Genomic DNA, 72,089 nt, shown 5'->3' on the forward strand with positions numbered 1-72,089 from the left:
GCACACAGGCCCTCCCTGCCGGGACCCCACCGACCTCATCCCTTCCGCCTTCAGCCTCCCCTTCCCCGGGACCCAGCGTTCCAGCCTCCTGGGGCTGCTCTCTGTTCCCCAGACCCACTGAACACTGTCCTCCCTTGACCATCTGCCACCGCTACTTGCCTTTGAAGTCCCAGGACAAAAGTCACCTCCATTCTGCCACCCCACCCCTCCCCTGGGAAGAATTAATTACTTACTCCTGTCTCCTCCCATAACGTTGTTTTTTGTTTTTTTTTTTTTTTTGCTTTTTTGGTCCATCTCTATTTCGGCATGTAGCTCATTATATTACATATCTTCGTTTCTATACCTATAAAAACAAATATTTATTGCATACTTTCTATGCACATATTGCTTTAAGTAGAATGTCAGTCTCACGACAATCCTATGAGGTGGTACTATAATTATCCCCATGTTACAGATGACAAAACTGAGGCTTAGAAATGGTTAGTAGCTTGCCCGAGATGGCAGCATGGCTAGGAAGTACCTGTCTCCCCCAGACTCTGAGCCCCTTAAGGAAGGGGCCATGCCTTACGCACCCAGGACCTACTTAATGCTGTCTCACTATAGGGGCTCAATACACACCAGTTGCAAAGAAAATAAGATTAAATAATGCAGGCAGAAGGATTTTCCCAGGCCAGGACTTGCTGAGACATCCTCGTCAAACCATTTTCTTTTGGCACAGCTCCAGCCCTAACTCCTGGAGAAGGAGGAGTATAAACTTGGCAGCAAACCAGACCCAGATTTAAATTTATGTTCTAGTTGAATTTAAACTAACGCTTCTCTCTTTTCCCATCTGTGAAATGGAGGAAATACCAATACCAATTTCACTGAATCCTCAAAGCAACCCATTCAGTCCTGCCTGGGCTGGATCAGGGAAGGGGGAAGTTACGGTCCATGGAAGACGCACATAGTTGAGTTCTCAGTGTTTCCCTGGAATAGACAAACCCAGGGCTTCTGACTCCGAACCCTGTACATTTTCCCCTGTACCATGTGCCATCCGATCTCATCTACAGTGTGGGCTTTAGAAAGACCCAGCCCCTTCCCATACCACAGGGCCTTTCAGAGCCAATACCCACTGTGCACACACACACACACACACACACACACACGCTGCTTGACTTCTTTTAGCAGTCCCTTTTCCCCACAGGGTCTGGTGGGGGGAAATGTCTTCAGTGGGTCAGACCCCATTTTATTCCTTCACTGCAGGGAACTCGCTGGACCAGAACGAGGGAGTCATGGCGTTCAGGGGTGAGGGCAGGAGGGAATGACAGGGAGGGCAGGGTCTGGGATGTGTAATTCCAGACGACAGCAGGAGCTACGGAGATTGTGGGTAATTTGGGGAATTTTGGGAAAATATGAGTGTGACGTCAGCCCCCATGAAAGAGCTGGAATAAAAACGGGGGAGCTGGAGCTGCATGGGAGGAGAGGGCAGTTGTAATGGGAGCAACAGATTATTAGTCTAGGAAAGTTTAACTTGAGGCTCACCTCCTGCCCCCACCCCTCAGCCGAGCGCAGACAAATCACGAGGATGTGAGTATAACTGAGACTGGACAGTCCCAGTTGGATCCAGGGGAAGAGATGGCTATGCGCTGATTTTTTCACAGGTTACTGAACAGTCGAGTGCAAAGCCAAGCCAGTCCTTCCCCAGTCCAGAGCTGGGAGCATCAAGGCTCAGTCAGGAGCCCTAAGCAGGTGGCAGGAGGCTACAGAGGCCAGGTTGGGACAGTCTGACACTCAAGAGTCTCTTTGGGGAACTTAATTGTTGCCTCTGGGGGTGCTGTTGACTGATCTGTTAAGGGTACACCAGCCATGGGGTGCTCTCCAGACACACTGCCCAGAGGTGATCTCAGGACTTGGGCTCAGATTTACATCAGCCTTTGTGCATTAAGCGCCCCCACCATCTATGGCAGCCCCCAAACAGACCGTAACAAGTGCAGGCTCCTTGGCCTAGAGGACATACATAGAGACACAGTTGGGATCACAGCCTCAGCTCCACCACGACACAGCTTTGGGACCTTGGGCAAGTCACTGGACCTCAGTGAGACACAGTTTCCTGGTCTATAAAATGGGAGCAATAATACGTACACCAGAGAGCTGTGGGAGAATTAAGTAAAACCATATAGGTTAAGTGCCCACCACAGGGTCTGGCACACAAGGATTCAATAAATAGGCATTCTACTCCCTAGAAGCATGAGGGTGCTTTCTGCATATTGTAAATGTTCTATATTTTGATATAGGTAGCAGTTATAAAAGTACATGTAAAAATTCACAAATCCACTCAATATTTGTATTTACTGTTTGAATAACATAGCTCAATAAAAATTTGAAATAAAAGTAATTTTTTAAAACGACAGGTCTTTCTGATGATTGGCCTATTTATTATAGCAAATATTCGTCTTAGAGATCAAAATTGTCTTCAAGCTAACACTCTGTGAATGTGAGAAGAAATAGAATAGGACTAGGGTGAAAGCAGGAAGAAGAAGCAGAGAGTAGGTCTAGAAAATGGGACTAGAGAGACATCCAGAAAATACATTTAATTCAACCAGCATTTCTTTAGGACCTGTCAAGGGCAAAGCACTATATAAAGTGTAGCCCCTGTGCTCAAGTAATTTACATTCTTGTAGAAGATAAAGTTCTACTTTAAAAGTGATGCTATATTAAGTGCCAAAAATAAGAGACATCAACAGAATTATCTGCAAGTAGAAGATGGCTTTCAGGCAGACATGGAATTCTTCTGAAAAGGTTTAACCTGAACGGGGCCTTGAGGAACAGATAGGATTCTGCTGGGGTGAAATAATTGGAGGAAACATTTGTTCAGGATCCTTTATAAATGTTATTTAAATTGGCCGATGCATAGATCTAATGTAAAACTTTAGAATTGAAGCTCACCAGGCTCAACATAAAATAGAAAATATCACTCCCAAGAAGTAGAGTAGGTAAGCTACTGATAAGACCAGGATGATTTCCAGATCTCATCATGGGAGCAGAGGATTCCCAAGGAACCATGAAAGAGACAAATGTGCTCAACGCTTCTCGGCGTGGAGGATAAAATATAGCTATTTGTTGTTATCCTAAAAGAACAAGGAAAATGGAAACTGCAGGTGATGGTCAAAGGTAACGAGACCAAGCTAGAGGCTGTGGCAATTGTCCAGGCGTGGGCCAACCAGGACCTGACCTAAGAAAATGGCAGTGACAAGGCAAAGGTTGGGACACAGTAGAATTGGGATTAACAGACTGAGATCAGAATATATGCTCCCTGAGGACAGGGACTCTATCTCTCTTGTTCCTAAGTGACTTTCTGGTGCCCAGCAGAGTGCCTGGCACATAGTAAATATACAACATTTGTTGAATGTACTAAAAGGGATGAAGAACAGGAAAGAAACTAAGATGACCCCCTTCTTGCCTTGTTTAAAATTTGAGTGGCTGAAAAGAAAAGAAGGTGAAAGTGGTCTGGGGAGTGGAGAAGCTCATCGTGAATGCTGAGAATGAAATACTAGCAGAACACCCAGCTGGAGAGATCCAGTACACAGTCACTGATGCAAGAATGGGGCTTGGACCAGAGATGCCAGCTAGTAATCTTAGCATGTGAAGTCTTCCTATGAGAAGTGACTGCCGAGGCTCTATGACTAGAGGATATAGGTAAGAGAGAGAATGGAGAGAAGAGGATCAAGGACAGAGTCAAGGACAAGAAGCTAGAGGTATGCAGCGGAAAATGGGAGAGAGAAAAATCAGGAAAGTGGAGTATCAGCAGTCAATGGAAGACAGAGCTTGAAGAGGAAGGGCTCTCAATTCAGTTCTATTTGAGAAGTAGTGTTGTCTCCCCACTCTGCACGTAATCCAAAGACAGAGAAGCTTAGTAGAGACACGTAGACTTGAAAGAGAAACAGGCAGGTCTTGGTCCCACACACAACCCTAATGCCATTTACTAGTGAAATCTTGAGCAAGTTACTTAAACTTTTGGTTCATGATTAGTTAGATCTTCTGTTTTCCAATTGGTTATAAAAGGGTGTGTGTGTGTAATATAACCTATATCCCAGGTTGCTGTGAGGATTAATTGAAGGTATATGAAAAGAAATGGAATGTAAAAATGTCCAGCACAGAGACTGCAATATAGCAGGCACTTGGTTCTTACAGATTCCTATTCTCTCCCCAGCTGTGCACCAGACACAGTGCTGGGATCTGGCAAGTGAGGGAAACAATGCTGAACCAGTACTACATATGATATGATGGAGTGGAAGAAATCTAAGAGTGCTTTGGGATGTGGCGTGGAATGTTGGAAGCCATTGCATTCTGGTCAAGCCACTAAGGCCCATAGAGCTGTTCCAGGTTGCTTCCATTAGGACAGAGGTGTTGGCGATCCTGCAAACAGCTGCTTTAATAGTACGGGGGCAGATGCAATGTAAGAGCAGAGGCAGCAAAAGGAAGGAGACAGAATTGCCAGTGAAGGAAAAACTGCAAAGACAGAAATGTCCTTGGATTGGGAGCAACCTGATAATATATGTGGGCAAAGGAGCAGAGCAGAGGCAAGTCAGAGGCTGCAAAAAAGAAAGGGGCTCTTTGATGGAGGAAAACACTCAAAGAGGCAGTGAAATAGAATCAAGAAAATCAGTGAAGGGCAGAAACCCAGTGGTGATTCCAGGCTGCATGACTTGGATCTGATGTGGCTACTTAGTTGGGGCGCCTCTTGAAGAAAAAGAATGCGTATTTATGAATACAAAGTTAGATACCATACATAATATATAATAAGTATACACTTATTTAAAATAAGAAAATAATTCACAACAAACTTATTTTTATTGTATAATATATATTGTGTAATTTTTATTGTGTAATATATATTGTATAATTGTATAACATAACATATATACAAAGCATTTTTTTGTCATCACAATCACCTTTTTTGTGTGATGAATAATATATATACAAAAAAACAATAAATTTCAAAGCACAGCACAACAATTAGTGTAGAAAACATTTCAGAGTTTGGAATGGGTTTATAAATCCACAATTTAAGGTTTTTTCTTCTAGCTGCTCTAAGATACGGGAGACTAAAAGAAATATCAACATGATTCAGCAATCACATTCATTTGTTAAGCTCAGTGTGCTGGTTTGAAATGAAGTATGTCCCCTAGAAAAGCCATGTTTTAATCCTAATCCCATTTTGTAAAGGCAGCCATTTCTTCTAATCACTATTCAATGCTGTATGTTTAAGACTGTAATTAGATCATCTCCCTGGAGATGTGATTTAATCAAGAGTGGTTGTTATGCTGGATTAGGTGACGGCATGTCTCAACCCATTCAGGTGGGTCTTGATTAGTTTCTGGAGTCCTATGAAAAAGGAAACATTTTGGAGAATGAAGGAGATTCAGAGAGAGCAGAGCAGAACGACATAGCCACAAGAAGCAGAGTCCACCAGCCAGCGACCTTTGGAGGTGAAGAAGGAAAATGCCTCCCAGGGAGCTTCATGAAACAGGAAGCCAGGAGAAGAAGACAGCAGATGACGCCGTGTTTGCCATGTGCCCTTCCAGATGAGAGAGGAACCCTGACTGTATTCACCATGTGTCTTTCCAGATGAGAGAGAAACTCGAACTGCTTTCGCCATGTGCCCTTCCACTTGAGAGAGAAAGCCTGAATTTCATCAGCCTTCTTGAATCAAGGTATCTTTCCCTGGATGGATGCCTTTGATTGGATGTTTCTATAGACTTGTCTTAATTGGGACATATTATCAGCCTTAGAACTGTAAACTAGCAATTTATTAAATTCTCCTTTTAAAGGCCATTCAGTTTCATTGCATTCCAGCAGCTAGCAAACTAGAACACCCAACCTTCTCTGCATAACTCCACCATCACCTTTGATCTTTCTATCCCACTCTTCAGTGGTATTTGGGCTATGGCCATTCTAGCTTTTTCATGTTGGAAGGGGCTCTCCAATAATATGGAGTAGGGAGATGGAACTAGCTAATATTCTGGAGAGGCTGGGCCCTCTAGGTTTCAGAACTTATCTGGTCCAGGGACCCATCTGGAGATTGTAGGTTTCTGGAAAGTTACCCTAGTGCGTGGAATCTTTGTAGATGCTTATATATTGTGTTCTTAGGTGTTCTTTAGGATTGGCTGGAATGGTTTTGTTAGGGTTTGGCAAATTATGATAGGTAGCAACGTCTAACTGAAGCTTGTGTAAGAGTGACCTCCAGAGTAGCCTCTCGACTCTATTTGGACTCTCCCTGCCACTGATACTTTATTAGTTACACTTCTTTTCCCCCTTTTGGTCAGGATAGAATTGCTGATCTACGGTGCCAAGGCTGGACTCATCCCTGGGCGTCATCTCCCACGTCGGCAGGGAGACTTTCACCCCTGGATGTCATGTCCCATGTAGTGACATGTAGCAATCATTTCACTTACAAAGTTGGGCTTAGAGAGAGAGAGAGGCCACATCTGAGCAACAAGAGGTCCTCCAGAAGTAAATCTTGGGCATATCTATAGATAGGCTAAACTTCTCCCCTACCTATGTAAGCTCCACAAGAGTAAGCCTCAAGATCAAGGGTTGGGCCTATTGATTTGGGTGTCCCTAATGTTTGACACAATATACAACAAACTTATTTTTAAATTGTAAGCTCATAAATACCAAAAATATCACAAAACCCAAAAAGTACCATGTATATTAACTGCTTATTATTCCACTAAAATATTTTTAGTAAAACAGTGGTTTGTTTTTGTTTTTGTTTTGCTGTGTAATCTTTTTGGTTTTCTCTTATGGCAAAGGTTTTGCGATATTTTCTAAAGAGAATATAGAAAAATAATCCAGTCCTTCCTTTAGCATGGTTAATCAAAATTTATTTATTATTATTGATCATTCAGAAAAAAAATTCTTTCAGCTTCACAACTCAATATTGGTAAAGTTGACAAATTTTTAGGATTGTTGTCATGTTTGGGAAAACCACTGTCAAAATCCATTTCTATAGAGCTGCAGGATATCAGAGCATGTCAAGTTTTCTTGCACAGTGACTCATCTTAAATATTCTTTGAATTGACAATACACATTAGCCAGTTTGTTGTTGGTGTTCCCGTTGTAGAAGCTTATCATGAGCTTTTTATTATCTCAGTGATATCAGCATTCCTGTCAAATGAACAAGACATTTAAATACTTTTTCAACGTGTTCGTATGATTCAGTGATAAGTTGAGAATTATAAACTACATGAGTTTACAGACAAGTGTTCTAGCTATCTGTAGCATTGCCACAGATGTGTGCCTTTAAAAACACAAGAATTCTGATAATCATATTTTACATCAGAATGGGAGAAATATATAGTGTATTTATAACTGAGTGTGGCAAGAGAGATTTCCTATTTTGACTTGGTGCTCATGAGGACCAAATTCTTGCTAATAGGTTTACTTCTTTTGGTTGAAAGAAAATATCCTAGATTTGCTTGTGGTTGAAGCAAATAGAAGTTGCAAACAGTAGTTGGTTGAATAGTGTTACCCCCCACCTCACCCCAAAAATATGTCCTTAACCCCTGGAGGCTGTGAATGGGACTTTATTTGGAAAAGGTCTTTACAGATGTAATTACATTATGCATCCTGACATGAGATCATCTGGGATAATTCAAAAGTGGATCCTAAATCCAATGACAAGTGTCCTTATAAGAGAACAAAAGAGGAGGAGACACAGAGAAGAAGGCCAATGAGAAAATGGAGGCGGAGATTGGAGTGGTGTCGCCCCAAGCCAAGCAGCCACCAGAGCCATGACAGCCAGAAAGGGCAAGGAAGCGTTCTCCCCTTAAGACTTCACAGGGAGCCTAACCCTGTCAACTCCTTGATTTCAACCTTCTGGCCTCCAGAAGTGTCGGAGAATACATTTCTCTTGTTTGAAGGCCCCCAATTTGTGGTAATTTCTTACGAGAGCCCTAAAAGCATAATACGGGTTCTGTACATTTCAGACATTTCTTTTCCATTCCCAAATATTTCTTTTGTGGTTGCCGTAAGATGCGTTCACAACGTGAAGGTCCCTCCTCCAGCTTTGTACCTCGTAGACCAAGTAGGTTGCACAGAGAGCCACAGGGGAACCCAGGAAGCCATTCCCATCGTGATGGCTGGCAACAACCATTGCACAAAAATGGCTGCAAGCCACACAAATACACCTCACTAAATCCAGACTGACTGTATCCTGACCCCAGCTTCCCCTCAGCTGGACCCCAATCAATCCCTCAGCACCACCCAAAGCCACTCGGCATAAGCAGAAATGTGAAGGCCAGGAAAGCAGAGTGGAAGGAAACAGACATCTTGGCAATCGTGGTTAAAATATCTGACTTTTGGAATTTTACCAAAATCTACGATCCCGTAGATACAATAAGAGGGTTCCTACCTCCAGGACTTTGGAAGGAACCCAACAGGTGAGGAATCTGATCTTAAGCCTTCTTGGCGCATGGTCATCGCCTCTGGGTTGGCTACCACCAAGAAAGACATCTTCCTCTGAGATCTAAAAACACATGGCCAAAAACAAACAAACAAACAAAGAAAAACAGTAATAAAAAAAATACAGAATGAAAAACACATGGCCAGCCAGAATGTTCCCCACTGGACTCGAGTTTTAGAAAGAAAGTGGCACTGACCTATTGACACTGCCCTAGAGACACTTCCTCCAGGAAGGCACAAGCCCAGAAAGGATTGAAACAAGTAAAAAAAAAAAAAAAATTAAGAAAGCACAAAGGGCCCATTAGTTACATTTAGAAGCAGAAGCAGGAGAAGGAAGAAGAGGGGAAGAAGGGATGTGGGAGGTATAGATTCACTCTTCAAGATACACTTGGAGCAGAGGAGTGATGCTAATATTCAGGGAAGGCAGGCAAATAAGTCCAATCCAATTTGCTTCTACAGTTTAGGCAAGAGTTTCAAATCAGAAAGAACAAATATTTGTTCTAAGTCGGCTTAGAAGCTGAAGTCATGTGAAGAGGTTCTGCAAGTGTTAGTCTTCTCTAAACAAATCCCAGTCTCTTGGCTCACGCTCTGCATCTCAGGGACCCACAAGACCTGGTGGAAGAGATAGGCCAGTAAGTTCACTGCATCGTGGAAGCTGGGAGAAGTCCTGGAGTTCTGTAGCTCGGAAGGCATAGCTACGACTTTTTTCAAAACGGGTAACTATAGATGATCAATCCCAGACAAGACTCTGGAACAGATTTTGAGCATATGCGTATCTGTGTGTATGCCTGGTCTTCTAATTTCCAGTCCAAGGTTTGTTCTTTCTGTGACTTCTCACTGCCTCCAATCACACCATCTTTCCTTTACGTATAGACCATCATTATTTTCTTTCAAAATGCTTTTCTCTGTGTGTCAGTAGGTATCAAGAGTAACCCAGAACTCAGCTATGGGGCCAGGGTATGGTTTTGGAGCTTTTGATGCACAACTGTCCCATTCCTGAGAAGAGCTGACAGATACTGGGTGTCATACTCAGACTGAAAGAAATCCCTTAGTATTTGGAAATCCTCAGATACTGGTCCTTGGGAAATGAGGAAAAGAGCTTGGTTACATGGGAAAGCCATGGGAGGCAACTGACTCAGGATGGAATGTCTTTTAGAGATCATATGAGGGTTCTTAGAAAGGAAGGCCAGGATCTCTGAGAGCAGAGTAGTTTCACTAAAGCCTCTCATTCCTTCCAAGTTAATTTCATTCTCTTTTTCATAGACCCTCTATATTGCTAGGCTCGGGGGAAGGAGGGAACATGGTTTATCTGGATTTCTGTAAGCACTTGGTGAAATTGCAAGTAATAGGCAAGGAGAAATGATGTGGGTTGTCTAAAATTAAGCTAAAACAGATCTTTCACTAGCTGACTACACCCAAAGAATTCAGATTAATGGCTTGATATTTTCCTTGGAGGTGGGCCTCTAGTCTCATATTTCAGGGTTCACTCTTGTCCTACTTTGTTCAAACATCTTATTAATGCCACAGATAAGAATAGTGATGCCACGCTTATCAAATTTGCATACAATATCAAGCTGAGAGCTTTGATCTTTCCATCAATAAAACTCCATTGCAAGTTTCCAAATGAAGTAGCCAAGGGGATGAAGGATATTTCTTACTCACAGTAGCTCACAGTTCAGAAGCAAAATAGACCAATACACAATCACAATGCATTATGACTTGTGCTACTGTGGAGAAAAATGTATAGGGGTTATGGAAACCCAGCAGATGGGCTTCCAGCAAGACTGTAATTGCCCAGGGGGAGGGGACAGCTGAGGAGTCTTGTGAACCGGGCAGAGGTTAGCCAAGCAGAGCTGAGAGGGGGACAACCACTGGAGGGAAGAGACGTGCAAAGTACCAGATGTAGGTGGGCACTGGTTTGTTCAGGGAGCCTAATGGGGTTCTGGACAGCAGTAGAGCCCAGGAAAGAGGCTGTAGGAATAGACAAGGGGCAGATCAAGAAGGAACTAACTAGCATTACTCAAAATTGTGGATTTCTTTTTCTGGAATGACATATCATTTAAAAACTGGGGACAAGGCCTCAAGGAACTCACTTGAGCAGGAACACACACAAGGAGCTCGTTCTATGCATGATGGTGACTGGTGGACTAGGGTCAGCCACACAGGACCCACAGGGTCCAGCCCAATGGCCCTCCAGCCTCATCTTTGGCCTCATCCCCTCCTCACTCTACTCCAGTCACATAGGCATCCTTCTGGTCTTCCCACAGCATTGGGTAATTTCCCATCTGTATTAGTTTGCTAATGCTGATGGAAAGCAATATACCAGAAATGGAACAACTTTTAAAAAGGGAACTTAATAAGTTATAAGTTTACACTTCTAACATTGAGAAAATGTCCAAACTAAGGCACCAACAAGAGGTTACCTTCAGTTCAGAAGGCTGAATGCTGTCCAGAACACCTCTGTCTGCTGAGAAGGCACATGACTGGCATCTGCTGGTCCCTTGCTCCACTGCTTTCAGCCTCTGTTTCCTGTGGGGTTCCCCTACTTGTTATCTGTAGGCCTTCACTTAGCTTCTCTAGGACACAGCTTTGAGTTCCCGCTGCTTAGTATCTCATGGGAAGGCACATAGTGTTGTCTGCTGGGCCTTGCATCTCCGACCATATATATGGGTCTCAAGTTAACTCTGTCAGCTCTGAAACAATGTTCTCCAAGTGTCTGCATTTGCTCTGAGCTTTCTCCAAAATGTTTCTTCTTTCAAAGGACTCCAGGAAACTAATCAAGAACTGCCCTGAATGGGCAGCGCCACATCTCTGTGGAGATAATCCAGTCGAAAGTTTCTGCCTTACAGTGTTGGCTCAATATTAAAAGAAACACTGCCCCCATAAGATTGTATCAGGATTAAAACATGGCTTTTCTGGGATACATAATAACTTCAGACAAGCACAGCATCATAGACCTTCACATTAGCTCTTCTCCCAGCCTAGACGGCTTTCCTATCCCTGTCCCAATACTATATCCAAGCTAAAGCCAATATTACTTCCATGGAGACGTGCACCTTGACTCCCCATTAATGTTTCTCATAGCACTTTACTTTACTTTGATAGCACTGTCTACAATTTATATATTTGTGTTTTTTATTTAGTACCACCTGTTCCTCTAAACTATGAGCCCCGGAGCATTGAATCTGTTTTCTTCATGACTGTATCCCCTGTGATTGTATCACAAACTTGTATCATGTTGGTAAAGAAGAAGGAGAAATGAAAGCAGAATAGGTGTTCTGATTATCTATTCCTGTGTAACACACTATCCCAACACTTAGTTGCTTATAATACCATTTTATTTTTATTTTTATTATTTTTTCCATGGGCAGGCACCAGGAATTGAAACCGGGTCTCCAGCACGGCAGGTGAGAATTCTGCCACTGAGCCACCGTGGCCTGCCCAATACCACTTTATTTTATTCCCAAATTTTGTGGGTTGGTAATTTGAGAAGGGTGAGTCATCTCTCCCATATGGTATCCATGGCAGTCATTCGATGGTATTGAGCTGACAAATGCTCTAGTTTGGAGGTCCAAGATGGCTTCCCTCACATTTCTGGTGTCTGCTCATGGATGGCTGGAAAGCTGGACTCAGTTAGGACCTACCACCCCAAGTGGCTTCTCTAGAATGTTGTTTTAAGGGTCATGGGATTTTTTATCTGGTGGCCCAGAGACTGCTCCAAGATAGCCAGGTAGAAGCTTCAAAGCAACTTATGCTCTACTTTGCAAGTCCCAGAATGTTGACTTCAGTTGCATTCTATTGTCCAAGAAAGTTACTGAGGCCAGCCCAGATTCAAGGGGACGGATAGACCCCACCAGTGTCAAAGAATTTGCAGGCATCTGTAATCCAACACAATGGAAAGAGAAAGAGAGAGGGAGGGAGGGAGAGAGAGAGAGAAACGATTAAATGATGGTAGTAGCAACTGGAAGGAACAAGAAGGCATGGATTTGGGTGCTATTTTAAGAAGCAATAGAGAATAACAGTGAGCACACAATCCAGTTTTGAATCCTTCATCACATATCAACTGTGAGAACTTTGGAAAATTACCTGCCCTTCTCTGGAACTCAGTTTCGTCATCTGTAAAAAGTAGAGAACAGTTGTCCTTACCTCCAAGGGTTGTTGAGAAGATTGAATGTGTTAATGCGGGCAAAATGCCTTCAACAGTGTCTAGATGTAATAAGGGCACAAGAAATATTAGCTATTAAAATCAACTACATGGGTGGAGGGGTGGGCGGAGAGGGGCGCGCAGGGGGGTGGGGAGGACCCAACATATTATGGGATGCAGCGGTGGAATGGAGCTGGGCGCGTGATTTTGAACAAACCCGGGTCTGTGTCTGGGAGGCGCCGTTGCTGGAAGCCCAGGAAGCGCGGCGTGAGGAGAAGGTGGAGGTGCCACCGGTTTTGACAGTACAATGTAGATTATAAACTGGAGACCTACCTGAAGGCTGCTAGACTGTATCTGGAGGCTGATGATCCAGTCCAGGCAGAGGCTTACATAAATCGAGCATCATTGCTTCGGAATGAATCAACCAATGAACAGTTACAGATAAATTATAAGGTGTGCTTTGCTCGTGCTCTTGATTATAGACGAAAACTCGTTGAAGCTCCGCGAAGGTTCAATGAGCTCTCTTACAAGACAATCGTCCGTTAAAGTGAAAGACTAGAAGTCTTTAAACATGCTTTGCACTGGACCGTCTTAGCATCAGCAGAACAGCAGCGTTCTGGGCTGCTAGCTACCCTTTTCAAGGATGAAAGATGTCAGCAACTTGCTGCCTATGGGAATTTAGAGAAAATGTACCTAGATAGAATCATCAGAGGAAATCAACCTCAGGAATTTGCTGCTATGCTGATGCCCCACCAATAAGCAACTACAGCTGATGGTTCCAGCATCTTGGACAGAGCTGTTATTGAACACAATTTGTTGTCTGCAAGCAAATTATATAGCGTTACTTCTGAAGAACATGGAGCTCTTTTAGAGATTCCTGTAGCTAAGGCAGAAAAGATAGCAATGATATCTCAAATGATAACACAAGGACGTATGAATGGATTTATTGATCAGATTGATGGAATAGCCCATTTTGAAACACGAGAAGCCCTGCCCACATGGGGTAAACAGATCCAATCGCTTTGTTTCTAAAAATGAGTCAGCACCAGAATGAACAGCACAAGCCATGGAAGCCCGAATGGCTCACTGGAAGCCTCACAAAACCTCTGTGCACAGTACATCTTTTTCCATATTGTACAGATTAATTTCACTACGTCTTCAAAGCATTTGCATCATGATTGTACACCTTTCAATCCCTTTTATGCTAGATTCCATCGGAAGGATACATTATTAGAGCAGGAAATACAAGTACTGAAAAATATGTAGTTCCCATATATTCAGGGTCTCGGTGCATCAAGCTAACTCAGATGTTTTGGAAGCTTTTTCTTTAAATGGAGTAAGTGAAATATCTGTGGCTAAAACAAATTGGGATTTGTGATAACTTTGCAGTCATGCAAAACTTAAGCGCTCTGTGCCTCTGCAAATGTGGGTTATTCTAATAAATAGAGAAATGAGCAAACCCCCCCCAAAAAAAAAATTCAATGGTATGCCACGAAAAAAACAATGGCATTATTTTTATTCTGAAAACCAAGTGTTCCACCAGGGGAGATAGGAAATACCCCCTCTTCATCTATGTGCTCTATTTGGTAGTGAGGTTGCAGAGGTGTTTCAAGCTTCCAACTCGGGGGATACTATATTTTAAGTATTATAACACCTAGGCAGGGTTATGTGTGAGGTTTTATTGAATTCAGCTCAATTCAAGTGATGGAGAAGGGAGTAAATAAGACAGAAATTTTTTTTTATTTTTTTTATTTTTTATTAATTAACGGAAAAAAAGAAATTAACCCAACATTTAGAAATCATACCATTCTACATATGCAATCAGTAATTCTTAACATCATCACATAGATGCATGATAAGACAGAAATTTTTTAAAGTATAGAGGAATTGAGGGTACTTCTATAAAATGGCCTTTAAATAAGTGGTGAGGTCAATCTTTGTAAACACTTTATAACCATACTTTTTATTTTTAATTACAAGGGTGTGCCAGTTTGAAAATAGTATGTCCCCAAGAAAAGCCATGCTTTAATCCTGATCCAATCTTGTGGGGACAGCCATTTCTTTTAATCCTAATTCAATACCATAGGGCAGAAACTCTTGATTAGATTATCTCCATGGGGATGTGACATGCTCAATTGTGGATGTGACTTTTTGATTAGATGGAAATGTGACTCCACCCAATCCAGGTGGGTCTTGATTAGTTTACTGGAGTCCTTTAAAAGGGGAGATATTTTGGAGAGCACTCAGAGCTGACACAGGAGAGCCCACAGAGAGAGCAGATGTAGACACTTGGAGAACAATTGCTTCAGAAAACAGACATAGATGTTTGGGGATGCTTGGAGCCCAGCAGACATTGCTGTGCAACTTCCCATGAGATGTTAACCAAGTCAGAACCTGGAGAAGGCCAAGGGTAGGTACAAGATGAAAGCCAGCCCCAGAGAAGCAAGGTAAGGAATTCCCACAGGATCAGAGGCTGAAAGCAATGGAGTCCAGGAGTAAGAGACCAGCAGATGCCAGCCCCATGCCTTCCCAGCTGACAGAGGTGTTCCTGACCCATTGGCTTTTCCTGAATTAAGGTATCTTTTTTCTGGATGCCTTAGTTTGGACATTTTCATAGGCTTAGAACTGTAAACTTGTAATTTATTAAACTCCCTTTATAAAAGCCTTTCCAATTCTGACATATTGCATTCTGGCAGCTTAACAAACTAATACAATGGGTAATGTATGAATAAAGTGTCACTATAAACTCAAACACATTAGAGAAAGATAATGTCTCTTATGACCCCTGCCAACCTAGAAGGGTCCACTATGGTCAGTTTGATGTATTCCAGACCTTTCTTATTGTTGTTATATGAAGTTATTTATAAGAAGTACTTGCTTTGATGTGTTTTTTTAATGAATGGGATCATACTGTACTTTTGTAAAAATGAGATCTTACTGTACATATTCTGCAACCTACCTTTTTATGAAACAATGGGTTTTGGAAATACTGATATATGAATCTACCACGTCTTTTAAAACTGATGAATAGTGTTCTGTGGTATGGTCCACTGCAGGTTTGAAACTGTTATGTACCTCAAAAAAGCCATGTTCTTCTAATCCATTCTTATGGTGCAGACCTATTGCTGAGTGGGACCTTTTGATTAAATTTTTTCCTTGGAGATATGACCCACCCAATTCATGGTGGGTCTTAATCTTTTTATTGGAGTCCTCTGTGAAGAGAATAAAATAAAACAGAGAGAGAGCCCAGAGCTGATAAAGAGAACAGAGAGATGAAACCAAGTGAAGAACACAGAGGGAAAGAGACCCCTCGGAGAGCTGAGAGGAGACCCACAGGACACAGAGAGCTCAAGGGGTGTCCCAGGAGAAGCAAGCAAGGACCCACAGATGCTCAGAGAGAAAGCCACTGGAATCAGAAGCTGAGAGCAATGGAACCCAGGAGCACGGGACTGGGAGACATGGCCATGTGCCTTCCCAGGTAACAGAGAAACCCCAGGTGCCAGCAGCCTTTCTTTAGAGTCAAATTATCTTCCTCTTGATGCCTTAATATGGACATTTTCATGGCTTTAGAATTGTAAATCTGTAGCCTAATAAATCCCCTTCTAAAAAAAAAAAATCCATTCCTGGTGTATTGCATTCCAGCAGTTTTAACAAACCAAAACAGGACGTAACATGATTTAATGTACCAGTCTCTCTTGATGGGAATTTATGTCATTTCCAAATTTTCACAGTATCAAGCAATGCTTCAGTCAACTCCCAGTGCATCTTCCTTTATGTACATGTGTTGGTAATTCCCTGGGATGGATGATTAGAAACAGAATCTCAGTATCAAAAAATATGTACATTGATACCACCAAACTGCCTTCCAAAAACTGGGTATTGATATATCTCTTTATTCTCTCAGTATGCCTTTCTTCTCTCCTTCACCAATACTTAATAGTATTGATCCCTTTAATTTTTATTTATATAGTTCGTGGAAAATGGCATTTAAAATTTGTTTTATGGGACTGATTGTAAAAACTCAGAAATGGATAGCACAATACTACCTAACTGTAATACAATTATGTTAAAACACTGAATGAAGCTGAATGTGAAAATGATAGAGGGAGGAAGGCTGGGGCACAAATGCAGTGAGAAAGAAAGATAGATGATAAAGACTGAGATGGTATAAATCTAGGAATGCTTAGAGTGTATAATGATAGTGACTAAATGTACAAATTTAAAAAATGTTTTTGCATGAGGAAGAACAAAGGAATGTCATTACTACAGGGTGATGAAAATAGACTGTAATTAATATTTTAAAATTTTAACTTATGTGTAAGACTAAAGCAAAAAATGTTTATTTGGTACAAAATTTATATTTTGACTAGTGCATTTCCTAATATAACTTATGTAGACAGCTTAATTGAACACCATAAGTACATGGACCTTAGTAGGAAATGAGATTTTGTTGGTTTGTCCAGAGTGATGCCCCGATAAATCCCAGAGTGATTTGAACAGTGAACAAAAAGTATTTGCAAAGTCCCCTTTGGGGAATGGTGAGAACAGGGGAAAATACAACTTCCCCAAGTCAAATTCTTGATATTCTCACAAGCAGTGCAGACAACCAAAGCAATAAGCTGAGCCTCTAATCTTGGGGTTTGTTCATATGAAACTTATCCCCACAAAGGATAGGTCAAGCCTACTTAAAATTAGCCCTAAGAGTCACTCCCAAGAGAACCTATTTTGTTGCTCAGATGTGGCCTCTCTCTCCAGCCAACACAACAAGAAAACTCACTGCCCTCCCCCTGCCTACATGGGACATGACTCCCAGGGGTGTGGACCTTCCTGGCAACGTGGGACAGAAATCCTAGAATGAGCTGAGATTTAGCATCAAGGGATTGAGAAATACCCTAGAATGAGCTGAGACTCAGCATCAAGAGATTGAGAAAACCTTCTCGACCAAAAGGGGGAAGAGTGAAATGAGACAAAATAAAGTGTCAATGACTGAGAGATTCCAAACAGAGTCGAGAGGTTATCCTGGAGGTTACTCTTACGCATTAAATAAATATTACCTTGTTAGTCAAGATGTAATGGAGAGGCTGGAAGGAACTGCCTGAAAATGTAGAGCTGTGTTCCAGTAGCCATGTTTCTTGAAGATGACTGTATAATGATACAGCTTTCACAATGTGATGTGTGATTGTGAAAACCTTGTGTCTGATGCTCCTTTTATCTACCTTATCAACAGACGAGTAAAACATGTGGAATAAAAATAAATACTGGGGGAACAAATGTTAAAATAAATTTAGATTGAAATGCTAGTGATCAATGAAAGGGAAAGGTAAGGGGTATGGTATATATGAGTTTTTCTCTTGTCTTTTTTTTTTCTGAATTGATGCAAATGTTCTAAGAAATGACCATGATGATGAATATGCAACTATGTGATGATATTGTGAATTACTGATTATATATGTAGAATGAAATGATCATAAAAAATTGTTTTAACTTAACTTTCCCTGATTACTGTAAAGTTATGCATCTTTTCATAAGTTTTTTAATATTTATATTTTCACATCTATGAACTGCTTATTCACACCCACTGCCCTATTTTTTCATCATATTTTTTCTTTTCCTCGTTGTCTGTAAGAGTTATTTATATAATCAAACTGTTAATCCTTTGTCTATTGGTGTGTGGGTGTATATGGCAAAAATATTTTCTCCCAACTGTCACTTTTCTTTTAACTCTCTTTTATTCTACACTGATATGGTTAAGTCTATCAATATTTTTCTTTAGGATGCTTGTGTTTTATGTTCTGCTTTAAAAGACCTTGACTCCATTTATATGGTGGGTGAATATATCCCAAAACTGCATTTAAAAAACACAATACGTAAGAAGGAATGAAGTTCTGATATATGTGTCAGCATGGATGAACTGTGAAGATATCAATTGAGCAAAATAAGCCAAGTACAAAAGCACAAATAGCGTAAGATCTCACTTTATTACCAGCATGACACCACCAGAATCCTACAGACTTCAAAGAAAATGTGGCCCATGGATACTGATTTTGCACTTCTAGTTGCCAAAACTGTGAGATAATAAATTCCTGTTGTTTATGTAAAAAAAAATAAAAATAAAAATAAAAGACCTTGACTTTTCCATCTTTCCACAGCCATTATCCTTCAATATTTCCATCTAATACTTTTATAGTTTTGTGCTTCAAATTTAGCTTTCTAATATCACCAAGATTTATTTTTATGAAAGATACAGGTAGAAATCCAATTTTATTTTTTTCCAATGGATAATCATACCAATAACACTTGTTGAATAGACTCTCCAATGACTTTAATGTTTCCTTTAGTTTTCATCATGAATTAAATTCATATATATATATATATATATATATATATATATATACACCTCCCTGAGCTGTCTACCCCTGATCCACTCAACAATTTGTTCTTCCCTTATCCATACCAGCTTGTTTTCACTTCTGTAGATTTAGAACCAGTTATCTCCTGAGAGAGAAGGAGGTAAGAGTAGGGTTCAAGATGAGTGATAAATGGTCTGGAATAGTGGGAAAGGGGAGAGGGAACAAACAAGGAGTAAACAGAGGATTTTTTAAAGTAATGAGAGCCAGCAAGGCAGATGGGCCCACATCATCACTTTTGAAACTGTCTGTACTTTAACTAGCTCTTGACCTCGTATCTCCAAAATGATATTAAAATGGCAGGGGGCAGGCAATGGTGGCTCAGTGGCAGAGTTCTCACCTGCCATGCCAGAGACCGGGTTCAATTCCCTGTGCCTGCCCATGCAAAATAAATAAATAAATAAAATGGCAGGGACCACGCCTACTGCATGCCTTTGAAAGAACTTTCAAAGGTCATGGCAGAGGCCATCTGATGAACATCTCAGATGAGCAAAGAGTCCTATCAATTAAGGCATGAGTAGATGAGACATGGATAAGGTTATGGAGACCAAGCCCTGCCAGGTCATGTGTCCCCTCAGGAAACTGGGCTCATCTGCGGGTGTCTTGGGGTTTGGCCTCCAGCTCTCCCTGCTCCCACAGCCACACCTTCCCTGGAGGCAGCCGGGCCAGCCTGGAATTATCGGAGTCATGGTGGCTTCCCAGCTGCACTCGGGAGTGGACAGACGGCATCTGAGTCTGCCCTTGTGTCTTCTCACAGAGACAACCCAGGGAAGCCCTGAAGTGCTGCCTGCCTATCTTCTTGCAGGGGCAGAGGCAGTAATTAGCTCCATTTATTGTCATTCCCAGCTTCCTTCCAGAGTGCTCTAAGGGGGAGCACAGAGGTCAGCTGGACCTCAGATAGAGGGGTGGCTCGCAGGGAGCCTCTGAGTCAGGAGTGGAGACACCCACTTACCCACCCCAGCCTCAGGAATGACTCCATGAGCCCGGGGGCCTGGACACGGATATGAATAAGACACTGTGGCTGCATTTAATCCATAAACTACTAAGTGCAATGAGACGTCATGAAGGTTGAATCTTGGAAGACGAGCGGACTCTCCAGGCATATGGGCTGAACGAGCAAAAACACAGAGGCATGTCGGGGTTGGTGTTTAGGGCGGTATGGGTGTCACTATAATGCAGGGTGCACTGGACTTGGCAAGTGCAAAAATGGAAGGGGTGGTGCTCAGCCCCGTGACAGCGTCAGCCGTAATGCAGACGCCACCAGCAGCCTCACACTGACCTTGACCTGCCTAAACCCTAATCTAACCTACACCTGAACCGCACCTGACCCTTACCTTATTACAGTAATCTGAACCCAAACCCAGGCCTCATCTAACTCAACACCAACGCTAAATAACACAGTAAAATAACTTGAAACACCAGCTTCACCTGCAATAAATCCATCCTGCCCTCAGCCCTAACTCTAACTCCAGCCTCAGCCTCACCCTAGCTGAAAGGAAGTACAGGCAGGAATGATCTTTGGGGAGAAAAATAACCGCTGCTGCATAACCCGGTGGCCCCGGCTGACAGCTGTCTACAATTTGAACAATTGTCCTTTGGGTCTAAAATCTGATAGGGGACTATTACCATTATTAAAGGATTTAAGACACAGAAATCAAATTTGGGGAGAACCAGACCTTGGAAGTCCACAGCTGAGAAATGGAGGCATTTTAGCTACTTCTTCTGTGAGCAGCAAAGTGGGAAGAAAGTTCTTAAGAAACTCTTCTCTTCCTCCAACCCCTATTCTGCCAGCAGTCATCCGGAAATGAAATTATCTTCAATTTATAAATGATGAATAATTGTCAGCTTTTAAGACCAGAGGAAGGGGGTACTTTGGCACAGGTAGGAGAATACAAGGGGAGAGGCTAGATTTTTTTTAAGGAGACACCAGCATGTTTCATTCTTATTTAACTTTCCTCCTGGTCTGGAAAGAGGGTTAGGGGCGCCCGCAGCACTCAGGGCGGAAGGGAGGCAGGGCAAGTGGGGTTTCCTAAGCCTGGCTCAGACCACGAGGCCCCGAGGGAAGTCCCAGAGTTGTGCTCAGTTGGAGAAGGCGGAGGTCAGCCTGGAAATGTGACTCCAAAAATGAGCCGTCAATCAGGGGCAACAAGACAAATAACAGACACTCAGACACAAAGCCCAAAGGCAGAGATGAGAAGCGGGTTGGGGCATGAAAACTGGGGAGGGGGCCGGACAGCAAAATGGCCCGGATGCCAGCCGTACCCCAAGCAGCTTGTCCACTCTCCCAGCACAAGTTCTCACGGAAAAACCAGGTTCCTTTCTTAATCATCTTTTATCCAATTCTATAAATAATGCATGCTCATTGAAGAAAGTTGAAAAACTATAAAACGTTTGTAGAAGCAAATTAAAATTAACTACAACCCCTTAAACCAGAGCCAGGGTCATTCTCATTTACAGGAGCAGGGCATTATCAACAATTATTTCATGAAGGTATTATTCTATACTCTACGTGCATTACTAACGTCTAAAAGAAATAGAGCAAAGGAAAATTCCTGCTTCCTTTCTTTGTCAAGGAAACCAAAGCCTGCTGCAAAGGAAACAAGGCCTCAGCTGATACTAAGGGACCATACTCCACGCACTGCTGAGAGGGGACAGCTGTTCATTCAGAAGATCTTACTGACCTCCTGTGTGCCTAGGACTGTGCTGGCCACCGGGCCACAGCAAGGTCACAGCACCCCTTCCCTCGGGGCACTTACACTCAGTGCAAAGGCTGCCATTGGCCCCCAGGCCAGCCCCACAACGTATCACAGACACACAAGTGCACACACACACCACACACACATACCTGCACTCATACCAACACACCCAGTCACACACTCACACACCAACACATGTATACACACACACACACACTCACATACTACACTGTCACATACAACAGCCCTTGATAAGCATACACTCACAAGTCTCTCCTTCTTTTGAACTCCCCCAGCTTGTTCTGGCATTTGCTGTGTTGTAACGTAGTTTATTATCAGTGTCTCTCCCCAGCTCTGGGAACTTCCTGGGTTCACTGCCATGAAGCCCACCTTCCTGCACAGTGCCCAACACACAGTAGGTGCTCTGTAACACTCACGCTCTGAACAGATGATCTGGAACTGCAAACGTCATGTCTAAGGATTTCGACCTAAGGAGCAAGTCTCATCTTCTCCCACTGGACCTTTCTGTCTTAGGCTGGAGTTGGAGTTGGAAAAAACAAATCGAAGGGACCCGCTCAGAAAAAAATGCCAGATGCCGTGCCAGAGTTCTCCCAGCTCAGCTCTAGACTCGGCCCCTGCTGGGTGAACGCAGAGAGACAGCACCCAGTCACCCTCCCCGGCTCACCCGCGCGGGCATGGGACACGAGCAACCTGGGAAGGGGCTGGCAGAGCTTTCATCAGGTCTGCATGGCAGTGTGAAGGGGGACCCCTGCCTAATCCTACCTTCTCTCCTTTTCCTTTCACCGTGTTACTCCCCAAAGACCCTTTTGCATACCTAATTCCAAAAATAAAGAAGAGGAAGGAGGACAAGAGAAGAAGGAGAGAGAGCAAAATGGCTGCAGCTCCAAAGCGTATGCCCGTTGGTAAGCTCACCACAGGCTGAGGTTTGAGCCTCAGCTTCCAGGAACAGAAGCCAGATTCCTCAGCCCCCCAAACGGTGAGCAAAAGCCAGGGACTGAGATGTGGCAGGGAGGTAAGATAAATCTGAGCAGCAGCCTCGGTGTCAGACATTTGATAGCCACATAGATCAGAACCCACTTACTATGAAAGAAACCCTGAGCGAGAGACTCAACCTCCCCATGCTTTAGTTTCTCTTTTATGGATCTGAATGAATTTTTAGGACACTAGAATTAACTAGCAGCCATGAAGCACCTAATGCAGAGGCTAACACTCGGTTAGTATGTAGCAAATGTTAGTTCCTGCTAACCTGCAGTGAGGGCTTCCTAAGAGGAAATCCTGCCTGAGGAAGTCCTGCCTCCATCTGCCTCCTGCAGAGGCAGAGCTAGGGGTCTACATAGTCAGGGAGGAGTGGGTTGGTATACTTATCTGAACAATGGAGTCTGTGCTGGTTTGAAGCTATTACGTACTCCCAAAAAGCCATGTCCTTTAACCCTCATTCAATACTGCTGCGTGGAATCTTTTTGATTGCTTCCATGGAGATGTGACCCACCCAATTGTGGGTGGTAACTTTTGATTAGTTGGTTTCCATGGAGATGTGTCTCCACCCATTCAAGGTGGGGTTGCTTACTGGAGCCCTTTAGAGGGAACCATTTTGGAAAAAGCTTTAGCACCACCAGAACCAACAAAGCCTACGCAGCCAGAGACTTTTGGAGATGAAAAAGGAAAATTTTACCCCGGGAGAAGCTTTCATTAAATAAGAAGCCAGGAGAGAAAGCTAGCAGACATCACCATGTGCCTTTCCAGCTGAAAGAGAGAAACCCTCAACATCATCGGCCTTCTCGAACAAAGGTATATTTCCCTGGATGTCTTAATTTGGACATTTTTATAGCCTTGCCTTACTTGGGACATTATCATGGCCTTAGAACTGTAAACTTACAACTTAATAATTCCCCCTTTTGAAAAGCTATTTCTCTTCTGGTGCATCGCATTCTGGCCATTTACAAACTAAAACAAAGTCCTAACACCTCCCACAGATCAGAGCAAGTTCAAGTCTATTATACCATATGCAAAACCTGCGCTGGACAGTGAGAAAATAAAAGAATTATAAATCGTGGTAAGTGCTATACAGAACGTGATAGGGTAACTAGAGGGAGCGGCACTATTTTTGGTGGGAAGTCAGGAGAACTCTGTGGAGTTGAAATTCACACCGAGACTGAAGGATAAGAAAGAAGGTGTTTCAGGAAAAGCCTGTGAGAGATCAAAGTCAGAGTCCCCTGTAAGACAAAGGCCCCAATGCAGACCAGAGCTGCGATTCCAGGAATCATCCAGAAAGCCAGCATCCTGGCACCGAGGCCAATGAGAGAACAGACAATGCGAGTCCCTGTGGGTCTGGCAAGGAGATTGGATTTTATTCTAAAGACAATGGAAAGTTCCGAAGGCTTTTAAACAGGGAATGGTTAAATCGGATTTATATTTATTGAGTCACTCTGGCCACTGTGAAAATAAATTATGGGAAGACAAGAGTGGGAACAGGGTAAAGAGTTAGGAAGTTGGAGCAGTGGTCCAGACAAGAGATGGGGATGACTTGCATTAAGGTGGCAGCAATGAAAGTGGAAAGATATATTTGGGGGCAGAGGCTAAAGGGCTGGCTTCTGGCTCAGAGGGAGGGAGAGGGTGAGCAAAAGAAAGAAATCGAGGAAGCTCCTTCAGTGGTTTAAGCAACACATCGACCTGAGGAAGACCGCAGTTAACCAGGAGAGGGACAGGGGCATCAAAGCTTCCTTCTGGGAAACATTAAGTTTGAGGTGCCTGTTGGGCATCCAGATGGAGATGTCAAGTTGAGTAGACAAGTCTGGAAGGGAAGTCGTGAAGCTTGAATATATACATGGGGGGGGTGTCATAGATCTTTAGATGATTCGAAGCTATGAGACAGGAGGAGATCGTCTAGGGGAGAAAAAGAGATGAGGAGAGGAGAAGAGGGAGAGGAGGGAAGGGAGGGGAGAGGAGAGGACAGGAGAGGAGGAGAAAGAAGGGAAAGGGAGAAGAAGAGAGGAGGAGGGGAAGGGAGGAAAGTGGATGAGAAGAGAGGAGAGAGGAGGGGAAGGGAAGGGAGGGGAAGAACGAGGCGGGGAGGGAGGAGGCAAAGAAAAGCAAAACCCAGAATAAACACTGGGTGCATTTGGTAGGGTACACAGGCAAGGAGACTCCAAAGAAGGGGCAGGAGGTCTCACTCAGACCAATCCCAAGGGCTGCTAAAGCCCCCTCACAGTCCCCACAAACTTTCTCGGGGTGGTAGGCCAGCTCCAGGCTATGGCCAGGGCCCAGATCAAATGCCAGCAGAACTTCAGTCTCCCACCCCTTTTCTCTGATACAGTGACCTCACCATCTGCTGGCTGAGGGTGAGCCAGCCCTCCGTGGGTACACAGCCAGCAGAGCTGAGAGCAGGCTGGGGTGGGGTTGGGGTGGGACTGAGTGCCCTGGGAACCCCGACCTCTGTGGGTCAGACCTCCAGCTCTGAGCTCCAGCCCCTAACAAGAATCTCAGGTCTGGTGAGGGAAAAAAGGCTTGAGATGGGAGGGGCTGGTTTATGGCCCCACCCCCCACCCCTCAACCCCTCTCAGCCCTTGTCACTGCACAAGCACAGCCCTGCACAACTGACTCCAAAGAGCAATGCCTGGGGCTCATGGAAGTGGGAGAGTTTCCAGGATGCCCCAAATGACATGCCAACACCAGCCCCAGGAACACTGTCCCCAAACTCAGTTTGGAGAAACCAGGACCTGCCTACGCCTCCACCCATGCCATAAGACACAGATATGCAAAGACACAAAGTCCAGTCTTTTCCTCTTAGGCTGAGCAGAGCAGCCACGTTCTCCCATCACCAGGCTGCTAGCCTGCGTTTCACCTAGAGACCCGTAAGCATTTTTAAAGTTCTTACTTCCCTGCACATCCTACCCTGGGATTGTCCCCTTCCTTGAGGCATTAGCGCCTTCCACATGCTTTTTATCCAGCCCCCAGCCCCACCTGGCTGGGGTCAACCTTCAATCTACAAGTGTCTGGGGAAGAGACGGAAGCCTGGTCCCTTTTCCCAGGCGTGTTCCACTGTCTGTCCCTTTCTGTCCTGAAGTCCTTTCCTCCCTCCAACCACAAGAGGTGTTCCCATAATCAGTAGGCATCAGTCGTCTCTAATCAACCCCCTGTTTTGACTATTTTAGCAGCAATAAAAGGGCCATAAAGAGAAAGTCAGTGGGCCCTCTAGGAGCTTGGAGCCCCTTTGCTGTGATATAATGAAAAACACCAAGCGCTTACTTGGAGCCCTAAGTGACAGCCCTGGCAGCAGAGCTATTGGAGGAAGCCTAATTATGCTATAAATTAAAGGCCTTTTTTTAAAACCAACATTATGACCTTTAATAAGATTGTTTTTACAACCGGCTGTCAATAAATCATCCAGGAGCACCAGTGAGAAGCATTCTCTGAGAACTTCTGTGAATTTCATTAGCTGCAGTTTATTTGGTTTTGGCGAGCTATGATGTTTTTTAAATCTCAAATTAAAGCCTCTGAACCATAAAAGCTAATTCAGAAAAGTTCCTGTTTCAGCCTCTGAAAACAAGCCTCTCTAATTGCAGAAATTAGCTGAGATGTGGCCAGGCCAGAAGGTCATTAACTAGGAAGCAATGACAAGTGGTTGGGGCTTCACCAGGCCTGGCAGTCATGAGACCCACAGAACCTGAGGGTGACAGGTCCCAGAGCAGACAGCTGGTCCTACAGCAGCCAGCCCTGGGAAGTCCGAGGCCACAGGGCTGCTGAGCTCCAGAGGGAAAGGCCAGTTCAAAAACTGCCACTGAGCGAGGTGCTGGTTCTGACACCACAGCCAACATCCTTGGACCAACAGATTGGGGAAATCCCACTAAGCTTATTTAACCCACCGTTCAGAACTTCTTCCCAGCTCCAGCACTTCTGGAGTTCTGCTCGTGTCCTGCTGAGAACACTGACTCTCACTGTCTCCACTATAATCTCCTTGAAATACATACAAGGAGATGCATGAAGAACAGGATATTAAAGTGGCGCCTTCAGAGGCATCCGCTGTGCCACCGGAGGACGTGGCATCTGTGGAGACATGGTCAACAGAGGCAGAGTATAACATTAGGTGTGCTGCCCACCTTTTTTGGGGGGGAGGGGGCGGTGCATGGTTCAGGAGCGTAGCCCACCTTTTCAGAAAGCAGATGGGCATGGTATACACGATGCAGCAGCAAGTGCACTCCTGGAGACCAGTGTCAAGGAAATCTGGACTTAAACTCAACTCGATGACTTAGTGTGGTCGCTTGGGAGGAGGGGGACAGGAGAGTGTAGCAGTTAAGACTATGAAGTCAGGGAGACCTCGTGCAAACACCGATTTCAACGTTTACTAACAGGGTAACCTTGAGCAAGTTAAGTTACTTTGTCTTCCTGGGCCTCAGTTTGCTCATCTATAAAGTGGGCATGTTAATAGTACTTACCCCAGAGTTCACTGTGAGGATGAGCGAGCTGGCGCACGGAGCCCGTCGAGCACAGTTGCGTTTACTGGTTTGCAATGGGAGTAAGAGCGACCGCAGTACTTACTTCTCTGGACCTCACCTTTATCATCTGCAGAAAGAGGAGGCTGGACTACGTGATTTCAAACAGCATTTCATCACTCTTTGGACGTGATTCAGAGACGTGCACTCCCCTGCTGAAACCTTCGAGAAGCTTCCCATTGCCGACAGAGTAAAGCCTGAACTCTTTGGAGAGGGCCCTCCGGTTTGGGTCCCGGCCTGCCTCTGCAGCTCACCTCCTGGCACCCTCTGTCCCGCCACTCGCCACTCGGGAGAACGCACCCTCACGACCCCCGTGCCTCCAGCCCAGACACACGAGCTCACCCTCCCCAGAGTGGATGGCGCAGAGCCGGTCTCTTTGGGTCTCCTTGGGTCTCCAGAGCCTAACGCTGTCCTTGGCGCGTGCTATGTCTTTCAAATATTGGTCAAGGGAATGTTCAACACCAAAGCATTAGAGACATAATGCATAGAAAACAACTCTACACAGAAAATAGAATAAGTTGCTTTGAACCAGCTATTTGGTGAGTAACTAAGAGCTGGGTTTCCTTATTTTAATGACTCCCCGGGGGATTCACTACTCAGCAGATAAAACTCTTAATACACCTTACCTCGGGCCAACCCTCTGACCCTCATCTCCTTTTTCTCAGCGAATGAGGAGGAGGAAAAGGAGGAAGAAGAGCAAAAAAAAAAAAAAGACTATTCAGGATGAGACCCATCAGTAAAGAGTGATTTTGAGGATCCAGAGGAAACTGAGGCTGGAAAAAGAGCCATCTTCCCCGCCTCCAAGTCCCGTGCTCTGCACTCCTCCGCCTGTCCAACTCCCAGAACCCGGGATTCTTTTCTCCTGGGGCGGAAACAGCAGCGTCTCTAATGTTTCCGAATGGGCCGCCACCACGCAGGCTCCCGCCGGGGATGGAAGGGCAGCGCGTGGACTTCGGCGCTCCCCTGGACTGCCTTCGGTTTGCCTCATCAATCAGCTCCCTGGGCCAGCGGGCCCGCAGGTCTGGTTTTTGTATCGCACACGTCTCCCCCAGTTTTTGCTTCGTCGGTTTTTTTGTTTTTTTTTTTTTTAAGCAGCCTTTCCATTACTTTTGAACACTTGAGTTTGAAAATGTAAATTACAGACGCCTGTGGATTGACGTCATGTGCAAAGAAGGCGGCTGTTTGCCCTCCCTCCAAACAGGGAGTATGTTTTTAAAAACTAATAAACCCCTTAAACTTCATGAAGCCCATTTCAACCTCTTTTTACGTGGCCATTTGCAGATGGGAAATGGAAAAAGGAGCAGCGGGGAGAAGTGTTCGGGGCAAGATGTCACTGGCAGGCCGGGGACGCTCCCAGCCTGTGCGGATGGAAACCGGTCCCTTCCCCGGGGCAGAGGTTGGGGCCTGGGAGACCGGCCACCGTGGGCGCAGGAGGGAGAGGGTCACACAGCGAGGATGAGCCTCAGAGCCTCATGCAGGGAAGAGAGAGGAATTTCCTGGTATGGGGGGTTCTAGAGCAGGTGGGAGCAGCGGGATCGAGAGAGAGAAAGAAGGGATCCGTCTCATCTCCGGCGGGCAGATTAGCTGTGTGGGTCGTGGCAGTCAGAGCAGAGGGGGAGGAAGTTCCCGGGAAGCAGAGCCAGGGCACTGCCTTTTCTAAAAACAGGAATCGAATATGGAGGAGAGCTTGGAATGGGGAAGGGGGAGTATGGAAGGAGGGAAGATGTGCAATCATTCTGTGAGCCACTCTAGGGAGACAAGGAAAGACACGAATAAGGACGGATCCGACCTTAATGTGTGCAAGGAGGAAACTCTCCTGTTTGTCAACACACCCAGGAGGGTCCCACTTGGTAATCTCTAGGGATAGAGTCGAGGGTCACGGTCCCCTTCCCACAGGGCTCTGACTAACTCTGTCTACTACTCAGGTTTCAGGTCCTTTTCTGTCTACCTGAGCCAAACACCTGGCAGAGACAACAGACACATACAAGGCACCCAGCAGTAATTGCTGAGTGAATGGATGAGCTCATGCATGAATGGGTGAGTGAATGAATGGAATGAACATCTTCTAAGCAGCTATAATCCTTCTGAGAGGAAGTATGTGTGCCCCTTTTCCAAGATCACCAAGATTATACCCGAAAAATGAAGGCTGCCGTGTACCGTCGCACAGATATCAGGGCTCCAAATTTTGAAATTGCCTTCTAAAGCAGCTTGTCATCCAAACACCAGAACTTTATAAGAACAATTAAGAAGCCTTGTGCTTGCTTTTTCTGTCTCTTCTGGGTTCAAGAGGTAGGACGTGAAAGTTAGAGAAGGCAGAAGGGGTGGCTAGAGAAGGCAGAAGGGGTGGCAAAGCCCATCTGGAAGTGCTCCAGAGAGACTCTGATTGATGTGAGATGCCCTGTGATCCCCACCTGTGTGGATAATCCTTGCTATCTAGAAGCCTCAGAGGGTAAACAGGTCACTCCAGTCCCCCCATAGATGGTACCAATTCTTGTAATATGTAAGGTCTTTGGAATTTCTGGATTTGCCTCCTAGACGTAAGAGAAATTCCCAGCACATCAGCCAGAGCTTCCTCTCTACTCCAGTCTGGCTTGAAAATAATTTCTTCGGTGTCTCCCACCTCCCAATCCATTAAGGAGGCTTTAAAACTTAGGAAGATTAGCCCGATTTTACTGTTTTCGTTTCTTTGGCTGTTCAAGCAAATACTATGCAATGGGTCAGCTTAAGCAATGGGAATTTCTTAGCTCAAAGTTTTGAAACTAAAAAAGAGTCCAAATCAAGGCGTCATCCGGTAATGCTTTCTTCCTGAAGAGTGGTGTTCTGAGACTGGCTGCTGGTGATCCTTGGCCCTTGGCCCCTCTGCCACATGGTACGCCATGTGGTAGCCTCTTCTAGCCTCTCTGTTTTCTTTCAGGGCCTGTTGAATTTTGGCTTCTTGCTTCTCATGGCTTTCTCTCTGTCTGAATTTCATTCTGCTTATAAAGGACTCCAGTAATAGGATTAAGACCCATCCTGAATGAGCGGGCCACGCCTTAACCAAAGTAACATCAACAGAAGGTCCTACTTCTAATGGATTCACACCCACAGGAATGGATTCATTTTAAGGGCATGTTTCTGGGGTACATCCAGCTCTAAATCACCACACCGGCCACATCAACATCCAAAGGATGCCACTAGGACTCAGTAGGGGGAATACTTCTGTACAGAAGATCCCTGGGGTTCCCGTCTTCTCCTAGGCAATTGCAGTGGAATGGAGAACAGAAACAGAGGACTCTCAAATCAGCCAGTACCTGCCCCCACTCTGCTTCATTTGAAGCCAGGGAGATATGCGGATGGGTTCCCGGTCAAAAGCAAATGCAAATGTCCCCTGCAATTTGAACCGACTGGGCAAAAGTATGTGCTTTAGTACTGTCATTATATTCCGCCTTACAATTTAAGGAGCAGAGGAGAAAGCCTCATGATCTAAAACTCTTTGAGCTAAAAGTTTTCAAACTCCAGGTAAAATCCCTTTTTAAAAATGCAGCTTCTTATCAATTTTATTCATCTCCTAGTTGGCTGTGGAAAATACTCCAGAGGGAGGTTCCCTAAGCCAAGGCCAAGATTTACTGTGCATTTCCCACCAATAGGGTTTACTGGTTTATTCTGTAAGAAATGAAACCCAGAAGACCCACCCAAGGGGCCTTGTGGACAAAAAAAAAGAGTCTAAACCAGATTTAAAATCCACTTCAGGACTTTTTTACTGCTGGGGTGGTTTAGAGAGCTGCCAATGGGCAGGAAAATAGCACATCTGGAATGTGACTCTGTCCCCAGGTTGGCTGGTATAACTCAAGTCTTTGGTCGAGTTTTTTTTTTTTTTTTTTTTTTTAATAGCCAAGATTTATTTGGCTTTTCTTCATTTTTAAGTTCATGGTGAATATGAGTGTTGAGTCCTATGCTTTTACATGTGTGTAAATTAAAAGCCTTATTTCACCGTTGGTGAACCTCCCTCTGGAGTATTTTTCACATCCAACTAGGAGATGAATGAAATTGATAAGAAGTTGCATTTTTAAAAAGGGATTTAAATTGAAAATGCTTGTTTGCCTTTAAAAAAAATGGCAAAATAAACACTGAGATCCAAGACATTGATTATCCGAGTCACCCGGAAGATACTAAAACAGAGAGATCTTGTGATTTTCCTACCTTGAGCTTTTATAAAGAGCCTTTATAAAATCTGGTACTGGGAAAGTCGGCGCCAAGATGGTCAAATGGAAAGTAGAATTTTAGATCAATTTAATCATCTTCTGACTATGGCAACGAGAGGCTATTATAGGTCTTTTTGCAACAAGCTGTTGGTTCATAAAATTGATATAGCCATTTTCGCTTCTAAAGAGAGTTGAGAGGAAAGTTGAGTGGACCATTCCGGAGGCAGCAATCTCTTGCCTTTTTTTTTGGTCAGGGGCTGACATCAGTTTTGACTGGAAGGGAATGTCTTGTTCGTGGAAGTCCACACTTGGCGTTTGCCCTTAAGTTAAAAGCAATAGCAATGTAATAAATGTTTGGTAACAACCCTTCACATACTTAGATTTATTGGCTAGTTAAATCTTTAATGGTTAAAGTTAAAAACCTTTCCGTTCAATGGCCTGGGGATTTGCACAGCTGGAATGTTGCATCTTAATATATTCAAATTGGAATGGAAAAGCAAAAGTGAACTGGACACTGACTTTCTTTCCCGGATGTCCCCACGCTGGGGGTGAGCAGACAGCAGGGGCAGCCGTACCCCTGGGCCTCCGTCCTCTCCTCCTTCCACAGGGAGGGAGGTGGATGCATACTGCAACAGCCCATTTAGGTGGCCCCCTCTCTGTCTTCCCTCACCTGCTCTTGTTCTCCATCTGAGTAGCAGAAAAATTAGGAAATATATACACTCTGGCTCTGCCGCTCAAGTGAGTGAGCCTCCTGGCCTCCAGCCCCCTGGCTGGGCCACAGTCCTGTGAATTTTTCCCTTCTACAAGATCCCCAGTTTGGTGGCCTGGAGTGGAAGGATGGTGCTCAGAAGCGGCGATAAGCCTGTGGTAAGTGACTTGATGGGGGCTGATAAAGTGATGAAAGCTGGTGGGAGAGAATGGAAGACTGTCAAGGCAAAATGGGAGTGTGGAATTTGAGATGAGAGGTGGGAGTGATGGAAGCAGCAAAGGGGTCGATGCTGATGATGCCTAACCAAATGCGTACTCTGTGCCAGGCAATTTCAAGTTGCTTTACATGGACTATTTCATGGATTCTCCAGTTGGTTGTTCTTTTCCTCTCCTTTTACAGATAAGGAAATTGAGGTATGTAGAGATGAAGCAACCTACCCAGGGTCAAGAGATGGAACCAGGATTCAAACCTGAGAGCCCACAGTCTTAACAGGGACTCCAAATGTGTACAGATGGTAGTACCCAAGGACTAGGAAGATTTAAGGGGACAGTGTTAGAGTCACCGGTGTAGGAGAACCAACAAGGAAAGCTCCATCACTTTCAGGAAACAAGAGAATGAAGAAATTCCTCTTCATTGGCTCCTCTCTACAAATGCCCACTGCTACTTCATCTCAGCAGTTCCTCATACACCTTCACACACAGACACACATCCCCGCAAAGGCATTTTATGCACTCCTCTATTCACTTCACAGAGATATGCCTTAGAGACACACACCATGGCATGAATGCTTTCATGCAGGTGCCCCAGCATTCAGACTCACATCATCCGGCACCACACACACACACACACACCTACACACATTCACACTTCTGCATGCCACCGGGTATACCAGATGTCCTTATTGCTTGATGATTCCCTGAGCCCCAGGCATGCCCTTGTTGACTGCCACCTGCCCTGCTCACAATGATCTGATCAACGGGTGGTCCTGGTGGCTGAAGGATGGAGCTTGTAGATCAGATGGCTAGGGGCATCAACTGACCCAAAGGCCCCCAGGGAAAAGTAGATTATTCTATGATCATCTACCCTTTATTTCCAGTCTCCCTTCGAAGATCCTGAGCTCTCACCTTGAGAAGGGTCAACCCAGCCTTCAGCTAGTGACGTTGCAAGTGTGAGGTCAAAGGTCAACCCTGGGTCTTTGGTGACAAACAGCTCTCTCAGTATCCAGGAAGAAGGCCGCAGGGAAGGCAGCAGGCAGCAGGGGTTTGGGTCGTTATTGGTAAGGAAACCCAATCACTAGGTCTCAGGAAGAGTCTTGACGGAATATGCTAGGCTCCGGGTGAATTTTCTAACTCTGAAACGCTAATATTTCTCATATGGAGGTTCATGGGCCTTCACAGGGTTTTCAATTTCAAGACCATTTTGGTTTCTTATGGGGTTTGATGTTCTCTGCACAAACATAGTTTAATAATTGACAGAGCGCCAGGCTGCCCACTTTGGCACTTGTAGACCTGTCCTACAGGACAAGGCCGCTCAGCTTGTTTGGCCTGCAAAGCTATGACAGTTTACTCCCCAGCAGAGAGGCCTTGCCAATTTCAGGAAGTTGGGAAATAAAAGAAACTTTTCAAATAAAAAGATGTCAATTTAACAGCCAGGGACCTGGAAACAGATGTTCCTCACAAAGCTCATAGAGCCACCCACCCGCCCGTCCATCCGTCCTCCGGGTTTTCAAAGTCACTTCTTGTCAGGTGCCCTGGTTAAGAAGGAGGATTAATGAGCTGTGCTCCATTTTACGGCTGCCGTCTGATGTGGGAGCCGTGCGGAGGGCTCCATGGACAGGCCAGCCCGGCCCCCCAGCCCTTCCTCCAGCAGCTCAGCTTGGATCAAAGCACAGAGCCCTTCAGCTTTTATAGCAAAATGATTAAAACCACGTGGGGTGCGTTTCCTCGCACGTGACCTCCCCACAAAGTGCAGAGGGGGAAGCAGAGGGAAGGTGAACCCAGGGCTCTCCAGGCCCAGGGAAGAGGAAAGGACCCGAGATGCAGGGACCCACAGAAAATATGCACGCACACGCACACATGTGCACACACACAGAGACCGGGCCTGGTTCCTGCCAGTTCAAACTTGGCCCCAGCAGGAACAGCGGGCCTGATCAGCCAGCTCAGCTAGGATCACGTAGCACAAATTCCTAGTTATTCGATTACTCTGAGTCCTTGTGGAAAGGACAACTGCATGGCCATTGCAAAGCAAAGCCCACAGGGCCTGGCTGTGTCTGAGTAAATAACTTCTCACCCATCTGTAGTCTTTGGCACCTGCAGCGCATCTGAAAATCAGAGCTACTTTGTGGTGAGCAGCTCGGCCTCTAAATTGGCCCCCAAATGACGCCTGCCCCCAGCTATTGATGCGTGACCCCCTCCACGTGAGCGAGGACTAGACTTCATGCTTGCTCCCGGTGAAAAGAATAAGAGTTGATGAGATGTCACTTCTGATTTCTGTCCCCTGCACATGCTCTCGCTCTGAAGGAGGCCAGCTGTCACGTCGAGATGAAGGATGGGGAAGCCCCCATGGCCAAGAATGGAGAGAGACCTACAAGGACGGAGAGAGACCTCCCGCCAACAGCCTGTGCATCAATAAATCCTGCCAACAGCCACAAGAGTGAGTTTAGAAGCAGACCCTCCCCTGTCAAGCCTTGAGATACGTGCCACCCCAAGCAACACCTCGGCTGCGGCCCATGAGAGATCTAAGCCGTGCCCAAATTCCTGATCCACAGAAACCGTGGGATCGTAGATGTTTCTTGTGCAAGGCCACTAAATTTTGGAATAACCTATTATGCTATGCAGCAATAGATAACTAATGCACTCACCTTGCTATCTCATCTACATCTAACAAATCACAGTTCCCTCGGTCTCTCCTCCTCCTCTGAGATATCACTGCAAAGTCAGGTATGATTTCCGGCAATCTTTATATCGTCAGCCCCATTGCTGCCCTCACCTCTGTGAGCAGAACTTGTCTCAGCCACCCTGGGCTCCTTGCTGTGTCTGGAACACACCAGGTATGTGCCAACCTCCGGGCCTTTGCACTGCCTCAGGGCTGGCTCCCCCTTGTCCCAGGTCTTTGCTCAAACACCACCTTCTCGGCAAGGCTTTCCCAGGCCACTCTATTCAAAAAAGGAGATTCTTTCTATTCTACCCTTAGTAACCCCCCTTCCCCATTCCTACTTAGTTTTTGCCATGACCTTTATCATCATCTTGCATATACATATCACATTCATTTTGCTTATGTCTATCTTCCCCACTCCCACCAAAGGGCAGGGATTTTTGGATATCCGTCTGTTCTGTTCACTGCTGTATTCCAAGTACCTAGAACCCTACCACACAAGTTGTAGACATTCAACAAACACTCCTTGAATAAATTAATGAATGATGATGAAGATTCTGTAGTCTGAACAGACTGTTATATACCAGTGTTACCTGCATTGTCATTAATTCTCATAACAACTCTACAAGGTTGAGATTATTGTTTCTCACTTTACAAAATTTAAAACCTGAGACTAGGGGATGCTATGCTGCTCAGGGCCCCACAGCTGCTGGGTAGGTGTGCTGGGATTTGAGCCCCCTCCATTCCTTTCTGTACCCTTTTCCCATTGCATTAGGTAACTCTTCACAGTTGACCAAGCTCTTCCTCAGGCAATGAGCCCATCTAACCTTCACAATAACCCTGTGAAAGAGGAATTATAATAATGATCTCCACTTGACAGAAAAGGAAATAAAAGCTCAGAGAGGTGAAAGCATTTGCCCGGCTGCCCAAGCCGGGGAAGAGCAGAGCAGGGATTTCTTCTGTTCATTCAGAAGACATTTACTGAGCAGCTCCCCAATGCCAACTCTGTGCGCAACGGGTTCCCCACCCCGTCCTCTGGTTCTCCACTCTGCCCCACTCCTGTTCGGCAGTACTGTGGCCACTGCAGGCTACTGAGTACTTGTTCAAGGTCAATGTGAATGCTTGTAAATGTTCCCTTGGGTTGTCCAGACGTGGACCAAGAGGGGCCGATCTGGAGAGACACTGACAAGTGAGGGCTGAGATCATGGGGAAGGGAAACAAGAACTGATGATAGAAGGGAGAAATTTTTACAGATGGAACCAGAAGAGGCATTAAGCAACAGAAGCTTGAGGTATCAGAGCTTTCTTTAAATTCCCTTTCATCTTCAATCCTCACTCCCACCTCCCACCCCTGCAGGCAGCAGTCTTAATGCATTTAACAGGTATCTTTCTATTTGTGCTTCTGCAAAGGGTTTGTTGTTCTTTTGTGCATAAGTATTTTTAATTTATGCAAATGGTATTATGTTGTCTATTTCCTTTTTGTTTTTAACTTTTCCACCCAACACTGTGTTTCAAAGATCCGTCCATTTCACTGCATGTACACCTAATCTATGCTTCTGTTACATAATACTCCATGGTGTGCAGGTAGCACATCCTACATGCCCACTCCCCAAGGGTGATGCCCAGAAGCTCCCCCCAACCGCTGCAAGGCGGGGATGCACATCTGCGCCGTTCCCTTCCGGGCCTGTGTGCATGGAGTGGCTGGTTCATGGGGGAGAAATAACCTTGACCCAGCAGTGTCTGCCGGTTCTTCTGACACACTCCTACCAGCGCGGCTTGGCCATTCCTAGACCCTCAGAGCCCTGCCAGCACTTGGGGTCATCCAGCTGTCTACTTCCTGCCAGTCCAATAGTCATCAGATAATATCTCACTGTTGCTTTAATTTGCATTTCTCCGATTATTAATGAGTTGGAGCTTCTGTTCATATTCTTGTTGACCTTTCAGATTTTTTTTTTGAGCAAGATGATCAGATTGAAAATGGAAAAGGGGAGATTCATCCATTCAACTCACCAGGATTCCTGGAAAGGGGGCGAGGCATAGGAACCAGGGACGCTCAAGAGCCCTTCCAGATGAAAAAGAAAAGACTTCAAGGTGAAGAGCTTGGGCCTGAAGTGGGGTTTTCATAGATAACCATCTAGAAGGGTGATTTATTTCCACAAAAATGCAGGACAGAACATGGGAAAAAAAGACAACTCAGAAAGGGAGAAGAGAGTGAACTAGGAAGAGAGGAACTGGATTCAACCAGTCAAACCATATTTCCTGGAAACTTAAATAAATGTAATCATATGAAGAGGAAGAATTTCACTTCTTCAAAAGACACCATTTAAAAAGTAGGATGGCAACCCACAATGAGGGAGAAGATATTTGCAGAAGATATACATTCTGCAACTCACATCCAAAAGAGAAAAAGAACTTCTACAAATCCATGAGAAAAAGGCAAACTACTCAATAGAAATATGGGCAAAAGACTTGAACAATCGCCCTGTAAAAGAGGACATACAAATGGCCAATAACCACTTGAAAATGAGTTCAACTTCTTTGATAATCAGAAACACAAGCTGAAACATTAGTGAGATACCACCAGAATAGCTAAAATGACAAAGATTAACAAAACCGAATGCTGGGTGTCAAGAATTTGGCACATCCTCTTTGGAAAACTGTCGGGCGGTATCTTCTAAAGTGGCTGAAAGGCATACCCTTTTACCCAATAATCCCATCCCTAGGTATACATCCCACAGAAATGTGTACTTATGTTCACCCCAATACATAGGCAAGAATGTTCGTAGCAGGATTGTTCATAACATACAAAATCTGGAAACTACCCAGGGACCCCATCAATAGTAGAACAGATAAATCACTGTGGCATATTCCGTAATGGAAAGCCATACGGGGGTGAAAAGGAAAGAACTACTGCATCGCACGATATAGATGAATTGCACAAATGTGATGTTGAGCAGAAAGTAGCCAGATACAAAAGGCAGCCTACAATATTTATTTACAAAGTACCAAAACAGTTGATCTATGGTAAAGTCAAGACAGTGCCTACCTTTGAGGGGGTCCCCACTAGGAGAGGTACGGGGCAGAAGCTTCTGGAATAGAGGAAACTTCTGTTCCTTGGTCAGGATGCTGGTTGCGTGGGCGTGTTCACCCTGTGAGCCCTCGTTCTGCTAGAGTCTCATGATTTGCGCCGCTTTCGGTAAATACGTTGTAGTCCTATTAAAAGTTGAAAGACTATTTCGGGGGAGCCTCCTGTCTGGTCCCAGCCCCGTGCTGGCAAGTGAGGGGTGGGAGACAGCCCCTGGGGGGAGGGGACTGGCAGCGGACAGAGGAGTCGCACACATGTGAGAAGAAGCGCTCACCCCGTGGGGCTCCATCAGTGGGACCAGGGGAGTCCGCAGAGTGGCCAGGAGTTCAGAGGAGAACAAGAGGGAGAGTCTTATACGTGTGTAGGACTTTATCAGGAAGCAAGTACTTAGCTGTACTTTCTCCCTCTCATGCCCTTTTGCAGCTGAGTAAACCCAGATCCCAAAGGGCAAAGTGATCTGCCTAAGGCCAGGCTGCTAGGAAATCCCAAAGCCAGGTCCAGTCTCCGGGTCTCCTAGATCAGCGCGCTTCCCTCACGCCACGCTGCGGCTCTCTCCCGGCCTCCCCTCCGTGGCGGGATGCCACCACCAAATAGATCTTGAAGGATGGACAGGATTCTTGAGAGCAAACAATGGAGGAAGCCAGGCCACGTGGTGCGGGAAGAAAATGCCAGGGCCAGGCGCTGCCCAGTTCTGCGGAGCTCAGCTTGCAGCAGAAGAGGTGTCCTCGGAAGAGAGCAGATAGCCCAGGAGTTGGCTCCCCCATGCCCTGGCTCTTTTGCCCCTTCTAGAAGGCTCTAGGAGTCTCTCCTCCCAACAGCTCTCTGTGCCCTCAGATTTATTTTGCTTTCTTTCGCTAAATCAAACTTTATCAGACAGTTTTACTGTCAGCCGTTAAACCAAAATGTGTTTGTGCAACAGTAAACACCTTGTTACTGCAGGGAAGGATTACATAAACAACGACGGGACAGCGGCCTGACTCCCTGTGCCCAGGAGCCCTGCGGCCCCTCACGGGGAGGCGTGGTGTGGAGGCAGCAGGCAGGAGGGCACTGCGGGGGCATCCCTGAGCCCCATGGTGAGGAAGAGCCTGAAGTCCAGCTGGGCATCTGCTCTTACCCGGATGGAAAGGCTGCAGAGCATTCTAGAGAGCTCAGAAGGATACAGGGGACTCTGGCTGGAGCCCTGGGGAAAGGGAAGCAGGAGGCGGGGAGGTGGGGGCTCGGAGGCAGAGCAGGGAAGGGAGAAAGGGGAAGCATGAGGTGCAGGTGGATTTTGCGTTAGAACCTTGGATGGTGAGATGAGGGTGGTTTGGGGGCTAAATAGGGGTGGCAAAAGATGAAAGCTGGAAGAGAGGGGAGCGTTAGGGTCCAGCTGAGGAGACAAGGGGATGAGCTTATGGCAGTGGGGCTGACTACTTGGGCCTGAATTGTTGGGCAGGGAGTGGAGAGTTGGGGGCCAGGAGGAGAGTTGGTTTAGAGCTGGCCTGGGGTAAGTGGCAGAGAGAGGCATTGGAGTGTCTGACCAGGGAAAGGGGAGTCAACTGGAGGGCGCCTCTCACCGGGTCTCTGCCAGGTCTCCAGAGCTCTCCTCACAGCACACCATCCCCACCATTCATCTAAACTCAGGCCCTCTAGTGAGGACTGCTTGCTGTGCCAAACAGAGCTAAGGGATAGAGGTTGCCTGGGGGGCTCAGGGGACAGCTGGAGAGAAGAATGAATAAACTGACGTAATTTTTGTCCAGGCACTCTGCTTGGAACTTCTGCACCACAGACACAGTTTTATTTTGATTCTCATACCCACACTTCAGGATATAAATTATTATCCCCATATACTGCATTGCCCGACCACATCAATTATTTTGTTCCTCTTCTTCTACCGCTACTACTGCTGCTAAGTTATAATTGGACTGAGGACCCACTGTATGCCAGGCTCTCCTCACGTCTTTAGGAGGCAGCTGCCTCAGGAGGCAGGTACTTTGATTATTCCCTTTTAGAAGTGGAGAATCCAAGACTCAAAGAGGCTAAGTTACTTGGCGGGGGTCACACAGCTGGTAAATGGCTAAACCAGAATTGGCGCCCAAATCTCTCTAGCACCAAAGCCTGTTTTCTTCCTGAATGAGTCTGTACTTAGGAGGGTCTGGAGGACTGAGTAGCCACAGTTGTGTGTGAGCGTGTGTGTGTGTGTGTGTGTGTGTGTGTGTGTGTGTGCGTGTGGTGGGGAAGGGGAACAGGGGGCACTGAAGGTGGCTGGAAGGGGTGGCACACACAATAAAGGTTTGCCCTGGACCTTCCTGAAGAAGAGAGAGGGCATGCACTCCAGAGCTCTGGAAGCCACTGGCCATTCCAAGCTGAGACTCCCTGGGGCACCACCTCCAGCCTCCTGTGGCCTTCTCACCCTGGGGTGGGGGGGTCCTCCCTCTTTCTTCTAAAGCCCATATCCCCAGCATTCCCTGAGCCTGGCCACCGACCTTCTAAGCTACCCCCAAGGCACTTTGCCTGTCTCCCATCCCTCCCCGATTCCACCCTCCCGACTACCCCCGACCCCCTGCCAGGGCACACACTGACCCCATCGCCAGGTCCCAGCCTTGGAGCCTGAGGTCACACAGCAGAGGCCTAACCCCTGAGGGTGGTGAGACCTCAGAGCCTTAGATCACTGGGGCTGCAAGACCCAGGTCCCCACAGGCCGCCTGCCCGGGGCTGGCACACACACACAGGCCACCTGACCTCCGTGACGATCTGGCCTTCAGAGGAGACCGGGATCAAGCAAGTTCGGGCTCAGGGCCACAAATCCTGAATGCCACTTAGAGGAATCATAGGGTAGGACTGGGGGAGGCTCAGGGGCCTCAGCTCAGCAGGGCCCAGGCCTGACTCAGTGATCTGTTGTTGCCATGCTGAATTTCTTATATACATTTTCTTAAACAGGGGACACAGCATTTTTATTTTTCAGCGGACCCTGCAAATGATGTAGCTGGTCCTGCCCAACAGCACTGGGTGTTCCTATGGCTGAACCCACCTTTTGGGTCCCCCAGGTCGATTCCAGATCTAGGAGTTCTGCTGTGGACAGGACATCGCCAGCCCAGAGCCCAAGTCAGGGTTACCCAGTAAGAACCTAACTCAACTGCTCTTGGGATTCCTGGCATTTGGGACTCTTGGGGCAGAGGGGAGAGAAAGGTTGTGCTTCAGGGAAGAGGGTGGAAGAGGGGAGAGAAGGGCATCCAGCAGCTATAGCCAGGGTTCACCCTCACAGGGGAGCAGGGAAAAGGATACAGTGTGGGGTCCAGGAGAGAACATGTCCCCCAACTCAGCTAATTCCCCCGTGTCCCCTGGAACCATGGTGTCAGGGCCAGCCACAGGGACAGAGCCCGAAACAGACATCGGAGGGGTCAGGCATTTGAAGATCAGACTTCAAATCCTCCTCTCCCACCCAACAGATGTCATCTTGCTGCATGCAAGCTTGGATTCCTCGTTTGCAAAATAAAAATACTACCTGCCATGCAGGAGAGTTGCAAAGATTAGACATAATGTCAGTAAAGAAGAGTTTCTCAGAGGCCTGTGGAGTGTCAGGCACTGTGCTAGACGCACATCACACGGGAGTCCTCGTTTAATTCTCAGAATCGACCTAAGGAGGGGGACGGTGAGGCTCAGAGCGCGGACCCTGCCGCGAGGTCCCAGAGCAGGGGGTGCAGTCGTGCTGGTTATTACAAGCCTTCGGGTGACCCCGGCGTCCCCACCAGGCAGTGGGATGCTGAGTGTGCATGCGTGTGCAGGTACAGCCACTCAGGCTGTGACGATTTGTTGGTGCAAAAGGACTCCAAGAGTAGATGGCATCAAGGAAGTGCTTCCAGGAGCCATCATTTAAAGTCTCTCTTGAAAACAAAAATCTTTTTCCTTAAAGTAAAGGTATGATTAGAGACCATCTGTCATGTCTCCACGGAGCCTGCCCGCCCACTGTCCACCACACCGACTGACAGATTGGACAGGCCACCATCACTTCTGCAGCCACTGGCTCTACTACAAACCCACAGCGCTTATTTGCCCTTTTTCCTAATGTTTTATGGAAATATAATTTACACACTGTAAGCGCACAAACTGTTAAGTTTACAACTTGAGGAATGATGAATTTTCTTGAATCACATACACCCATGTAACCAGCATCCAGAAACAAAAAATTCCCAGCACCCCAAAAGTCCCCTCTGTGGCTCCTTTCTAGTAACACCCCACCTCCCCGCCCCCTAAGGGTAATGGTTGTCCTGACTCCCAACACCATAGATTAGTTTTACCTGTTTCAAAACTTTATATAAATGAAATCAAATAATACGTACGTTTTGCATCTGGCTTTTTTTGCTCAATATTATGTTTGTGAGATTCATCTAAATTATTCCTTGCCCACAGTTGCAGTTCATTCATCCGAATTGCTATCTAGTATTCCTTTGCATGACTATGCCACAATTTACCTATTCGGGATGTTTAGTAGTTTCCAATCACTTGCTGGTTTAAGTCTTGTGATTTTCAGTAGCTAAAGGACCAGCTCTGCAAAGCACTTTTTGTAAAAAGTTAGGTGATGTTTCATGACTAACTGTTTTGTTTAAAACACGGATTGTGAAGGTTTCTTTTCTCTGAGCCTAAGGCATCACAATCAATACGGGTCCTAGAGATACAGCACTTTAAAAATTACCTTTGGAACAAATATAGGGTAAATTCCACAGCCAGGCCACTGAATCTTCTCTTGGAAGCAATTACACTGTCAAGAAAGTGTTAGAGCTTTCATGTAAGCAAATTACTTAACAGGAAGGCAGAACAAAAAAGTATGATACCAAAAAAGATTTGCATAAATGTTCCTCCTACAAACGAAGGGCTAAGAAGACCCTTTCAGCTGGCAAGTTCTTGTCATTTTTTTTTCCTAAAAATATTGGTGACGCGAACGTGAGCAAAATAACTAGAGCAATTTTCTTCTCTTATATTGCAAGTCATGAAAGGAGACAGTGAGAAAGCCTATGACACACATATTACACAGTAAATTAGTAATTGCCCTCACCACGAATTTCTTGGCTGCCATAAATGACAATACTTCTATTACTGAAAATGCCTGAGGACTCATGTTGGCACAAAAGTAAGACTGAAGTTTTAGAAGTTACTCCAGGGTTTTTTTTTTCTTTTTTAAGCATTCGCTAACTTTCACTACAAAGGGATGTGTTGAAAATACTGAAAACTATGGTCAAAAGCGTCAATACAGCCTCTTGAGGAAAAAGCTGTCCTTCCGCTGTTCTAACAAGGGAGAGAAAAATGATGATGCGTGTTGCTCCGCCGATCACACATTAGCTATTTTCTGTGCTCAAGTTACTTTGCTTCTTTGAGCTCTGATTTTTCACCAGTAAATCGGGGACAATAAAGACCACCTGCCAGAGTTTTGTATAGATTACAGGAGCGAAGACACGCCTAAATCCATTAGCCCAGAGCCTGCCCGTGAAAGATGTTCACTCCACAATAAATACAGATAGCTGGAGTAGGGGGAAAGGAGGTTGATTCATTTCTAAAGCAATACGTTAAATGAAAGTTAATCAAATATCACGGCTAGGTCATCGTACTTGCCATCTGCCATGTTAATGAGATTCCAATAAGGACAGGCAATCCCAAGGAGTCCCACAAATCCTTCCAGGAAAAATAAAATTGATTTAGAAAAGAAAGGACTGCTATTTTGGTTTATCGCTTTACTTTCTGAGGACCCAAACATTCATTCAACCAATATTTCCTGAACATCCAAAATGGTCCTTATTCTCCACCTAGTTGGGTAGAAAGAAAACAGGCAGTAAATCTGACTGCAAATCGTGATCGGTTCGGTAGGGGAGGTAGTCGGGTCCTGAGAATGGGAGAAGGAACTTTTTCATGAAGCGGCCAAGAAAATCTCATTGAAGATGAAATGAAAAGGTTGAGAGGAACCAGCCAAGTACAGAGTGTAGAGAAAGTGTCCCCAGCAGATGGAATCGCGGTTGTGAAAGATTTAAAGGAGGCCAGAGTGGCTGGGACGCTGAGATGGAGGAGAGGAGTCTGCGTGGTGATCAGGAGGAAGGGTCTTGCACACAGGGTAAGGAGCTTGGATGTTCACTTCCACGTGGAGATAGAAAAGAAATAAAATTTATTTTATTATTATTATTATTATTATTATTTTGCATGGGCAGGCACCGGGAATCGAACCCGGGTCTCTGGCATGGCAGGTAAGAACTCTGCCACTGAGCCACCGTGACTCGCCCAGAAATAAAATTTTTAAAAGAGATAAATTTCCAAATATGTTCTAAACTTCTGTTAGGCAAAAATACATTCTTCTCTCCTTGTTAAAATCAATGTGTTCTATCAAGTGTAAACTTATACAAGCCTTGAAATCTTGTTACAGAAGGACTGGGCCATCTTTTAATCTTCTCTGTTTAGTTGAAAATAATAATACCCAATCTGTTGCCTTTGAGGGAAATCGGGTGAAAGATACATAAACCCTCATTCTGTATATTTTTCGGCAACTTCCTGTGTCTATGATTGCTTAAAATAATAATAATAGTAACATTAAAGCAGTCGATAGACCTGTTGGCTTGGAGTTTGAGTCGTTTAACCCAATTTCTAGCTTCATATGAATAATCAGGTGGCATTTAGAAGACACTGAAGCTGGAAATTCTTTCCTTTCACAAGTTTGTTAACATTTGAGAGGGTAATATAGAAATACAGCCTCCAAAAAAGTGATTCAAAATTACAGACTGTAGTAGTTAGATTCAGTTGTCAACTTGGCCAGGTGAAGGTACCTAGTTCTGTTGCTGTGGACAGGAGCCAATGATATGTGTGCCTCATCTGTTGATCATTACATCTGCAGTCGGCTAGGAGGTGTGCCTGCTGCAATGAATGATGCTTAATTTAATTGGCTGGTGCTTAAATGAGAGAGTTCAAGGTAGCATAGCCCAAGCAACTCAGCATACCTCATCTCAGCACTTGCAGCTCAGCCCAGGCCTTTGGAGATGCAGAAAGAAATCACCCCAGGGAAAGTTGTTGGAACCCAGAGGCCTGGAGAGAAGGCCAGCAGAGATTGTCCTGCAACTTCCCACATAAGAAAGAACCTCAGATGAAAGTTGGCTGCCTTTCCTCTGAAGAACTAATGAAATAAATCCCTTTTTATTAAAAACCAATCTGTCTCTGGTGTGTTGCATTCCAGCAGCTAGCAAACTAGAACACAGACCTTTGCAGCCAGTCAAGACTTAGCGTTTGCAAAAAAAAAAATCTACTTTCTTCATTTAGAACCTTTTGTGGAATTTAAAAAAAAAAAAAAAGCTTTTTGGGAAACTTTTTTTCCAAACGGTGATTGCACTGAAAGTTCTGGCCTTGCTCAACATTTTGTGCATATTCTTGGTTCTACTTATATGTGCCTGGAAGTAGATTTTTTTTTCTTCCATAACTCCATTTAAAAAACAAGTATGGAGTTGTGCTAACAAATTTTCATTTAGGCAATCTGAGTTGGTAGTCACATGGGAAAAAAAATCTCTTAATATTGAAAACTTGTTAAAATTATTGAAATCAGTGCCATATTTTGGATTGGGGGCCACCAGTGGGGGTGTGCCTGGAGATCTTCAGGCCCCTTAGAGATGCCACCACTCCATTCAGTCCCTCCAAAAAAGGTTCTCGAGCACTGTCCATGCGCTGGGCACAGGGAGTGGCCCCTAGGTTGTAGCACCATGTCCCAGGGCTTGGCCCAGGCCCTCCACAACAGAAATCAGATGTTCTTCAAACTCTCTCTCAGCACCAGACTCAGCTTATCAAGATTCACAGAAGCAGCCATGGAAACAAGAGTTCCAATTTATGAAATTGATATGGGACTGACCCCTCAATCCTTCACTAAAGACCAGGATGCTTAAATTCCCGGCCCCAACAGCCATCCGGTACACAAGTGCAAGAGTTGGACCCAAGAGCCAGACTGCCTGGGTTCAAATCCCAGCTCTCTCACCCTCTATGTGACCTTGAGCAAATTCATTAACCTCTCTGAGTCTCAGTTCTATCACCTGTAAAACTGGGATAATAGTAGTAACCTCACTATAGAGATTAAATGAGAAAATGCATAGAAAGTGCTTAGAAGAGTGTGCCCTAATATTGTTAAGTAGGATTATTCATCAGAAGTCTGTTTGGTGACTCCAGAATCAGAACAAAGGGCAGCTAAAGAGCCCGTTCCCCTTGGCTCTGGGAGATGTCAGTGAAATATCCCTCCTCCCTGACTACTGGGTACCCCTGGTCAGCAGGCTGCTCCACTCCCCTCCCCGGGGGCCAGGCTGGAGAAGTTTGACATATGTTGGTTCTCTGAACTCCATTTTCCATGAGAACCACCTCTAGTCTGATGACCCATCTTTTCTTTCTGCTTCAAATGCAGTGAGGTTGGGCATCCCACAGTTCTTGTAGACATTTATCTCCACCCCACCCCTACCCAGCCTGGGGTTGATTCAATTAGAATCAACATCAGAGCCTATGTGCACAAATCACAATACCTTCCCTATGACTCACAACCCGTATTTCATATTAATATCCAGTGAGATTTAAGTCTTTCCATTAGAACTGCACATGCACTTTGCAGTTATAGAGGCCCAACTCATTTTTTTAGCACAATTACATTTCGGGCATGAGTAATTTTATTTTAGGTTCCATTATTTTATTCACGTCTCACAATGGGATCTATATATGGGTTTGCTTATTTTTTAACATGACAGACAAGCGTGCAGAGGTAGCCCATGTTAACTCCTTCAATCTCAGTTTCCTTGCTTAGCTTAAGATTATTTCCATTCTGAGCATCATGTTTTTGGATGACTGGCTTTGAAAATCCTGGCCTGGACATGTGACTTCTGACTTGCCATTTCTCCTCTGATTTCCAAAATTGGAATATTTGAATTTATGTTCAATGTGTCTAAGGCTAAATTCATAACTTACCCTCCTAAACTAGGTCTTCTTCCAGGGTCCCTCATTCGAGTGATGAAGCTTCCATCTGTGCATCTGGACAAGTCGGAAATTAGAGGTCATTCTCTCCCTCGCCTGCCATATGCAACCCATCTCCAAGATGTTTGCTTCTGAGCATGTCCTGAATCCATTTCCCCTCTCTCCATCCCCAATGCCTCAATCATTGTCAGAGACACCTTTGTTTCTGAGCTAGACTCTAACATAACCTTATGACTATTCCTCCTTGCATTCTTTCTGCTTCTCCATTCTCTTATTGACCATTATTGACTAAGAGAGCATGTTCTGTTTCCAAATCCTTGAGCTACGGCTTCCAAACCTCATTACACATCAAATCACCAGGCATGTGTGCTAAAGTGCAGCATTCCTCTGTGGAGATTCTAACTCACTGAGTTTTGAGTAGGATTCCATAATCTGTATACTTAATGAGCATCCTAAAATGATTCTGATGCAGCTAGTCTGTGGATTAGCGTTTGGGGGGCCATTGGCTACAGTTCACCAGCTCCACATCTGGCCCATTTTAAAGAGGGCCAAAGTGTGTTTCCTGCACGCATCAAGGAATGAGTACCCATTTGATAAATACCTATTAAGCCACATTGCGTGCCAAGCATTGTTTAGGCACCAGGAATCCAGTAGTTTCTGGATAAAAAAAAAAAAAAATCCCCATCTTCATGGATCTTATATTCTAGTAGTAGGAGACAAACAGTAAAAAAAAAAAAAAAATACTAGATGACAGTAAGTGCTATGGAAAAAAAGAAAGCAAGATGAAGGATGGGAGGACAGAGCTGTGGTGGCAGGGGCAGGCTGCAATTCAAAATGGAATGATCAGGAAAGACCTCACCGAGAAAGCAGCAATTAAGTAAAGACTTGAAGAAGAAGGGAGCTAGCCCTGCAAATAAACTTCCTCCAGGCAGGAGCTCAGGAGTGCTTCCCCAAAGCTCTTCAAAGTAGAGAAAATGAGGCTGAGAATCTTAGGGGATTCGGGAAGGGTGGCTGGACTCGGAAGTGTATTGAGCAGGTCTCCGCAATCAAGTGTCCCGAGTTGGCCACCCATGGGTGTGGCCCTCTGGTGGCCCCAGCCGAGGCCCCAGTGTGGCACAGCTCCAGGGACACCATTCTCAGAGTTTTCTGCCCCTGAGTCAGAAGGCCTGAAAGGGAGTATATTTGGTCCCTGTTTCCACAGGACTCTCGTATCTGTTCCATGGAGCCCCCTTCCCCACCCACCCTCATCCCACACTACCCACCCCCTGCCCTTTCCCAGAAGGCCCTCCTGCCCTTGGACTTTCCCACCACTTTCAGAACAAAGTTGTACTTGTGGAAGGGGGGATCAGGGTACAGGGCCTTGGGTTGAGGAAGCAAAGGCACAAAAGAGGTGACTAGGAGAAAGGTGAGGGGTCCAGCCTGGGCCCAGGCAGGGCCTCTGATTTGGGAAGCTCTCGAGAAACTTGACACCAAGGCCAGGTCCCGAGCCAGGGCGGGGGAGGAGTAAACCATCTTCCCGGAGCAGGAAGTGAGTGAGAGAGCGAGCGAGCGAGCGAGCGAGCCGGGGAAGCGCTCTGTTTTCTTTGGCCTCCTCCAGCCCCCGGAGGGAACTCGGGGAGAGAGAGGGAGAGAGGCCGGAGGGAGGAGGAGGGGGCTGACGGGAAGATCCGGCCTTTGTGTCCTGCCCTCCCCCAGGGGATGGAGGTTGGAGGAGGGTGGCGGGGCTGGGGGCCACCCAGGCTTGCTGCTCCCTCTGACATGTGGACAGGAGGCCCGGAGTTCTGAAATCAGAGGGCAGTCCAGTGAGAATGGGGGAGAAGAGGGAGGAGGGGAGTCTGGGAGGAGGGTGAGTTAGGTGGGTGAGGGATGGACTAGCCCAAAACCAGGATGAGAACACCCTGAATACCTTGAGTCCCTGCATTCTCTCCAGCCTTGGACCTCCTTAGGGTTCCCCCCAAAACGATTCTACTTCCTGCTGAAGGGAGGCCTTGACCTGGTGTCCCGTGCCTAGGGGGTGAGGGGTCTGATGTCCACCAGAACAGAGCTAGGTGGGTCTTCCTGGAGAAGAGTCCTAGCCTTGGGCATCCCACTGAGGAAACCGGCCCCTCCCAGCCCCAGCATGTGTCTCCAGCAAGGAGAGGTCATTTTACTCCTAACAGAACTGCCTTCCTTAAAGGCAACTCTCTCCGGACCCCTAAATCTCCCAGCAATTTCCACTCCGAATGTCACCCTAACCCTAACTCAATCCTACCATCACCCCTCACAGGAACCCAAAGCAGTCTCATCCCAAGCACCACACAAAACCCTTGCGTTTAACCCCACACCTTTATCTTCATTAAAACCCTAAACTTTACTGTAACCCCAACTCTAGACTCTCACCCCGATCTAGGTAACTCGCAAACCTGATGCCACGTGGGCCAGGAATTAACAGAAACTAATTGTTAGCACACACTGAGCATTTCTGAGGTGCTGGATATCGTAATAGGTTTTTTCCATGTATTGCCGGATTTGATAAACACCAACCCAATAAGGCAGGCGTTACTGTTATCACTACTTAACAGAGGAGAAAACCCAGGCTCCCCAAAATTAGGCTAGTTACCCCCATAGCGGATCCCAGCCTGGAATCCATGGCTGCCACCTGCTGTATCTCACTGGGTGAGCCTGGGGCCTTGGCTGGGACATTTTTTGTCTACTTAGGGAATGCTAGCCCCCTAGCAGATGAGCTCCACAAGGCAGCTCGGCTCAGATATCAGGTGAGAGTTGGCCCTGAGGCCTCAGCCTGGAACCACGCTACAGAGTGACACAAGAATCCCAGGCCAGGTGGGAAGGACCTAATCCAGGAAAACACCCCAAAGCTGGTTAGCTCCCAACTCTGCAAAACTACCAAAGGCCTCACTACTTCGGGATGCTCTTCCTGATCAGCCAACCCCAACTCAGGCTCAGCTGGTACCCTGATCCAACCTGGGAAACACGCCAGGCCAAAGGCCATTCTAGGCCACAAGGTCCTATAGCCTGCCGGACATAACAAGGGGAGTCAGCAACCAAGACAGGGATGACGATCTCGTGAGCATAGTGGTTTGTCCCAGCACGCGCTCACAGAGGCGGTTTGCTCCCACACTCAATACTTTCCATTCAGACCTCTCCAGTGTCTTTGCCTCAATTCTTATGGTTCTTCTAGTCCAGTAAAGCAAGACAATAGGGGGGCAACCTCCCTCACCCTCGAGAACCTCATTCAGGGGCCTCTGGCCTGCAGCGTTCCTTGGCATGGGCAGGACTGGATCAGACCAGAAGAGCCACCCACTCTGAAGTCCTCCACTTTCTCCCGGGTCATGCTTTTGTCAGGGTTTTCATCGCCAGGGTGTCGGTCCAACCATGTGAGACCGCTTGAGGGCACGTTCAGAGTGCCACCCACCCCTGCCTGGGAACTGCAGTCAGGGAACCCCAGGCACAAAGAAGCCAGCTCAGAGGCCCACTAGGGGCTGAGTCCATCGGCCAAGATGCTCTGGCTTAGAAGCCAGCAGAAGCCCTCTCATGGGTGCTCCTGGCCTGTAAGCACAAAATACCTTGGCCACCGCAACCCTTGCCTCTTGCATTACATGGTCACTTTACCCATATGGCCTGGGGACCCCTGCGGCAGCCCAGGTGTGAGCCCCACCTGTGCCCACTCCCATCTCGTTCCTCCTTCTCCAACGTCCCATGTTTGTCTCCCTCTCCCATATAACCCGAGTTTTTTTTCTCTTCTGTTACTGTCCCCAGTTGTCATTTGGAAGCCATCACGTGGAGTCAGTAACAGCAACAAGAAGTAGAATTAGCTCCTGGGGAGCAAAGATGGTGGCATAAGCAGAGTGGGACCGGAGGGAGGGAGAGGGCCTGGGGAGGGCGGGAGGGCTTTGACCAATTCCATCGCTACTGGCTCTGCCTGGCACTGAAGGGCCCGGGACTCAGTGCAGAGAGGTGGGCATCGAGGCCCTAAACCAAAGCTCATCTGGGCAGCTCCTTGGGGGCCTGGTGACACGGAATCCTCCCGAGCCCTCCCCTGAAAACTGACAGCTCCTGGAGCTGGGAACGCCCCATCCACAGATCCCCTCCAGATTCCACAGATGCAGATAAAAGTCAGAACCGAAATAACTGGCTCTGTGAAGGGGGATGCAGATGTGGCTGTCACAGCCCCAGATGTGGCCAAGCCTGGTTCAGCCATGGCGGCCGCGATTGCTGTGGCTGCAGACAGGAATGGACCCAGATGGAGATGGGGACGGGCCTGAGAGAGGGGGGCAGGTGCAGAGCTGCTCCTGGGCTCCGGAGGGGGCACAGCCCTGGGGAGGAGGGAGGTTTGGTGTCCGACTTCAGGAAAAGCCTCAGCCTGTTCCTGGGAAAAAATGGATTCTTGCAGAAAAATACTCTCCTCCATACATCCCATACTTTACAACCCCCATCCTACACTCTTCCCCACTTCCTGCCGCCCTTCCGGACCTCAGCCTCCGGGTAGAGAATCAGCTTCATCAGAACTCTTTTCTGTTGGTGGCCAAGCGGTTCCTTGGGCACCTCCTGGCAGGAGGGGTGGGTAGCAACAGCTGCCGCTGCCTCCAGGAAACGGAGAGGGAAAAGCCTGTTACGGCCCGGCAGGTCAGCCTCTGTCCTAAGTCCTGCTAATACCCACCACTCGGGGCACCATAAAAATGAAGGGGGCCCCGGGCCTGCTCAGAAAGCCCCTGCACATAAACACCCCCCAAAGATAACACTCCCCGTGCCATCACTCACTCCCATTCACTTGCCACTTTGTTTGGAATTTTCATCTTGGGAGAAGTTTTCAAATCCCTAACAGCAGGAACTTCCCAGAAGTTTGGGAACATAATCAGGGCATTTTCCAGCCTCTGTCACTCTCAGAGAAAGCTCCTCGGGAGGCGGAAGGAGCCCTGGAGGACCAGCTCACCCAGCCCCCACCTCCGGGTGGGCTTGGCCTGCACCTCGCCCGGCCCCCACCGCGGTCCTGTCTGGAGACCAGCCCACGCCCTGCTATTCCAGAAGGGTTAGGATCTCCACACAGAACATCTCTCCTGGGCAGGAAGTGTTTCTTTAAATATAGCCTGAACCTCTCCCATTGCAGAATCAGCCATTTCCTTTGGTCAGGTCTCAAGAGAGTGGAGAAGGAGAAAGACAGATGTCACCGTCCTCCATGTCCCCCACGGGTGCTCCAGAGCAGCCACCCGTGGGCCCCCCAGCCACTGCGCCTCTCTGGGACAGGCTGCAGAGACCCGCCCATCTGCAGACCGCCGTGGGTTTGCAGAGTGGGCTAGGGGTCTGGGCACCTCCTGTGCCACCTCTAGGGGTGACCTCTTGGGATGGCCTCCTGCGTGGTCCACGGGAAACAAATCCTCTTTTAGAAAAACCGACACTCTTCTTCCAGTCTCCTCTAAAGAGCCAAATTAATACTATGTATTTAATGCGCTTTTTTGCACCTGGTTGCATCTTTACAGCCCCACAAGCGTGGAAATATCTCCACCGTCTTACACATGAGGAAACAGCCCCAAAGAGAATAAATAATTTGCCTGAGGACCCACAGCTAAAGGACGGCAGGGCCAGGACTCGAACCCCGTGCCTTCGCCTCCAGGGCACACGCCCACCTGGGAACGCTGGCACCCTGAGGTCCATTGAGGGCAGAAGAAAGGGGCAGTGGAGACGCAGGCGGCACCCCCTCCCCTCTGGGCCTCACTGACACTTCTGGCCGGGACTCCCCCCACCCCGCTGCCCTCCTGCCCAGATGGCACCCGGACTTCACACCTGGGCTCACACTTCGCAGGTCCCGGCACAGGACTCCCCGCAGTCAGGAAGCCTGAGGAGTGGCCAGAAACACCCACGCCCCCTCCTCCGAAAGAGGAGAATGAATCGCTTTTAGAACTCAGGCTGCATTCATGTCAGGTGGGCTTAAACTGAGGCAGACTCCCAGGAAGCTTGGAGATGGTGGCCAGTTTCGCCAAGTGAAATTCTTTGGGGTCGAAAGGAGGGAGGGCAGCGAGGGGCGGGATGGAGGGCTGGAGAAGGGGGCCCACCCGGGGGGGGGGGGGGGGGCAGGAACGGACGCCACCCTGTGGGGGTCAGCCACCTGCAGCTCCATCCCAGAGCTGCATCCCAGACCCCAGAGGGGGCTATGGCCACCCTCCTCTGCATCTCCTCCGCATTCCTCGCATTCTTTACGCTCAATCAAGGAGAAATAATGGGGGGTGGGGGGAGTGGCAAGCAGGGGAGCCATGCCCGACGACGCTGCCAGGATCACATGTGCGGAAACAGCCTGGCTCCGCTGGGCCAGGCCAGACCAGAGAGGGCCCTTGGGCGGTGAGGAAGACCAGCGAGGAGGACAGGGGTGCCTCTGCTGTCCAGAGACCAAGGAGAATAGGGGGATGGGGGTGGAGTGGGGGCGGGGACCAGGAAAGCAAAGGAGGTGAGAAGGTAACAAACATCAAGTAGAGAGTGTGCAGGCTGCAGCCATCCTTTCCCTGGCCATGGGGCTACCTCACCCCTGACGCAGCCTTGTCTCACCTTCGCCGTCATCACCATCGTCTTCAACAAATGCCTTTGGAGACACCCCCAGATGCTTAGAGCTTTACAGCCCTTGGTGAGCTGGTGGCATGTGGGTGATCGCGGCGTGGAAATCATCCCTCTCTGGGTAACCTTTTCAAAATACACCATCCTCAGCCTGCAGGGAGATGCCATTCTTGGAACACATCACTGGGTGGAATACGGGTGTTATCTCCTCCTCCACTTCTGAACCCAACAGGCGTGGCCAGCCAAGCACACTGCTTCTCCCTTGAGCCCCTGTTCCAGGGCAGCCTCCATCCAGAAGCTTCCCCGACACCCCTGGTAGGGCCGTGTCTCCCCCCGGGCTCCTCTGCACCTGGTACCTGCCAACAGCACAGCTCTTATTGTGCCGTTTGGTAAACGCAGATGTGTTTGTCTGTATCTCCACCACAATGAACAATAACTAAATGAATGATTATTGTCATCTGTTGAGCAGTACCATGAGCCAGGCCCTAGGTCAGCCCTTACTAGATGACCTCATTGAATCCTTTTAACATCCCCCAGAAATCAGTATTATCATCTCCAATTTACTCATGAGAAGATGAGACTTAGCAATTTGTCCAACGTGACCCAGCTAGTAAAGCAAGGAAGGGGAACTTGACTGTAAAATGCCAAAACCCACACTATTAACCTAACTCTAAGACGCTTGAGGACAGGTCTGTACCTAGCCTTATTCATGACTAATGCCAAAGAATAGATCCTGGATGGATGACGTGGCCTATACAGCATTGTAACAGGGTGAAAAAATCCCTTGTTTCCCACCTCCCTTAGGATCAATAGGTCAAATTTTTAAGATGATTTGCTAGGCTGAAAACCCATTCTATACTCTTCGTTGGGTCTCAGGCTATGATACTGTTAGAAGCCAGGCTCGGCCACTTTGGAGCTTCAGTTTGGAACCATCCTGGGACTTCTGTCTGTCACTGCTTTGGGACGGCCTGTAGTCAGCAGGAGGAGCCAGTGTCCAACCCGGGTGGGATCAGTGTGGACAGGTTAGAGGAGCCGCCTGTGGCCAGTGGACATTGGAGGAAGAGAATCCATCTCTGCCAAGCTGACCTGCAGCTGAGTAGAGCACGGACCGTCCTTCAGCCAGAGTCCCTCATTCCTGGGCCCTTACGGGTAGAGAGATGATATGTGTGGGAGTAACTGGGTGTGTGGGATAGTTCGGGACGAGTGCCCTAGGAGTGGGGGCAGGGGGGCACTACGTGTGCACGGTGTGCTTTCTGTGGGTCCCACATGCCTGTGAGTGTGTGGCGTGGCATGTGTGTGTGTGTCGGGGCGACAGGGGCCCGAGGGGTGTGCGAGAGACAAGCGCACACCTGAAATAACATTAGCTTCAGACGCCAGGAGAGAAGAAATTCCCTCAACTGTTTTATCAGAGCCGCAGTTACCAAATTACGTTGTTGTTTTAAATTTGAGCTTCTCCGCCTGCAAACGGGGGATCTCAGGTTCACGAGCTTAATGCTTGGCTGGGCCTGGAGCCCCGCTTCCCGACTCAGCCTGTGCTCCCCGGAGCTCCCAGGCCCCAGGAACAAAAGTCTTCTCTCTCAGGGCTTTGAAGTGGAAACACTAACTGCTCCCTTTAATTAGAAAGAAACCCCCTATTGTTCCTGCTTTATTACTGATGGATGAAGAAATGGGGTGGGTGGGAGGGTGATTTGGAGGAGCCGGGAAGCGGTGGAGGGACAAGAAATCTCTACTGTATATAGAATAGAGAATCCTCACTCAGTCTCCATGTGCCCAAACCAGGCCCCTTTGTCCACTCAGTCGACAAAAGATTTTACAGGGCATCCAGCCTGTGAGTGGATGCTAGAGCAAAGATAGAAGACACGCCCCCAGTCTTCAACAATTGTATGATTTAGTTAAGAAAGGTAGTGCAGGGCGGGCCACGGTGGCTCAGCAGGCAAGAATGCTTGCCTGCCATGCCCGAGGACCCGGGTTCGATTCCCAGTGCCTGCCCATGTTAAAAAATAAAAAAAAAAAAAAAGAAAGAAAGAAAGGTAGTGCATAGGGGATGAAAAGTGAAAGATAATTGATATTAACTCAGTACTGTCAATGTAAGCAAGAATAATTCGGGATAAATAGAGTGGGAGATAATCCCATAAGATAACCTCCTAAGAAAACTGGAGAGTGGTGGTGAGGGGACTTAAGCTGGATGCTGAAAACTAGGGTGAATCCGCAGAGAGAATGGGGGAAGGCATTCCAAGCAGGGAAAATGTTCGGTACAAAGGCACAGATGTCGGAATGGACACACTTCTCCAGAGCACACTAAGGAGACAGGTCAGGTTGTGGAGAAAAGTGTGTAGAGGGGAACTCTGGGAAATCAGGTTGGCTGATGTGTCTGAACCAGGGGAATGGAGACCTTGAAAGCATGTAGAGGAGAATGGCCTTGATGCGACATTTGGGTACCTATCGGACTTTCTTGAGCAGTAGTAGAGTGATCTGATAAAAACTAGCCCTTGGGAAGATGACCCTGGCAGCCCCATGCAGGAGGGCACAGAGGAAGTAAGGAAGAGGGAAACAATGATGGTTTAGACGAACGTGATGGCAGTGAGGCCAGGAAAGAAAAGGTGAATGTGGGATTGATTTCAAAGGAAGGAACAAGGTATGTTGACAGAGAGGATACAAGGGGTGAGGGAGTGGGAAGAGGCAAAGACACCTCCAAGATCTCTAGACTGGAAGGGCAGAAGTATGGTGGAGACGAGTGGGGGAGAAGGAAAAGGAGGATAGATGTTGCCCCGATGAGCCTGAATTTGGAAACACTGAGTCACAGGAAAGAGCCAAGTGGAAATATCCACAGAAGGTAGGAAAAGCCTGGCAGAAACCCAAGCAGTCATCAGTCTGGGATATATATGTAGGTCTCATCTGCAGGGAGGCGATGAGACCTGGTCCGGAGGGTGGCTTCTGGAGCCCACTGCCTGGGTGTGAGTCCAACAGCCACTCCCTAGCTGTGTGACCTTGAGCAAGTTGCATAAAGAGGATCTCGAAATTCTAAGATGAGGCTCAGAGACATCAACTGACTTGTCCAAAGTCACACAGCTACTGCGTGCAGAGGAAGGTTTCAGGTCTGGATATCTCTTGACTCCAAAGTCTGCTAAATTATATCAAATAGAAGGAGCAAGGCTTTGGACATGTTACTTTAAGTCTTAACCACTACAGTTTTCCCATCTGTAAAAGAATTAAATTAGTTAAAACAGAGCCTAGCACTTAGTAAACATTATTTAAATATTCACTTATTAGGAGGAAAACTGACTCCGTTATATGCAAGGAGACAGTATTTAGCATTAGAGTCTTGCACATGGTTGGTTCACTAAATAAACTAAAAAAGCATGGCAAGTGTTCTGACTCACCCTACAACTTTAGATAAGACACTTAATCTCTCAGAGCTTCAGTCAGGTTGAGAAAAATAATAATACCTCTATCAAAACCCGTCATGGGAGTGCACTGGTAGATCAATGATAGAATTCACACATACCATGCGCGAGATCCGGATTTGATTCCCAGCCCATGTACCTCGAAAATAATAATAATAAGCGACAACAGGATATTCATATGGGAAAGAAATAAATGTGACCCCTACCAAACAGCACGCAAGAAAAAAAAAAAAAGGCTAGTTGTAAGCATAGGGCGGGACTCTCCCAGGGATGAGCCTTGTCCAGCACCCTGAGATCAACAATATCTTCCAGACCAAAAGGGGGGTAAGAAATGTAACAAAATAAGGTGTCAGTGGCTGAGATTTCAAATAGAATTGAGAGGCTTTTTGGAGACTAGCCTTATGCAAGCTTCAGCTAGATATTGGTAATTGCCAAGGTTAGCCAAACCCCAACCACCGTCACTCCTGTTAACCCTAAAGAACGCCCAGGGCTCTATCTGAAATCCTACAAAAGTTGCATGCACTGAGTTTACTCTTCAGACACCTAAACCTTCAGATGGTTGCTAGGCCCACTAACTCCTGAAACCAGAGGGGCCAGTCTCTTCAAGAATATCAAGCAGTTCCATCCCCCTATCTCGTATTGCCAACACCCCTTCCAACATGAAACATGTTAGAATGGGCATAGCCCCAATACCCCTAAAGATTGGAAGAAGGATCAAAGGAGAAGGAGGAGTTATAACAGAGAAGGCAGGATTTAACAAATGAGTCTGACTACTGAATCATCATGCTATTTCTTTTCAGTCTCCAATGTCTTGGAGCAGCTAGAAACCTGAAATCATGGATGTAACACATACTAAACTTTGAAATCCGTTCTATAACTAACTGTTAAAATGTTCTTTGAAATTTATTGCTTTTTTGTATATATGTTTCACAATAAAAATGTTTTTTTAAAAAAGCCAGTTGTAAGGATCAAATGCAGTTAGGAATGTACAGCGCCTGGCACAATAGTGGGCGTTTAAAAATTACGTATTGCTTTCTCTTTTGACATTGTAGAGGATGAGAAGATGAGTTTTGATCCCTGGCTTCAAAAAATTCTCTGGCTAAAGAGAGAAGGCACAGATAAATAACTAGGTAGTTAAATGCAAATAAGAATCAAGCAGCAAACCTTGAGGCTCACAGACCTAACTGTGCTAAGTCTTTAGAGAACGAGGAGGTGGGCGTGGGCTCACACAAGAGAAGGAGCTAAGGGACATCCTAGAAAAGGAGTGGACATAGCAGACACGAGCGGTGCGATAGGGACAGTATGTGTGGAGGGTAAAATGAGACCCAGCATCTCGAACGGCTGGGAGGAACGAGCCAGGGATGCCAGGCTTCCCAAAACAGTGGAGTTTAGAGGAGATCAAAACAACAACCCTCCTCAACCAGCTTCATTCTCCCACCCAGAGCCAAAAGATACCCTGAACCCAGATACCCAGGGGACAGGAACTCCAGGGAGGAAGGCCCTGTCCCCTAAGATGGGGAGAACATTAATAAAATCACCACCTTTAGATAGTATTTTCTTTATGTGCTTTACGGTGTCCCATGCCTGTGCCTCATTTAATCCTCAAAACAACCCCAGCAGGTATCGTTATCCCCATTTTTCAGATGAAGAAACTGAGGTCCAGAAAGGTTAAATGACTGGTTCAAAGTCACACAACTAGTTAACGGCAGGGACTGAAGCAGATGCAGTCTGACTTCCAGCTGGGAGCCCCTCCCATGCCTGCTGGCAGCCCAGGGAAGGGAGGTGCCGGGAACCGTGTGATCCCTGAGCCACCTGGGACACAGAGTCTGGCGCTCAGAGAGAAGGTCCACTCCCCCACTCCAACCGCACCCCCAGTCTGTTGCTCACACTCGAACAGGGCGTAAGTCGGGAGCCCAGGGTTGGAAACGCCAAGTCTAATCAGACCTCACAAGCCCACAGATGGTTTGAATCAACTTGCTACCTTGATAGGAATAATGAGGCGTCCTGAAGACAGTCTCCTGCCAGCTCCAGCTGTCTGGACAGAGAACCACCTCTTCCAGGAGAGGGTCCCCGTCCAGGGTCTCACCACCCTCCTGGGTGGGCAAATCCTTCACGAGGAAACTCCCTGGTCCCACATCATACCTGCTCCCCAGCCCTCACCAGCAGAATCCGAAAACCCACCCTGGCCTTGGGTTCTGATTTACAAACTCGGAACTTCTGGGGTTTTCCCTGGAGCTGGAAACGGTTCTTGAGGAGAAATGGGTGATTTCAGGTTAATAGGGGAGAAAGCGGACAAGGTGGGGTGGGTCAGCCTGGGTCCAGACAAACGTCCCACCCATTTCCTGGCAGAATGATCTCCACCAACGCTCATTGTTTCTGAGTTCAACACGACAAATGTCAGCGTGACATTTCATTTGATGGGACACCTGGCCCTGGGCACCCAGAGCCCATGAAGCTGGGAATTAATAAATCCCTGAGGTCAGAGTCCCAGGATCAGAGCCACACCTATGGTGTAGACAAAATGTGCCTTCCTGGGAGCACCCACAGGATGCAGTTCCCCAGCACAGCAGCAGGGAGGCCCTTCCTCACGAGAAGCACAGGTTTGGGGTCTGAACCCCCCCAAAGGTGGCCCTGTGGGCAGGGGCTGGCTTTCACAGAAAATTTGGCCCCACCCTGCTCCCTTGCCTAGCAAAGCTTGGTTCGAAGCTTTAAAACACAATGAAGTTAATTTTTAAAAACCTTTCATTGAGTTCCATGAGACCCCTATTAATTTTATTGTTTCAATAAAGCATTTATTTAATTGTCTCCAGAAGGGCTCTGTTAAAATGCACAGATGTTACCTGAGTCAAAAGGGAGGAAGCTGGGAGCCTTTTTTCACCTTCTCCCGTTAGCACATTAGCAGGATTCTGTTATTGGATTAACTGATTGTCACCTTAAAAGTCACCAAGTAGAGCCCTGAGGGAATGAGAAGCAGGGCAGGTAGGTTCTGGGGAGAAGGAGAGGGCACAGCAGCAGGAAACTCATGCTAGGAGGGTTCATGATAGAGAGGCTGTGTTGTTCCGTTAAAATAGAAGAAGAGGTTTTTGTTTACTTGCTGATTAGGAGAAAACTTGCCATTTAGCCTCCGACACAAGTCCTTGAGGTGGGGGGATGGGGGATCAGAGGATGAGTGATCATTAGATGGAAGATGTTCAAGCCAGAAGAGGGCAAGGGCTCAGCTGGAGCTGGCAGAAGATCTCCAGAATGTCCTGTTCAGTCGTTCCACAATTATGAGCACCTACTATGTGCTGGCACCATTTTAGGCTTTCGGGATATAGTGGTTAACAAAACAAAGACCCTGCTCTCATGCTGCTTCCATGAATTTATGAAAGGAGACTAACAATAAAAAAAAAAAAAGTAAAAACTATGGCAGACATATCAAGATAATTTCAGAAAAATGTTAAGTTTTCTAAGGATATAAAACAGAATAACTGGTAGAAAGTGGTCAGAGGAAGCCAATCTGATGAGATGATATTCAAGTCAAGACTTGAATATGGTGAAGGAGTCAGCCACGGGAGGCTCTGAGGAAGGAGCTTTCCAGGTTGAGAGAATGGCAAGTGCAAATGCCCTGGGGCCCCATAGTAAGAGGAGCACTACCAAACTACTGAGTAATCCAAGGAGCTTAATGGAAGGAGAGGGTCCTCAGAAACCTCTTTCACCAAGAATATTTCGAGAAATGTCCCAGGACAAAGACTGTCATTATTCATCCTTGTATCCTTGGTTGTTGGCTTGGTGTCCACCACACAGTAGGTGATCAACAGATGTAGGATTGAGTCGGGAGAAGAGAATGAGAGGGAGGGGAAGAGCCAACAATTGGGGGAAACTTGGTTCATTTAATCAAATTATTTTTTAATTCAACAAACAAAAAAACAGAAACCTAAAGGAAAAAAAAAGTTTTGTTACAAAACTAGAGAGGGCACAGGAGATGATAGACAACTGGGCCCATCCAGGAGATGAAAATTTAATTAAAGAAATAGTAATAGTAAGCCCTCCTAAAATTTTTACAGGTCCCGACTTCAAGCTTACGAAATGCTTTTGCCTACATTTATTCTTTCCAACTCCACCGCGAGATAGAAAATAACAAACGTTTACTGGTTGCCTGTAGTCCTCGGCACCACACTAGATGATGGGAATGCATGGTGAGCAAAATCACACAGACCCCTGCCCTCATGGGGTTCACAGTCCAGAGGAGGAGACAGACTTCAAATGACACAAAACAAGAGAAATTGCAACCACAATGAGTGCTTCAGTAGAGAGGTACATGGGGCTTCAAGAACCCACCCTAGGGGTGATCCGGGAAGGCTTCCTTAGGGACGTGTCTTGGGAACTGAGATCTAAGAATGAGGGGAGGAACTAGGTCAAGAGGAGAGGCCAAAGTGTTCTGGACAGAGGGGACAGCGAGTGGGGAAAGGAGCAAAGTGCGAATGAGGAGGAGCAGAAGGTCAGAAGAGTCTAGAGCAGATAGGAGGTGAGGCATGGTTAAGAGGCAGGTGGAAGAGGTAGGCAAGACTGCATTGTGTGGGGCCTCAGAGACCAAGAGGAGGGTCTGTCTTAGGGCTATGGGCCATGGCAACTGATGAGGTTTTGAGCCATCTTCAAACACTTGAAGGACTGATCTAAGGAAGATGGTTTAGGTTTACTGCATAGTTCTCCAGTGGCCAAGTGAGAATCAACTGCAAAAAGTTAAAGAGAGACAAGAGAACATCCTAATAATTTCAGTGGTCGAATAATGGTCTCGACTCCCTGAAAGACTTGAGCTTGCCTGTCATGAGGAAGGACTTTGGCTATTCATCCCTCAGGGATGTGGTAGGAAGGAGGCTCGCTTTGGTCAGGAGATTGGGCAGGACCAATGACTTCAACGCTTTCACCATCAAGGATCCCTTTTATTCATCCTGCTCCCCAGCAAACCCCAGATTTTGAAGGAGGATGCCTATCAGAGGACATTTGCATAACATCTGATTTATAGCCCCACTTTTCTTAATGAATAACCATGGTAATATACCAGCATGAGATGTCCAATGCATGATATAATTCTGGCCACAAGCAAAGAAAAGGCAATGTTTCCACTGACTGGACAAGTTTACCATGAAAGGTATATAATTTCCTGTAAGATTTCTGAAATATTGATAATAGCCCATGGCCACTCTGCCTCCCGATACATTCTCTCCAGGCAGGGAACTTCTATCCTGTGGTCATACTTAAGGTGTCTTCCAACCGGAGGGCTCTCTGGAACCACAAAATCCAGCCTCCTTGTGTTCAGGCATTTGGGGAAGGGAGCAGTGTATGTGGGCTAAGCTTTTAGGAAAAAGAAAAGAGCAGTCAGGGAAAGCTTTTAGGAAAAAGAAAACATCGAAATGGGCCTTGAGGGATGGGTGAGCTTTGAATAGGAAGGGAAGGGGTGTTGTCAAGGAGAAGCAGTGTCATGCACTCTAAGGCTGGTGCCACAACCAGCCAGGTGGCAACAGTGCACATCAGAAACTACTTGTGGCTAAGAATAGAAGAAGTAGGTGGCAACGAACTCTATATGCCAGGGTAAATTTTCCTCGAAATGATGGGGAATCATTAACGATTTTAAAACAGGAAAATGATGTGTTGGAAATGGGTGTTCTTGGCAGATACTTCTGGTGCCCATACACACTTGGAGGTAAGAGGAGAACAGTTAGAAGATCCGAAAGACAGCGAAGGAGAGGTGAAGAGCCTAAACTAGGGAGGACAGCAGTGAAGAAATAAAGAAGTAAATCCTAGAGATGCTTTTTAAAAGCATAGGACTTGATAAGAATTTGAGTTTAGAAGCATCAAAGAGACTGTAAGGTGTCGAGCCTTGGAACTTGGTGGTACAAAAATGAGACAGTTGCCAAGGAGAGCTGATAGGGGAGAAGGAGATGACAAACGACAGGGGAGTCTCAAGGAGCCTCTCTATACTATTTCGTTCACAGGGGTTATCTCTGCAGACAGATTTGGAAGGGTAGGCGAAGTGACTTTCACATCTGACTATATATAATCTCTTTTAATGAAGGGATTTTGTGTAATTTTTACTTCCTTTTTGTGCTTTTGGGTTTTTTTAAATAATTATTTTAATTCCATGCAGACTCCAAGAGTCTAGTTAACCCTTTGCAGACCATGATTTCTGATTTCTTCCCCCCTCCCTCCAGGGAAGGGAGCAGGTGGAGGAATAAAAACAAGGCTCAGCGGCTCCACTGGGTCCTCTGAAAAGCACTTCACGGGGGTCTAGGCTTAGCTCCCAGGTCTGAGGTTTTCTATATTGGGGGAGCCTTCGACGTACACCTTTCTGGGGTTCCTTCTTTTATCCTCCACCCCCCCCCCCCAGCAGGGTCCACTTCTGTCCTCTAAAGGCTCAAACTTCATCTGATATCCATCCTTTAATCAAGGATTGCCATATGGGCTTGGAAAGACTGACCTTGGGATTCTTGTAGCTGAAATCAACCCAGCCCAGCCCAGCCCAGCCCAGCCCAGCCCACGGACTAATAAACTACAGGACAGAGGTCATAACAGCAAAGGTCACTAAAGATTGGGAGGAGGATCACAGAAGGAGGTGTTTTAATGGAGAAGTTAAGATTTAACAAATGAGTATCACTACTTCGGGCAAGTTACCTAACCTTTCTGTGTGTCAATTTTCCCATCTTGAAATGTGAAGAAAATAATAATATTTATCTCCTAGAGGTATTAATTAAATTATAAGGGAAAGCAGTGAATGAGTGTGCGCTATCATTAATATAAATAAGGACATTAAAGTAATAAATATAACTAAACTTTGTTGCTTGGGGTCAATAATTACTTTAAGAGCTTCCATCTTGATTCCCCCTGGTGACATGTGCTGTCTCTCTGCCTCTCTCTTTGACTGGATTTTGTCCCCCAAATCAACAAGGAGCTAAGAGAGAACCCTGAGTCTTTGATTTCATGGCACTCCGCTATGCCACTTATGATTAGTGTGACCTTGGACAGATTCCGTAATCTCTTGGGCCTCAATTCTCTCACCTCTAAAATGGGTCTATTAATAACAACCTTACAGTGCATGTCAAGAGGTTAGACAGTCCCTCGCCCACAGCAGGTTCTCAGTACAGGTTGGTTCTTCTCTGGTCTCCAGGTAGGGGCCCGCTCTTTCCCAGAGCTATGTGGTCTGCCAACCCCAGCCCCAACCTTCCACATTCTCCTTTATATTGTTCCCTGATGTCAATCTCCCCAGCTACACTGCAGTTGCTGAGCGCAGAGGCAGGGGCCAAGGACTCCTTAAATACTAAGGTCTTCCTCCTGGACCAGCATCCTGGGGCAGCCAGAGAAGAAGGGGAGAGTTCTCAGCCCTCGAGAGGGCGAGGACCAGATGCACACACTCCAGAACCCCTCCTTTCTTCCTCTCTTCTCTACACTTTCCAAACTGCAGCCCTGAGGCTGCGGGCAAAGAACTGCTTCTTTTTACCTGAATGCGGCCTAGAAGAGGAGTTGCCCCATCTATTCAGGGTGCATTTGGCTTGGTCAGAGAAGGAGTGATGTGTTAGCTCCAAACCACCTGGCCTCTGCAATCCCATCCCCGATACTTTCCCATGCAAAGTCTTTGGACCAGAGGCCAACACTTCATCCCCACCATCTCCTGTCTCCAGAGTCCATGGTCATCTGTCTATTCATTGCCCAACTCTCCATCCGTCTATCTGACTCTGTCCTGTCCCCCCTCCCCTAAAAGGGCCTGAGTCTCCATTCAGTGCAGGGGTGTGGACCTGGTGGAGCCTCTCACTCCTTTCGCCCAGAAGATGGCTCTACATAGGGACCCCCACTCTTCTCTGAGGCTCCCGTCCTCGGTTCCACACTCCCCACCGGCTCCTCCTCACAAAGAGGGCCTCCTCACAAATGAAGGGCAAGGGAACATTTCTCAGAGAGACAAGGCAAGGACAGAGACACTCTCACAGAGCATCACTCTGGGGTGGTGGGTGAGGTTGAGCAAGAAGGCGGAGGGACGAAGAGACAGCTACTCCCAGGAAAGGACACTAAAGGACACACTGGCCCACAGGCCCAGGGGCCACCCAATTAGTGAGAGCTCCGGGAGCCCACAGACCCTTTTGGTTTCTGGGTTCTGGGAGGGCCTCACCCTCTGACAGTGTCGCAGAGTCGGAACAGCTTTATGGTTCCCACCCTGATACCCACGGAGGGGAACTAAGCGCTTTTCCAGAAACGGGTGGAATCTCTCCTGAACCACAGCTCTCTGTCCCTTTGTCTGAATATCCCTCTCAGGATTTGGGGGCTTGTGTCTCTGCCTCCATGTTTCTGCAGCGTCGTCTATCTCTGTCTTTGCTCTCCCCCCACCCCCTGCTCCACCCCCCACCCCGCCACGTTTCTCTGTCTCAGATAATTTCTTGGGGACTCTGCCTTGGGGCTCCCGCTCTCCAGTGTGTAGGAAACCTGACCTTCATCATCTGTTTTTTATATTTTGGAAACGTCAGCTTCACTTCCTACCTGGGGAGCTGGGGGTAGGGAGCAGGCTGCCGGGCTCTGCCCATTCTCCTCGGCTGAACCCACCCCCTCCAACCCCTCCGCCTGCTCCTTGCCCCAGGGAGGACAGAGCCGAGGCCGGCCCTGCTCTCGGTCACTGTGGCATCAGGAGGCCCAGCCCAGCCTCTGGTTCTTAGTCTTCCCTCAGCAGCTCTCTACCAGGCGGGGGAGGGGGGCTGGGGGGTAGGGGCCTCCTCTGATTGACCGCTGGTTTGCTTATTTGGGAAAAAGTGAAAAATCCAGGCACAGAGAAAGCCCAAGAGGCTGCGAGTTTTCACCAGTGAAAACCAGGGTGGAAAGTGGTTTAAGGACATTTCTGCCTCTAGGCAGCATTACAGCAGACGGAGTCATCTAACCTGCCGTTGGTGCAAATACTTAGTCATTTAATGTTACCGTCAATACTAGTAAGAAGATAACAAGTACTGAGGGCTTATCGCCTGCCAGGCACTTTGCATGTTTTTTGCATTTCATTCATGCAACAATTTTATGCAGTGGGTACTATTGCTATCCCTCATTTTCTTAATGAAAAACTAATACCCAGAAAGGTTAACCAACCTGCCCAAAGTAGCCCAGCTAATGAGATCTGAACTGAAGTTACTCTGATTCCAAGGCCCAAGCTCTTAACTCTACATCAATGTTTCCAAGACCTGAGAAAACTATTTTGTACACTTCCTTTTAAATGAAATAAAACTGAGACTAGATCCTCAAAATTCCAGGGAGCCATAGAGTCCTATTTGAGAAGCATCCTCTATAACTCACGGCTTCCTGGGAGACCTTGAAGAACCAGCTCGCGAAGATAAGGTGGAAAGGCTTGGAAAGGGCATTCCAGGCAGGAGAACGTGTGAACAACACTGGGAAAATGCAAACAACGGCTGCAAATCAGGAGCCAGCACCGACATGGGCAGTGGAAGGAATCTGATTCTGGGAGAGGAATGAAAAGAGAGAAAGAGAGAAAGAGGAGGCCAGGTGGAGGCTGGGACCAGCCTGTGGAGGCCCGAAGGCCCAGCTAACCTTATCCGAAAGAATCGTTTGAGCTGAGCTGGAGGAAAAAAGGAAAAAGTTGAGCGGGAGTAAAGAGGGCTGTTAGGAGTCTAGTGTTGAAATCCAGGGCAGCTTAAGATGACCTGACAGAAACAGGGGGTATCTGAGAGACATTTCCCAAAAAAGTATAGCATTTTGAAATCTGGACTATCTGCCTCCTTCTCAAGGCCTGGTATCCGAGTTAGTGTTTTGTGGGTAGGAAGGTGTGATGAGAAGAGGGGCGAGGTTTTGGTTTGCTAAAGCTGCCAGAATGCAATATATTAGAAAGGGGCAGCTTTTTAAAAAGGGAATTTATTAAGTTACAAGTTTATAGTTCTAAGGCACCAACAAGAAGTTACCTTTACTCAAGAACTGCTGATGCCAACCAGAGCACCCGTGTCAGCTGGGAAGGCACAAGGCAATGTCTGCTAGCTTCTTCTCTTGGCTTCTCATTTCCTAAGGCTTCCCCACGAGTGTTCTCCTTTTGCATCTCTAAAGGGCTCTGGGCTGTGTGGGCTCTGCCGGCACTGAAGCTTTTTCCAAAATGTTTCCCCTCTTAAAGAACTCCAGGAAGCGACCCCACCTTGAATGGGTGGAGACACATCTTCATGGGAACCACCTAATCAAAAGTGGTTCCACGATTGGGTGGGTCACACCTCCAGGAAAGAGTAAAAAAGATTCCAGCCAACAACATTGACAAAGATTAAAGAAATTGGTTTTTCTGGGGTACACAACAGTTTCAAACTGGCACGGGGAAAATAGGAAAGCGCAGCGTATCTGAACCACTGCCTTCGTGTTTACACAGACACTCGGGTAGGAGGGGAGCCCTGGTGACAGCTGCAGGGGGGCACTGGTCTGGAGACTCTGGCGGGAAGGTAGCACCGAGGGCTCTGCACTGGACAGAATGGCGGGCTCTGAGCTGGGAGGTCAGGCCCCAGGCCCTCCCTGGTCTCTGGGAAAATGTGCTGCAGACCGTACCTCAGCACCCTGCAGTGTTTCGTGTCTTACGAGTCTCAATTCTTTGAAATGATTCCTCGACCTGGGTGGGACAAAAGAAAAATAAATAAATAAATAAAGCCAACGGACAAAAGTTGGCTAACCCGAGAATTGCCAATGCAGAATCTGTTCAAAAAGTTCAATCCTTTTCTTTGAGGGCCCAGAAACCTATTTCCATCTCTGATTGTCTACGTCCTGTGTCTGAGAGCAGACAAGGGAGGGAGAGTGAGTGTGAGAGGAAGAGAGAAATGAAATGTCTTTGTTCCTATCTGTGATTGAGGCTTCAGCGTGTGTCATATGCACACTGGTTCCTGCGTCTGAGTGTGTGCTCCGTGTGCTGAACTTTCAAACCATTACAGAAACACTGAAGCTTGGCAAAGATATCACAGGAATAATTATCTAATTTTGGAACGTGTTATTTTAATACCTACATGATGTGTAATGAACTTAACAATGTTCACGTTATATTCACCAGCTCTGAGGTGTAGACTCACAAAGCCAAGCCCCACCCTCGGAGGCTTCTCCAAGACTCAAGAGGCCTCAAAGAAAGCTCTTCAAGGAATATCTCTCTCTCCCTCTCTTTCTCTGTCTCTCTCACACACGTACACTCACACACGATGGCTTCCTCAGGAACCAGGTAGATACGAGGTATTGGCAGGGTACAAATGGGGAAATTGCTGGAAGGGAGACACGGCCCACCTTGGCATGGCAGCTCTGTACTCCCCAAATGCCCCTATTCCTCCCCAGTCAAGGAGACCCGGGAATTGGCAAGGATACAACAGCCTTTTAGGAGTCGGAGGCAGCCAGGCTTCCCCTGACTCAGCTGCGGGCCAGAAAGCCCCCTGATCCACCAGCGCCCCCCCCCCCCATTCCCCAGGGGGCTGCATTGGACTGAGGCTGAGTGTGAGGGGAATGTTTGCTGTGTGCTGCTGTTCCCTGTTGACTTTAGCCAGTAGCTCTGTTTACAAACCCAGGTTGGTTTTCCCAGCACAGCTAATTAGAGCAAAGACATCTGGTGTGAGGCTGGGGAGGGCATCTGCTCAGAGCATCCCCCCCCATCCCACCCCCCACCCCACGCACACACACACCCCGCAGCCATGAGCCAGCACAGGGCAGAACTGCTACAAAGGACAAGACCGGACTCCACCAAACCCAAAGTTCTCCCGGGAATTATGGTTTCCCTTGCCCTGTCCTTCCCACACTTGCTAACCTAAACTGGGTCCCAACTCTCCAAGTCTTAGGGAACCCAAAAAGTCAGGGCCATCACAAGCTGGCAATCAAGAACTGGGTTCTTCCCTCTTACCCTCCCATACCCAAAAGAACCAGGCAGAGGTCCCTGACCACTTCTCTCACCACAGAGGCCCTGCATTGTGCAGGAATGCTAGACCTCTTCCCCCGCCTGCAAGAAAATTTCCCCTGCCTGGACACTCCGCAAGAAAGGAGGCCCTGGGCCCTCCTCCTCCTCCTCCTCTCTGGTCACCCCCCACCCCCGCCAGCCCCAGCCGATCTCTTACACCTGCGGGGTGCAGAGAGATTAACCAGTTCTGGCTCAGAGGGAGGCAGGAAGGTGCCCAGGAAGGTGAGAGGCTGTAGGTCGACAGTTCCAGGGCGGTGGGGAAAGGGGGGGCTGGGAGGGGGAGGAGGAGGGGCAGCGGCTTATCTCTCCCAGGAGGGGGCAGCTCACTCCAAACAGCTAATGCACTGGCGTGTGAAAGCCCCTCAATTAGCACTAATGATGCAATCAGGGAGGGAGGAGGAGGGACCAGAAATTCTGGTAGAGTCAGAGCCAACTTGCACACACACTTCCTTGCTCGGACACAATGGCCCCTTCAGACACACCGATGCACACGCTCCACAGACAGTTTGGACCACGCACGCCCGTGGGCGCATATGCACGCTTTGCACAAACTACTAACATGCCTATGGTTCGTGATCCGCTGCTGACCCCGTGAGACTGCGCGGATCCGTGGGGAAGAGGGCTTGCCCCTCACCCCATCCCGGCCAGATTTTGGGCTTCGAGGACGAGAAAAATCAGACAGGCTCAGGAGAGGGGGTTCCACAGGGCATCTCCAAAAGCCCCACGATTATTCCTCTGCCCCACAGTTCCCGCCCCGTCCGCTTGCAGGTGCTGGCCCCGCTGCTCCCGCTTCTGCCCCCCACCCCCCACCCCCGCCCCTCGCGTCCCCGGAATCCGCGGCTGGGCGAGGCGCCGCCACCCCCAGCCCCACCCGCGGAAGGCGGGACCCACGCGCCCTTCCTGCGCCGAGTACACCCAGGAGCGCGGGGTTCCAGAAAGGGCGGTTTGCAATCACGGCGATCCCTCGCACCCCGGGCCCAGCGGCTCGTCCCCTCCCGAGCCCGCTACCCGACTGCCTCGCCCCCTTCTCTCCTCCCCGGCGCTGCCCGGCCAGCTCCGCTATGCGCCTCCGGGTCCCGTTATCCGGACACCCCGGCCCCGTTATCCGCCCTCGCGTTGGGGCCTGATTCCCGGGCCGGAGCTCTGGGGGCCGCCGGCTGGGCAGGGCCGGAGCCGCCTCCGCGCCGCTTCCCAGGCCGGGACGGCGTCGGGAGGAGGTCCCGCTGTCAGTCAGCGCGGAAGGCCGGGCCGGGCGGCCGGAGGGGGCGGCGCCGAGGACGGGCTCGGGCCGGGCGCTGGGAGGCGCGGGCGGAGGGGGCGGAGGCGGGGGCGGCTCCGGGCCGTATAAGCGGCGGGGGCAGGGCGGGACGGAGGCAAGTGTCAGGTCGATGTGCCGCCCGCGAGGGGCCGGGGTCGGGGCCGCCGGGGCCATGCGCGCGGGCTGGGCAGGGGGCCGGCGGGGCGCCGAGCGGAGCCGCCTCGGAGCCTGAGCCGCCCGGGGCCGGGGCGCCGCGCGGGGCCGGCCGGGGGGAGGGGAGCGATGCGGCGCCGGCGGGCGGCGGTGGCCGCGGGTTTCTGCGCCTCCTTCCTGCTCGGCTCCGTCCTCAACGTGCTCTTCGCACCGGGCTCCGAGCCTCCGCGGCCAGGCCAGTCCCCAGGGCCCTCGCCCGCCCCGGGCCCGGGCCGTCGCGGGGGCCGCGGGGAGCTGGCCCGGCAGATCCGGGCGCGCTACGAGGAGGTGCAGCGCTATTCCCGCGGGGGGCCCGGGCCCGGGGCCGGCCGGCCAGAGCGGCGGCGCCTGATGGACCTGGCTCCCGGCGGGCCGGGCCTGCAGCGCCCCCGGCCCCCGCGGGCCCGGCCCCTCCCCGACGGCGCTCCGGGCTGGCCCCCGGCTCCCGGCCTGGGCTCCCCCGAGCCGGGCCCGCGCCTGGGCTGCGCCGCGCTCCGCAACGTGTCCGGCGCGCAGTACGTGGGCTCCGGCTACACCAAGGCCGTGTACCGGGTCCGCCTGCCCGGCGGCGCCGCGGTGGCGCTCAAGGCGGTGGACTTCAGTGGCCACGATCTGGGCAGCTGCGTGCGCGAGTTCGGGGCACGGAGGGGCTGCTATCGTCTGGCGGCCCACAAGCTGCTCAAGGAGATGGTGCTGCTGGAGCGGCTGCGGCACCCCAACGTGCTGCAGGTACGAGGGTGGGAATGCGGGGGGGTGGGGCGGTGAGGGTGCTGGCTGGGAGGCTCCAGGCCTCGGTCACTGGCTGGAAGAGAACCCCATGGTTTTCTAAATGAAGACACTCAGTCCCCGTGAACCGTACCCAGGTTAAGCTAGAGGCAGACCCCGTACGTTGGTACTTCCCATTGCACCGCCCTGCCTCTCCTGGGTGGGTGGCCCTTTCCGGAGGGACTCCTGGTTTTCTGAGCAGCTTTCACACATCCTTGGAGGACAGAGGGACTCAATACCCTCCCGGGAGGGGTGGGGGCATCTGTTAGAATTCTGCTTCCCACTGGAGCTAGGGCAATGGGCACAAGGGAAATGACCTCCAGTTAAGGCATCAAAAAGAAGAGGTCGGTTCTAAATCAAGATCCCAACTCCAGCAAAAAGGTCCCCCTTCCTTGATGGAATCTGAACCCCTTCTCTTAACTTCCAGTGACCTGTCTGACATTAAGGATGTGGTGGAACAGCAGTGGAGCTAAAAAGAGACTCTGTATCAGACTTGATTCCCAGAGAGTTTCTCCCTTCCTGCCTAGAAGCCACTGGAAGGGCTCAAGTGGGTTGGGGAGCTGGCCAGAAATGTACAGCTCCTCCCAGAAGTGACTCTGGGAGTCTCCAGGCCTTAAATTGGGTCCTTGAACCATTGGGTAAAGTACGGGACCTCAGCTCAGTGCTGAAGGGGACACGCTGAGGGTCTCAGGGGCTGACAGTCATACTGAGTGTTGGTGGCCAAGAGGCTGGAAGGTTGAGGTTGGATGCCCATGTTTCCGATAAGTAGGATTCTCTTCCCTGTGGTTCACTGGGGATGGGGAGCAGAAAAAGCCAAGAGATGCATCCCCCACTTTTTCTCCTCCAGGCCAGACTCTGGAGAGTGGGGCTCTCATCCTCCCAGCACTGCCCTAACACACACCCCCCCTTCCTCCTCTCCCCCAGGTCTCTGTCCTTGAGTCTGCCCTAGGATTAGACAGACTGTTCTCTTTGCACATGTCTGAGCAGACTGAGGGGAATCCCTGGCTGATCGTGGCCCTGTGA

At 47.7% G+C, this 72,089-nt stretch overlaps 1 protein-coding gene and 1 pseudogene across 1 annotated transcript in view; both read left to right on the plus strand.

Moving 5' to 3' along the window:
- Positions 1 to 11,680: 11,680 nt before the first annotated feature.
- Positions 11,681 to 28,661, plus strand: LOC143661095 (COP9 signalosome complex subunit 4-like; annotated as a pseudogene).
- Positions 28,662 to 70,390: 41,729 nt separating this feature from the next.
- PKDCC (protein kinase domain containing, cytoplasmic) overlaps positions 70,391 to 72,089 on the plus strand; it is a 9,813-nt gene continuing 8,114 nt past the window's right edge. Inside the window, exon 1 of the mRNA XM_077134080.1 lies at positions 70,391 to 71,030. Coding sequence (XP_076990195.1) covers positions 70,392 to 71,030 — 639 coding nt within the window. The 5' untranslated portion in view covers position 70,391. The remainder of the gene's footprint in view (positions 71,031 to 72,089) is intronic.

Source organism: Tamandua tetradactyla, chromosome 17 (genome assembly GCF_023851605.1).
Source record: "Tamandua tetradactyla isolate mTamTet1 chromosome 17, mTamTet1.pri, whole genome shotgun sequence".
In the NCBI taxonomy this organism is placed as follows: Eukaryota; Metazoa; Chordata; class Mammalia; order Pilosa; family Myrmecophagidae; genus Tamandua; species Tamandua tetradactyla.